Below are 70,226 nucleotides of genomic sequence, written 5' to 3' on the forward strand. Positions count from 1 at the left end.
TTTAGAGTTACAAGAATTTCTTCTTGTTTTTAAGGATTTCTCCAATCTGCCGAGGTATTTCATACAGCTGATTACTGTAATATTGTAACGTCTTTTGAATTTCTCTAAGATCTCCGGAGAGTTTAGAGGAATCTGGTGTGATCTCTAGAAATTGAGAATTAGAAATCATATTTCTTAATCTTCAGAGAGTATAAAAGACCTAAGTCTCTTTAAGTTCTGTTGTAAAGAATCTATTTTAAATAGATTCACTTGTTTATGGGATTTCATATAAATGAAATACTTCTGGTTCAAACTCTCGTTTGAATCCATGGTTTGTTGAAAATCTCTTCCTCAACAAAGAAAAGTATGATTTAATGAATAATATAAAGTCTGAATAAAATTACCTAGGCTCTGATACCATTTTTTGAGCCCAGAGGAAATATTAATTATAATTGTTAGAATAAGGGTATTATAGACAATTTTTAGTTTGAGGAACATATTAAGGAAACTATTTGTTAAATAAGGGACATAATTAGGAACGAATAAAGTGTTAGTATATTTTTGGAAAAGTTAGGAAACTTTAAGGACGTATTTGGGTTTTATCCCAAAATATTATAATATCCCAAATATCTATACTTATCTATAATACTTGAAAGTCTATAATACTTGGCAGGTATATAATAACCGTATTTGGTATGACAAGAGGACATCATGTTTTTTTTCCCATTTTACCCCACTTTAACTCTTTTCTCACGTTTTACCTCCATCTCTCTATTTCATTCTCTCTCCCACCTTCCCACGTCTCCACAACAACTTTTTTCCACAAAGTAGAAAAGAATTCAATCGTCCAATTCTGAAAGTCAAAATATCAAGCAAAGATAGAAAGTTTATTCTCCAATGCAAGGGTGTGTTGCTACTGTTTTTTTTTTCTTTCCCATATCTCAATCAAATTTTTATGCTTCATTATAGTGAATTTATTTGATTCTTATCATCTATATAAATTTTTTTTCTACAATTGATACTATCACATTTTATTAGTTACACACGCCACTGTAGCTAGTAACTATAATAAAAATAAACGTCATTCCACCAAAAATACACGAGGATAAGTACCATTCGGCCACTGTCATTCACTCTTATCCAATTAATGAGCTGGACTTCACGGTGGGCCTCTATTCTGGGCCCAAACAAGAGGCCCACCTCGGCGTCGGGAATCAAATTAATTAAATCCTGTCACGTGTCTGGATAATAGATCAATCCGTCTCCCACATTCCGACTCGGAGATTCTACTGTTTTTTTGCGAGAAATTCACTCGATATTTTTCAACTATTTTCAAGAAATCTGTGCAAGTTCGGTGAAATGGCCACGCCCTTTGCAGCTCCTTGTGTGCAGAAAAGCTTTAATCCTCTTCACGTTGCTTGCTGCACCACCACTTCATCTTCTGGCTGGTTATCTTCGAACAATTCTCACCCAGTGGCAATATCTTCGGGAAACTCTTGCCTTTTGGGAACGGGCCTCCGGGCATATGAGATGGTTTTTGTCAAAGGTGTTGGCAAACGATCTAGTGGAGTTCGAATGTCGTGGGATGGTTCTTTGTCTTCTGTCAAATTGATTATTCAAGGCAAAAACTTGGAGGTACCCTTTTGTTATTTGGACTTCGGAAGAATAGTTTCTTGAACTATTTGCCTGTTGATTTGGAGAAGGTGAGAAAATGTGGATAAAATAATGAGTTTGTGTTTGATTTATTTCCTTTCATCTTGTTTCTCCTTGTTGGAGAGAAGAATAATAAAATACAGAGACTGTGAAAGTGCTTAAGTGGTATAGATTATTCATTTCTTTTGTGTTTCATTCACGTGGCATGATTTATAGATGTTTTCTGTCTTGTATTTTTTGGATTTGGTCTCTTTTCTTTCCTTTAGTCTCTTCTTTTGGGGCCTAATATGTTTACTGTTGCATTCATACCAAATACTGGCCCCCTCAATGTCAATAACTATGAGAACCAAAGGCTGCTGTGGGTAGTTTTGTAGCATGGAAAGTGAATTTTTGAGGAAAGAGGAAATAAGCAATTAATAGGAAAACCGAACTTATTGTGTTATTTTGCAATGTATCAAGGGAATTATGTATAAAACATCTGATCCAGTGATATTCCTTTAATTGTGGCCGGCAACCTATATTAGCTTAAGTCTATTGATGTCTAAATTGTTCGAATCAATATTGCGGATCCTCGCATTGGTGTTCGTATTATGCTGGTTTGACTATGATATTCATTTGGCCACTTGGGTGGGAGTTACAATTACTAACAAACTACTGAAGTATAAAGAGTTTTGAAATTTTGAATGAGGGACGAAGTGATCACCTCCTCCTAGTTTGCCTTTTCTTCTGTTTTGCATCCTCATTGAATGATCACAGGATATATGCTTGATCTTTTGACTTTTTAACCTTGTAAATTGTAGCAGTTTCTTTCTTCTTCTTTTTTTTTTCCTGTTTTATTTTATGACTTGAAGATATTAAACTCAAGACTTTGTGCTGATGCAGTTGACTCCAGCGGTGAAGAGCCACGTGGAAGATAAGTTGGGCAAGGCGGTTCAAAAGCATAGCCATCTTGTGAGGGAGGTAGATGTTAGATTGTCTCTTCGAGGAGGAGAGGTTGGAAAAGGCCCTAAATCAAGAAGATGTGAGGTGTGTTCTCTGTTCAATATTCGAACGAAACATGTTACACATGCATGGATTTTGGATTACTTTAATTTGGCATCCTTGACAAGTGGCTTAAATTTAGGTGACATTGTTTTCGAAAAAACATGGAGTGATTCGAGCAGAGGAAGATTCTGAGTCACTTTACGGAAGTATAGATTTGGTTTCTTCTATGATACAAAGGAAGTTAAGGAAGATTAAGGAGAAAGACTCTGACCATGGCCGTCATATGAAGGGTTTTGATAGGCAGAAGGTCAGGGATCCTGACGTGCCTGAAGTTGCCGAGGACTTGGAGGCCCTTCCTCAAGAAGGAGATGAACAAGTAGACATCATCGACGAGGTTTTTAATCCAACCACCAGTTTGTGCATATTTCAATGTTATCTTGTTGTTTTGTGTTCCCTTTTAGCCTCCAAGAGTGGAAGCTTTTGTATCGTTCAACAGTTTGACTTGATTCCATTTGATTGCCAAGAAGGGTTTGAATAGTAACCTTTGTTGAAATACGGCATTTTTAGTCTCAATCTCTCATTCTTGGCTTTGTATTGCAGATTGTTCGTACAAAGTATTTTGACATGCCGCCGTTAACTGTCATGGAGGCAGTTGAGCAACTCGAAAATGTGAACCATGACTTCTATGGTTTTCGAAATGAGGAAACTGGTACGTTCCTACCAATCATCTCACACTTTTAAACTGTCTCCAAGTGACCAAGTCGCTATATCAGCTCATTCTACTCCCTTTCAGGTGAGATTAACATAGTTTACAAAAGGAAAGCCGGAGGTTACGGTCTCATTATCCCCAAACGAAATGGTGAAACGCAGCAGCTGGAGACTGTCGTGGTTGAATCAGCTGTAAATTGACCCTCGGTGATACGAAAGCCGCCTTTTCTTATGGCGTAGGCGTTTCTTGGAAATGATGGATAAAATCTTTCGAAATGGCTACTGTGAAGTTGATGAGTACTAGAACTGTCTGAGAAGATGTTTTTATCACGAATCCACCTGATTTTTGGTCTGGCTTGTAACTTTACTCTCTCCAAAAATAGTGAATTCATGGCTTTTAAATTGAAAGTGCAAAGTTTGATCCATCATATTTTGATATTCATCTTCATCCTCAGATGAGAATACGTTATAGGTGTGTATTGTTGAAACTTGAAAGTATAAAATGGGAAGAGACGTGGATTTCCATTTGAATTTTGGGATGGCATGATGAGAAAGAGAAGAAAAGAATCAACAAATATGTCAATTTTTTAAAAAATATATATAAAAGATTTGTGTGATCTAATTATATTAGAATCAATGTTCTAAAAGGCGGCATTTAGGCCCGCCTAGGCGATGGGTTTTTGCCACTGCCTCGCTTTGTTGCATGCTAGGCAACGACTCTAGGCGTCGTCCGCCTAATCTCCTGCCTAGACTGTTTGGGCGTCGTCCGCCTAATCTCCTGCCTAGACCATTTGGGCGTCGTCTAGGCGAGCATAAATACGCCTAGATAGGCAGAAATCTGTCTATGTAGTTGCTATTTTTTATTTAAAAAAATTAAAAATAAAAAACTAAAAACTATAAATGAGACGCAATGCGATAAACAAATATAGAATGAATGAATAATCAAGTAAAAAATTAAATCTCATTTTAATTTGTGTTTAGAATTTTACTTTGTTCGGTCTCATTAATTTTGTGTGGAGAGTGGTGCCATCTAATGGCAGCATCATATGATCATAATATAACAGCTTATCCAAATCGTTTGATCATAATAATTCTGTACAATACACGTTTTCTTTCTGCTACTTTGAAATATCAACTCGAAAACGATGCCTACGCTCCCAACCAATTTTTTTCCCCTCGATTCAAAAGATTGACTATATTAATCCTTTTTTTTCTATCTTCTAAATATCAATTGACCAATCAAATCTTTTCTGAACAAACATTTTTTACAAAAAAATAAATAAAAATGGGTTTTAAAGAAGAAACATATATTGTGTGTATAATAAATGTTACACATGGTTACAATAGGTGCAAACGAACCGAACATGTTCGTGAGCTTTACGAGTCCGCTCGATAAATATTTGATTCGTATTCGAGCTTATCGAACTCAAGCCGAATTCGAACATGTTCGAACTTTTTTTCGAGTCGAGCTCGAGCCGAAATTACTCTGTTCGATAGTTCGCGAATAGTGCGCGAGCCTTAATATTTAATTAATATAATATAATTATATAATAATATATATACATTTCGAGCTTTCGAACCATAATATCCGAATAGTTCACGAATAGGTTCGAATATTTCGAACCGAACTCGAACTTCATTTCGAGCCGAACTCGAGCCAAAATATTTGAAATTATCGAACTTCGAATCGAGCTCGAACTCGAATATACTCTTATCGAGCCGAATTCGAACCTTAAAATTTTACCATTATTCGGCTCGATTCGGTTCGTTTGCACGCTTAGGTTACATATTGACTGTGTTTGGTTACGAAAGTCAACCAAAGGTCTTAAAAATTTATGCTTTTGTTTTTAAAAAAATAAAAACACTTAATAAAGTTGGACATTTTAAAGTGTTTTTTTAAGTTACAAGTTTTTATATCCAAACTGACTCATCCGAGTTTTAGTAGTCGGGGACAAGTTGAGCATCATTGGTTGGGCAGCTGAAAATTTATATATATATATATATATTACATGACTGATGGACTCAAAGACAGGGTTGGATGCTAGCTTTTGTTTTATTTATAAAGTAGTCTGCATAAGAGAATGGATTCTTCTCGTTAATTTCGTTATGCTTAACTTGGTTACGTTACGTTACGTGACTCATAATCAAAGTTTCAAATATTAATTAATATTTTTCAAGAAACAAAACATGCATCAAAGAGAAATGGTTAACATGCACAATTGATCAATACATATATTCGTGCATGAAAATTAAAGGGAATTAAATCAATAAGGGAGAATGGTCTCGAAACAATGGACACCATCGAGCTCCGGCGCGAACCTCGGCCTCCTGCGTACTTCCGGCTTCTCCGATTTGTTTTTAGTAGCCTCTTTCTTCTCCTTGTAATATTCGTTGGTTAATCTCACAGCAGCAGCGTTCGATGATTGCTCTAATTGGATTTCAATTTTGGAAGGAGCCGAAGCCAAATAACCGGCCACAGTATTGCCGAATGAACTGAAAATCGATGAAATCGCCATTAAGAAGAGAACTCTGCTCAAGAAATTTAAAGAACTTAATTCTAGTTTAATTTGTTGGGGAAGATGTTTTTATCTGTTAAGGAAGAGTGGGGGGATTTATATAGAGGGAAATACTCGTTATTTATTTATTTGGCAAAAATAAAAATAAAAAAAGAAAAATTCTTTTAATACGAATGAATATATGAGTGGTGCGTCGGGGAAGCATCCATTTTAAAGTTATTAAAACGTGGACGGATTTTTCTTTCTCTGTTTGAAGGGAGAGGTTTGACGTTGATGGGTCGATTTGACGACGGAGTCAGGATTAAAAATTACTTAGGCCATCTCCAACTCATTACGCTATCTTGGTGTCACACTAACTTCAAGATAGTGTAATTCCTACACCAAATACAAAATTCATCTCCAACCCATTCACTCTAAATACTACACTAAAAAGAATATTCTTGGAATATTCTCTATTATTTTATTCACATAAATTAATTTATTCCACTAAATATTTTTAAACACAATAATTAAATATCATTAATATTTAAAATAATAATTTATAAATAAATATTCATTAGAAATATTAATGAATTAAAAAATTTAACTAAATATATTTTAAGAATTATTTTAAAAATTTTAATTTTATTTGTTTTAATATGTCCGTCCTACTAAACATAGTAGGACGCCTTTATAATTTCAGTCTTTTTAAACAAATTTCTGTTTATTTAAAATGTATCATAACATTTTTTATGTAAGATTTTAATTAATATTTATATTACAATATTATTTTTTTTATAATTAAAAACATAAATTTAGTTATTTATTACATAAATAAAGTTTTTAACTAATTTATTTCATAAAATATTTATAATTTATAAATTTATTATTATTTTATTAATTAATATAATATTATAAAAAAACAATTAAGTGATGTAATTATCTATAAAAAAATTTAAAAAATTGTACATTTATTAAAAATATAATCTGATTATTGAAATTTTAAATCAAAATATCTTAAAATAAACCATTACAACAAATATATTAAATTTAAAGATATGAAAATTTAAAAGAAAAAAGATTAAAAAAAATCAAACGTATACAATTACAAAAAAAAGTAAAAAAAATTTAAAAGAAAAAAAAAATCCTACGCTATTGCTACAGTGTTGCACCAAATTTGGTGCAACACTGTAGCATTCCTCCAACATAGCGCTAAGTATAGCGCTGGGTTGGAGGAATGAACCCAACACCAAATTGGCGTTTTACACCAATTTGGTGTTGGGTTGGAGAAGCCCTTATAGCTAGGATTGATTTGTCCAACATTAAATTATAAATTATATAATAAATTAAATAAAAAATCGATATATGTTATTTTGTTTAAAAATTATATTGATGGGTTTTTTCCTCTTAATTTTATGATCTTTCCAGCTGTAAGTTCAAAAAAAAATTAACAAATAATTATTTTTCAAATTTCACAATTATTCAAGTTTCGGTTTTTTTAACTAAAAAATCGCAATACAACTCCAGTAATAATTTTATATCAATATTCTCAAATATCGCAATCAATAGATTATTTTCTCAAAATTCACAATAATATATTTTTAGACTAAAAATTCAAACTCGAAAATTTATAAATACACCACATTATATTTAAAAAAAAACAAAAACATTGTGTTCCGAAAAGTGTAAAAAATGAATCAGATATATATTTAAATAATCTAAAATTTAAAATCTTCTTTTATTTAAAATAATATTTGTTAATTTATAATTGGTTGGTAGCTTAAAACCTTAAGTTAATAAATCAAATAAAATAAAATAAAAGCCTCAGCAAGTAAATTTAAGGAGATTTCGGTCAAATTATGTGAATAAATTGATAGAAAAACTAACAAATAAATGTTTTAAGATAGGGTGTATTCAACTTGAAATTTGAAAATTAAATGGTTTATTAGCATATTAATTTAATTTAAAGAATTTTATATTTCTTTTGCAAATGATGGAGGGGCTAGAAAAATTTTAAAATTTTAACATGGGGATGCAAAACACAAAATAAAAAAATCAACACTAATTTTTTTATTAAAAAAAAATAGATGGGGCTGGAGCCCCGGCCACCCTAGCCCAAGGGTGGCTCCGCCCCTGACTTGATGCATATATTGAGTAAAAAATATCATAAAATTAATAGTTTGATGATTTTATAGTATTTTTTTTGTTTAAATGTTATATTAAACCCGTAATAACTATCCGCTCTATTGATATATGGTGTTCGAGTCTCGATTAATTTATAGTTTGATACTTGAAACTAATTAATTGTAATAAATTATTTGATGGGATGATTGAATTATATAATGTGTGATTGATTGGCTGATTCGTCTTATATTTGATCTGATGATATTATATATATATAAAAACTTATTTTCTTTTTATATCTAGATTTCTGAAATTACATTTAATCGAATTTAGAACAATAATTTTTTTGGGGATTTATCAATCTACTATTAGTGATTTAAAAAATGAGTATTTTATTATTTAACTCATTAAATCGTGGCATTATTGTTTTTTGACAATGTAATGAGTGTGTTTCCTCATGCTTAGGTCTATTCTGACTATTTTCATGTGTAGTTTAAATTGTCAATTTGAGAAGACATTTAATTAAATTATATATATCTTGTTTTCGAAATAAATAGTTATTTTCGCACTTCGAAATATTCTTCCGTGCATAATGGGAGTTCGAAAAATTATTAATTTTTTTTATTTTATAAATAAATCGGGTCGAATCGTTTCATGAAGAGATATGTATCTATTATTATTTAGTTCGTTCACGATGGGAGTTTGATTAAATAATTATCATTGTTTTCTCATATATGAATCAAATTTTTAAGCGTTATTTTTGATTTTGATTTTCTCGTCATGTATTAGTAAACTTACCAATTATTTTTTTGGCATTATTATATTATCATCGTTAAATATTTATCAATAGCTATATCTATATAACCACATAATAACTATGGACATATTTTGTTCATGTGAATTAGGTTTTGACTTCCTTTATCATTATTATTTTTTCTTTTTTTCCTATGTTTGACTACTTCGATTTTTTTATTTATTTTTTAAAAATGATTGCCCATTTTGATTTTGAATGTGCAAATGAACAACATTTTTAATTTTATATCTAGATTTCTGAAATTACATTTAATCGAATTTAGTACACAATAATTTTCTTTGGGATTTATCAATCTACTATTAGTGATTTAAAAAATGAGTAGTACTTTATTATTTAACTCATTAAATCGTGGAATTATTGTTTTTTGACAATGTAATGAGTGTGATTCTCATGCTTATGTCTGTCTGACTATTTTCATATGTGTAATTTAAATTGTAAATTTCAGAAGACATTTAATTAAATTATATATATCTTGTCTTCGAAATAAATAGTTATTTTTGCACTTCGAAAAATTCTTCCGTGCAAGCTTTTATTTTGAAATAACCTTTTTCAAATAATCCCGAAATTATTATATATTAAAAAATATCCCGAAATCCAACTTTAGGTTATGTTTGGATTTATTTTAGATATTCATTCTTCAAATAACCTTAAATTTGACTATAGGTTACGAATCACCTTCTCGACCTGACATATTAAAAAGTATTAATTTTTTTTTATTTTATAGATAAATCGGGTCGAATTGTCTCATGATGAAATATGTATCTAATATTATTTAGTTCGTTCATAATGGGAGTTTGATTAAATATTTATCATCATTTTCTCATAGATGAATCAAATTTTTAAGCGTTATTTTGATTCTGATTTTCTCGTCATGTATTAGTAAACTTACCAATTGTTTTTTCGAAATATTATTATATTATCATCGTTAAATATTTATCAATAGCTATATCTATATAACCACAAAATCTCATTAACCATGGACATATTTTGTCCATGTGAATTAGGTTTTGACTTCCTTTATTATTTATTTTTCTTCCTTTTTTCTATGTTTGACTACTTTGATTTTTATATTTATTTTTTAAAAAATGATTGTCCATTTTGAATTTGAATGTCCAAAATGAACAACGTTTTTAATTTTATATCTAGATTTCTGAAATTACATTTAATCGAATTTAGTACACAATATTTTTTTTTTGGATTTATCAATCTACTATTAGTGATTTAAAAAACGAGTACTTTATTATTTAACTGATCATTAAATCGTGGCATTATTGTTTTTTGACAATGTAATGAGTGTGATTCTCATGTTTAGGTCTATCTGACTATTTTCACATGTGTAGTTTAAATTTTCAATTTGAGAAGACATTTAATTAAATTATATATATCTTTTCTTCGAAATAAATAGTTATTTTCGCACTTCGAAAATTTCATCCGTGCAAGGTTTTATTTTGAAACAACCTTTTTCAAATAATCCCGAAATTATTATAAATTAAAATAATATCCTGAAATCCAACTTTAGGTTATGTTTGGATTTATTATAGATATCCATTCTTCAAATAACCTTAAATCCGACTATAGGTTACGGATCACCTTCTCGACCTGACATATTAAAAAGTATTAATTTTTTTATTTTATAGATAAATCGGATCGAATCATCTCATGACGAGATATATATCTATTATCATTTAATTCCTTCACGATGGGAGTTTGATTAAATATGTATCATCATTTTCTCATATATGAATCAAATTTTTTAACGTTATTCTGATTCTGATTTTCTCGTCATGTATTAGTAAATTTATCAATTGTTTTTTGGCATTATTAATTATAATCGTTAAATATTTATCAATAGCTATATCTATATAACTACAGAATCTCATTAACCATGGACATATTTTGTCCATGTGAATTAGGTTTTGACTTTCTTTATTATTAATTTTTCTTCCTTTTTTCCTATGTTTGACTACTTCGATTTTTATATTTATTTTTTTTAAAATGATTGCCCATTTTGATTTTGAATGTCCAAAATGAACAACATTTTTAATTTTATATCTAGATTTTTGAAATTACATTTAATCGAATTTAGTACACAATAATTTTCTTTGGGATTTATCAATCTACTATTAGTGATTTAAAAAACGAGTATTTTATTATTTAACTCATTAAATCGTGATATTATTGTATTTTGACAATGTAATGAGTGTGATTCTCATGCTTATGTCTATCTGATTATTTTCATATGTGTAATTTAAATTGTCAATTTGAGAAGACATTTAATTAAATTATATATATCTTGTCATCGAAATAAATAGTTATTTTCGCACTTCGAAAAATTCTTCCGTGCAAGGTTTTATTTTGAAATAACCTTTTTCAAATAATCCCGAAATGATTATATATTAAAAAAATATCCCGAAATCCAACTTTAGGTTATGTTTGGATTTATTTTAGATATTCATTCATCAAATAACTTAAATCCGACTATAGGTTACAGATCACTTTCTCGACCTGACATATTAAAAAGTATTAATTTTTTTTATTTTATAGATTAATCGGGTCGAGTCGTCTCATGACGAGATATGTATCTATTATCATTTAGTTCGTTCATAATGAGAGTTTGATTAAATATTTATTATCATTTTCTCATAGACGAATCAAAATTTTTAACGTTATTTTGATTCTGATTTTCTCGTCATGTATTAGTAAACTTACCAATTGTTTTTTCGGCATATTATTATATTATCATCGTTAAATATTTATCAATAGCTATATCTATATAACCACAAAATCTCATTAACCATGGACATATTTTGTCCATGTGAATTAGGTTTTGACTTCCTTTATTATTATTATTATTATTATTTTTCTTTTTCTTTTTTCATATGTTTGACTACTTCGATTTTTATATTTATTTTTTTTAAAATGATTTCCCATTCTGATATTAATTGTCCAAAATGAACAACATTTTTAATTTTATATCTAGATTTCTGAAATTACATTTAATCGAATTTAGTACACAATAATTTTCTTTGGGATTTATCAATCTACTATTAGTTATTTAAAAAACGAGTATTTTATTATTTAACTCATTAAATCGTGGCATTATTATTTTTTGACAATGTAATGAGTGTGATTTTCATTCATAGGTCTATATGACTATTTTCATATGAGTAATTTAAATTGTCAATTTGAGAAGACATTTATTTTTATTTTTTAGGAAAAAATTATCATTGATAAATAAAGGAATTACAATCTTCATACAAAACTTCAAAAATAAATTCTGGAGGTGAGTTTTAGAATGTGGGACTAGCATGAAAACAAGATACCTTAGCGAAGTTATGAGCAACCTTGTTTGCTTTTCTACGAGTGAAACAGATCTTGAATGATGGTCTTTGGCTAAGAAGTTCACGACACATTGAAATAATGACACCAAATTCCGACTATAGGTTACGGATCACGCACCTTCTCGACCTGGATAATCACCTTCTCGACCTGACATATTAATTAATTTTTTTTTTATTTTATAGATAAATTGGGTCGAATCGTCACACGAGGGATCTATCTATTATCATTTAGTTCGTTCATAATGGGAGTTTGATTAAATATTTATCATCATTTTCTCATAGATGAATCAAATTTTTTAACGTTATTCTGGTTCTGATTTTTTTGTCATGTATTGGTAAACTTACTAATTGTTTTTTCGGCATTATTATATTATCATCGTTAAATATTTATCAATAGCTATATCTATATAACCGAATCTCATTAACCATGGACATATTTTTTCCATGTGAATTAGGTTTCGACTTCCTTTATTATTATTATTATTTTTTCTTTTTTCCTATGTTCGATTACTTCGATTTTTATATATATTTTTAAATGATTGCCCATTTTGATTTTGAATGTCCAAAATGAGCAACATTTTTAAAGTGCTCCATTAGGGGTCTTTTTCGTTTTTTTAATGATTTTCTAATCACTAAGCTAACCAAATACACCCCTTGGTTAATGGATCAATATTCAATAACTTTGTTTTGAAGAAAATTAATCAATAGCTTCAAAAAAAAAGAAAATAAAATTAATCAATAATTTAGATAATTAATTAGATGAATAAATGGGCTTTGTGGTAGGTTTCTCATTGGGCCTTTTATTATTTCCGTCTGCAATCAGACCCATACACAATGGATGATCCAACAACCAACAATATAAAATAAAAACATGCATCACATATCCATCTCATGTCATATAAACTCGGTCGATTACGTTATATTATATTAATTTTCAGGGGACATTATATTATATTATATACAATATTTATAAAAATTTATTTATTTATTGCTTAAAAGTATAGAACAAGCAACTCAATCATTATTGACACCAAAGCATGTAAAACTAAATGTTATTTTTAATCAATCAAACGAAACAGATTTCAGTCTTTGATCGATGAATAAAATAGTTCGACATCTTTTTACATGCTTAAAATCACAAATACAAGCAAATGATTATATATCGACTGAAAAAATCATACTATAACGGGAATTTGACTAAAAGAAACATAAATGAAATATCATGAATTTAATTGAACTTGAGAGAATATTTGGAGTTGTTTGGAGTTGTTTGGAGTCTCTAGATGTAATCCTTGGTTTTCCTCATTCGTGTTCAATTCCTTCCAACGGTTCCTCCCAACCGCTACACCGCGTCTTTAATTTCGTATTGGGATTTGATAGTAAGCAATTATGAATTTTTTTTCCATAAGTTTGTGAAAGAAAAAATCATAATCACTTATTTTCAAAGTTAAAAAAACTACTTTAGAGTATATCCAAACGTACTATCAATAAAATATTTAGAATATGTACGTGGAAATTGAGAATAACTTAAAACAATTTTTTTGCAAACACCATCGGTGACCGAGATTATATTAGAGTTGGTACAACATAGTCACATTTTTTTTTTAAAAAAAAAATGAATAAATAAAAAGCAACAGCAGCACATTTACCACGTTTGAATGTCCATTTTATCATATTTTCAGGCGATGTGATCAAGAAATACAATTGATTAAATATAATCTGATACAAATAATAATAATAATAATAATAATAATAATAATAATAATAATAATAATAACGGAAAATACAAAGAAAGAAAATGGTAACCTTCATTATTTCTCTGTAATTGCCGAATAACTCTTTCTCCTCTTTTGTACATAGACACATACTTTACACTTTCCAGTAACATTTCCTTTACCCTAAAAATAGAGTGGAAAAATTTGCTCGTCCCACTCTCTGCTCCTCCTCTCCTTTCTATCCTTCCGATTCTTTGATAATTTTTGTTTTTGATCGAGGTGTTTCCGTCCAGACCCATTTCATCAGGTGAAAAAGCTTGATTTTTTTTTTGTTTTTTATTTTTGTAAAAAAAAAAAGAAGGGAATTTTCAGCTTTGATCCATTCATATAGTGGATTGGTTTCTGGGTTTCTATGATTTTGTTGTTTGCTGACAGACCCACGTCCGCAATAATCACGAAAAGGAAGCAAATAAAATAATACTGATCATGGCGGTGGTGGATAGTGCTGGAGGTAACGTGATTCCGACATCGAATAGGGGCGACGCTGCGGTGGATCACCATCGTCGCTACCAACAGCAGCACCACATCAACGGAAATGAACTCTCGAGAGGACATGGAGAAATCAAGATGAACGGCGAGGATGATGAGGGGGAAGGGTTTAAGAAAGAGATTAGAGATTTAGAGGAAATGCTGTCTAAATTGAATCCCATGGCTGAAGAATTTGTTCCGCCGTCTCTGGCCGCTGTTGGGGGCGGTGGGAATCACATGCTGTTTTTCCCGCCTGCATATGCTGAAGCGGCGACGGCTGCAGTAGCTGGGCACTTTGGAAACAACGCCAACAGTTTTGTAATACCGCAGCTTGTTAATTACGGAGTCGCAACTAGAAATTCTTTTAGAAGAAAGGTTCGTTTTTTTTATTTTTTAAAAGAAAATGGTTTTTGTATCGAGTTCAATCCGATGAATCTTATTATCTTGTTCTTGTGTCATAGATTCTCGTGTTTTATCTTTATTTTGGTTCAAAGGGTGAGTTGGAACTTAATCTAAGGTTGGAAATACTTACCCTCTTCATTTCTATTCAGTTTCAGTGACATCCTTCCTTGATTGCTGCTCATTTTTGTTTTGCTTCAATAGAAATGAAATCAGAAATGGTAAAAGTTCGGTGCATTTGGATTAAGAGGTTAAAAAGTTGGGTTCATTTAGGAATAGAGAAGGGAAAATTAGATTTTGGTTTTTATTATTTTCGGCCACTTTTATCGTATCAAGATTTGTGGAAATAATCGCCGCATTGCTATGTACAGAAGAAAAGCGGCTACGAGCAGGGTAGGCGGAGGATGAATAGCCGAACAAGCATGGCTCAAAGAGAAGACGTAATTAGAAGGACGGTTTATGTATCTGACATCGATCACCAGGTTATGAAAATTCGGCCATTGATGGTGGAGCCAGAGATGGCTGTGCCCTCCCCCCCTTCTTTTTATGTATTTAACAGACATGTAGAAATTAGATCTCTCTCCCTAAGGGCATCCACGATGGGATAATGTGGCAAGGACGGGAACCTCCCTCCCATTGTGGGAAGGAACTCCCTCTGCCACATGATGGGAGCACTCCCCATGTTGGAAAGCTCCCTCCCATTTTCGAGTTTAGTTTTTCCCACGACAAAAAAAAAATCTGGTTCTGCAACTCATTATATTGTTTTACTATACTCATTCATATTGTCAGTGTCAATTGTGTAATAAATTTGGAGTGTTTTGTTGCCAGTGCAGGTTACTGAGGAGCAACTTGCTTGTCTTTTCATAAACTGTGGACAGGTAATTATGTGCGACCATTAATCACTACGACTTTGCATTAATGCATTTGCCCACCAATACACTTGTTCATTCGTTTTTTGAGTTTCTTTTTCCGTTCGTGATGAAGGTTGTGGATTGTCGCATTTGTGGTGATCCTAATTCTGTCCTTCGTTTCGCCTTCGTTGAATTTACTGATGAGGGTATGCTTATGATCGGATCACTCACCCTCCTCTTTTTCTGAGTCCTATTCATATTAATATGTACTGTGTTGCACGGCTTGCAGAAGGGGCACATAATGCTTTGAGTTTAACCGGAACTATGCTTGGTTTTTATCCGGTGAGAATACTGCCTTCCAAAACTGCAATTGCACCTGTCAATCCGACATTCTTGCCAAGGGTGAGAATTTGTTACTTTTTTTACTTGCATCACTTTTTCAGACCAAATAACGAAACACTAATTTCATTTCCATTGCCATGACACTAGTCTGAAGATGAAAGGGAGATGTGCGCAAGAACTATTTACTGCACAAATATTGACAAAAAGGTAGCTTTGAAGTTCACCATCTGTTCGACTAGTGTTTTAAAATCTTTAATTGCAACAAATATGTATGATTTGTTTTGTCCAGGTTACTGAAGCTGATGTGAAACTTTTCTTTGAGTCCATTTGCGGAGAGGTTTGTAGCTTCTCTTATGATGGCTTGGAATCCTGTTAATGAAATTATCAATCATGTTGTAGAATGTGTGTTGGTTAATACAGGTTCTGCACTTAAGGTTGCTTGGAGACCACAGGCATTCGACTCGAATAGCTTTCGTGGAGTTTGTAAAGGTAAGAAGCACTAGTTTCTTTCTGTTCAACTTGCTTCAGGATGGTGACGCAAGCAAAATAACAGTGTCTTCTTTCTTGTAATACTTTGGGTTTCTAAACTGTAGTTTTTATCCCTGGCAATTTGGTTCTATAATTGTCAATTAATGTTTATGACATGTACCGGTGTGGCTATAGCAGCTCAATAATTTACTTGTGCAATCCATTATGGCTATGTGAATGGTGGAATCGAATCAAATTCCCTTGCCACTCCAGTGTCTGCTACTATATTTAGTTTTTATAATTTTTTATGTTCCCATTGGTAAAAGCACTATTGTATAACCTTTTAGTTCTCATTTTCATTTTATTTTATAAAATCTTCCTTACTTGAGAGTAAAATTTTCATAGTTCAAAGTGCGAACTTGAGATTCTACTGTAGGTAAGGAAGTTGTCTTTCACGACACCCTCTCCTTTCCCACATGTTTGTGCTATCTATCTACCAGCATTTGGCATTTGATTTGGGCGAAAGTTTCGAATATGGGACATTTTGTGTTGATTCTCGTTTGTGTCCACCGAGTTCTGTTTTCTGGTTCTTGAACCGTGTCTTTGGATGGCCATTTGTTTGTCTGAGCGAGTTCGGATGAAATATTTACTGTTTTTGTTGGGGATGAGACAGGCTGAAAGCGCGATTGGTGCTCTGAATTGCAGCGGTGCTGTCTTGGGATTGCTTCCGATAAGGTATGCTTTCTTTCCTACTATCGCCGCGAGGACTTTCACTCAACTACACGTACATTAATCCAGCAAGTGATTTAAACATGGGTCACCCCTTCTTGTGGGAACTCCCAAGGAGAGCAATTTCAAAAATATAATCTTTTTTTTTTTTTTTGAGTTTGTTGATGTTAATAACGATGATGTATTTGCAGGATAAGCCCATCGAAGACCCCGGTTCGACCCCGTGTTGCCTAGAAGTGTATCCCATGACTTGAGATCTCTATTACATATTTACATATGCTTTGCTTATTCCATCAACCTGGATATTTATACTTCTTGTGCTTCATGTTGAGTTTAGTAGCTTCAACTCATATTTTGTGAGTCTAATTCTTGTCATTTTACAACCCATTCATCAATTATCTCTTCATCTAATTTCCCAGTTATGAAACCATAAAACGTTTCCATTGATAAAAGCAAACGATTTAGGTGCGCCTTTCAAACGGAGCCTAGGTTTTGACATACAAGCTCATGTTGCTTTGGAAAATATAATCTTTTGAATGGTTATGCAATTCTAATGTTTAGATACAATTTAATTATTAAAAGGCATCTTTTAGTTTTCGTTTTTCGTTAGATGTTGAAATATATAAGCTCTAAGAGGGTGTTTACAAAAGCACTTTTCATTTAAAAAAAAAAAAAAACGTTTTTCTTATTCTGGCTTCAACTTTCGAACGAGCTCTAAGTTGTTTGACATCTTATATTTGTTTTTAAAAAAGTAATAGTGACTTTATTTAAAAAAAAAACGATCTTATTTTAATATTCTATTTTTTTAAAATATCATTAAATATTTTCATAAATCTTCATCATATCTTTCATCTCTTAAATATTATTTTAAAAAAATTTCTAAATCACATAAATTTTTCTAAATTAAAATATTAAAATAGTTTTATTTTTTTAATATAGATTTATTTTAAAACTATTTTCGTATATGTATAACTCGAAACATTATCTTTATATAATTATATTTTTTTGGTAATTTTGACAATAAAAAGATCTTATAATATCAAACATATCAACATATTTAAGTTGTTTAAAATCAGTTTACACAAATACTTTAACAACTTATTTTTAAAATAAGTCTTAACAGTTTATAAGTTCATAAAACAGTTTTTAAGATCTTGGAATTTATAACCTTTTTTTAATAAATTTAGTCAAATACTCTATAAATACCATCGTGACGTTGATTCTATCAAAAGCGAGAAAAATACATTTTAAGTTTAGTATTAGGCGTGAAGAAAAAAAACTTGGATTCGAGGAAAAAAACCATTCAACTTTAATGTTGTTTGTATTACAATCGATTGACATTAAGCTTAAAAATTTTGTGAGATTTTATCATGAGTTAATTCTATGATATAGATATTTTATTTGATCCGATTCATGAAAATTATTATTTTTAATGTAAATATATTATTTTTTATTTTATATATAGATCGGGTCTATATCCGTTTCACGAATAAATATAAAATATTTATAACACAATCTCATAGCAGAGTTACCCAAAAATTAGTTTTTTAAGATAGAATTTCAAATTAATTTTTTTATTTAAAATTGTCTATTAGTTTTTTTTTTTTTTTTTTGCATAAAAGTTAATTTTAGATGATAATTATTTGATAATATCAAAATTTGGAAGAAAAAAAAATCTCCTAAAGGCTTTATTCTCGGCTTATTACCTTAAATTTTCAAAAAAGTAGTTACCTTCGGTCTGAAAAATTATCATTTTTGTTAACATTTTTCACAAATTGAAGAAAATACCCTCGAGCTCTTTAACAAAATATTTGTTGATGAGTAACTTTTTTTTCGTCAATTTAATATAAGGTTTTTCGTGATATTATTTAATATTATAAAATAAAAGTAAATCAATGTTTGAAACAATGACTTTTTACATTTATTTTGTTTTTTTAAAATAAATAATTCAAAATAAAGTAATAATTAATAATATTATTAGGAAGAATAATTATATTGTCAAAATTATTGTTTTATGGTCCGAAAGTGCACTATAATATTTATATTTATTACATTACATAATTATATATGTAAGAGGAACCAACTAATTACATTGACGGAGTCGTTTCAGAAGTCAAATCATAAATCATTTCGATTCCAAATTTCGAGCTTTAGGGTTTAAGTTTTCAAGGGCTTAAGGGTTCTCTGCAAGAAATCGGTGAAAAGAGGAGCAAAAATGCAGCAGCAAGGAGTTAATTCTGCTACCCCATCCCCTCTCAGTCTCGTCTCCACCGAGCAGATTCAAAAGGTTAATGTTTTGCAAGGTTTTTTTTTTCCCTCGAAAATGCAGCTTATGATTCATGTTCTTTTGTTGGAAAACGATTCATTTAGATTTTTCACTATTTTATGTATTATTTATTTATTTTTCGGGTGGGACATTGGACCACTTCTAAAAATTACATGCCTTTTTTTTTTTTTTGCAGTATCTAAAATAATTTGAAATTTCCCACTTGTATTTTTCTTTTTCAAATTTTAGAACAAGTTTTCTGGCTGGAAGTGTTTGTTTGTTAGCGTAATTTTGTGGGATTTATATTTGTAGCGCAGAGTTAATCGTGTTAATTTATATGACTATGGGTCATCATTCCAAAATCTTACGCTGCTAAATTCTGGTGGATGCAGTTGTTGGATGAGAACAAAAACTTGATCATGGCTATACTGGAGAGCCAAAAGATTGGGAAAATGGCTGAATGTGCTCAGTGAGTCGCATTTGCCTTGTTTCGATTCGCATTTTATTGCATTTATGTGAATTGTCTTGTTTTGTTTTTATGATGTCCTTGATTCATTTCAGTTTTTGCGGGTCTTGGACTCTAAAAATGTTGTTTGGACTCTAGAATGAATCTGTGATCCAATTCAATTTATTAATATTTGATGATGATGCTGTTTGCTAGGATTTCGGCCTTGCAAAGACTTGTTTATTTAAATTTATTTAAGCCATTATACACCTTTTGCTTTAGATGTGTGCTAATTGAGTGCATTTCGTTTGTTGGGTAGTCATGTTCAAAGTGAAATAATTATTCATGGTAAAAAAAATGCAAACGAGTATTTACACAAAGGAGGAGTGGGGAGATAATAGAAGAAGAAGAGAATGCGTGGGACTCTTCTTTCTGAATAGGATGTGTGAAAAATGGTATGCTGTGCTATTCTTTTATTTATATGTATAACGTGATGAGATTGTAGCCAAAGTTCAGTTAAACACCAAATTTTCCGAGGTCGTTTTCATTTTTCATATTATTTTAAAAAATCATACAGAATCATGTTACAGGCAGAAATTGTCTCCGATCATTAATCTGAAGAATCCAAAATGAAACCCTTCACCATGTATGTTGACCCATGTGTGATGCTCTGTTAATTGAAAAATTCAGGTATCAAGCCATTCTTCAGAAGAACTTGATGTATTTAGCTGCCATCGCTGATGCTCAGCCACAAGGATCGGCCGCACCCCCTTCACAGGTCTGTCTCTAGTATTTCTTCTATACTTTCTATAAATACATTCCCTCTTTCTAACAATGAACTGTATTTACAGCTTCCCACTAGTTCTGTTACCCCAACGGGAAGCCATATGCTGCAGTCCCACGCAGCATCAGTTCAACAGCAAGTCGGCGTTCCTGTTGCAAAGTTGCCATTCCAGCTCAATTCTCTGAGGTCCCAAGACCAACAAAATCAACTTCTACAATTCCAACAACAGCAGTTGCAAGGCCATTTTGGTCTTGGAGGGATGGCTAATAATGGTATGCATCTACTCATGCAACCTGGAGTTGGCGGTTCAGGTAATTTGATGGATCTAAGAGGAAGCCAGCTGGGTGCTTTGGAGTCTAATTCTGGTGACGGCCACGGACACTCTGCTCTGGGATCCATTGATGGGCGAGAATGAGCGCGGGTTTCTTGATTTGTTGCTTAGATGGACTTTTTCAGAGTGATTGTATTTCTCAGTTTCTTATACATCTGACCTGAGATGCATCATTTTGGTTAATGTTGCTTAGGTGTTACCTGGCCGGCTTGGCATGAAACCTTGTAGTAAATTTTGTGTAGGCAGCAGCACACCGTTTGACCTCTGTTTATTATGTTTCACGACAGCTGATACGCGCGCTTGGCGGCGTATGGTGTAGACCTGGCCAGCCTGTTTCGAAAACCATGAATCTTAGTTGGATTCAATTTTGTGGAAATAGGAAAATAGAGCAATTACTCCTGTGGAGTAGCAATGGTAATCTGAGTGATAAATCCATGTTAAATCTGAAAATTCTTGATAATTGTTTTTATTTTACTCAAATTATTTGATTTTTTTTAACCAACATTAATATTATTTATCATGATCAAGTCTGAAAGTACAAATTTGCTAATCATTAAAGGACAACAATCCTTATACAAGAAGTCCAGTCCCAATGTTAACCCAGGTTTTGTTCATGTCACCCGCAGGGTATCCTGCGGATGACGTGTAACCTCATGGGGCCCACTAATTTTGATCAATCATGATTCGCCACGCTACCCCGAGGGCACTACCCTGGGGTAGCATCGAACTAACCGTTAACCCATTAGCGGCCAAGATATGTGCAACCCCATTAGCATTGCGGCGACACAGTTAACATGAACCAAGTTCAAATTATTCAAAATCATAAATATTAACCATTAAATCAAATTTAATTTGATCTATAACTTTCGTTCAGATCAGATGCTAGGTTTTCTCTCAATGATTTAGAACTAAATATAAATATGAAGTTCACATTTTGATTTGAAATGATTCGAACTAAGATCAAATTGATTGCATCAACTGAAACTAATGACTCGTTTTGGTTTATGTTGCACCATTAACCTTTTATAATTTGTGCTTTATATTTTATACAGTAAAATATGTAATAGGCGCAATTTTTAAGAGTAATACCGTAATACGGATGGAAATTAGATGCAAACACAAATAGGATGAATTCATGTTCTTTCCATTAAACGGAATGTAATAATAATAATGTTGTAAATAAGTCAATATTCAGAATCAGGCTTCTGTCCAATAAGTATAACCGGAGATTTTAAAATGAAACTTTTTACAGTTTCCCTCCCGTCACCGTCTCCAATTCGCCCATATCATCCAAAACATAACCTGCAAAAACAAACCCCAAAATTTATATCGTAGTAAATCATAAGAACGACAATGATTATAGATAACCACCAACAAATTGATATCAAAATCATCAAAGCTGCATTTGAATTAGAAAATTTTGATTTAAATTGCAAATTTTGGATCAATAGATTTCAGATAACTAACTCTATTTAAGTAAATAGAAGTTGAAACAAACAATATCGACCAAAGTTGTTTCCATAAAATTAACCAAACTACAATGTAAATCACTGATTTAAAAACTCAATCAAAATGCTTCTTAAAAGAATTGGATGACATGACTTACTATCTTCTAGGATTGGAGGCAGCCCCGATTGCCCTGTCGAAAAATAAGTAAAAATCCCATGAGATTTTATTCATAATTAAGCACCAGAAATTACATAAAACCGGTGCAGCATTCCAGTTAATACCTGCTTGCGCCAAGTCTCACTTGAGACACACCCTTGCTCTGAAAAAAGTCATTCTTGTCAGAGTTCGTACCATTTTCAATTGACACGGATCGACCTGGCTTAGATTCAGAGTTGTTTCTTTCCACACGATCCTTGGTTTTGCTCAAAATTTTGACATTCGAAACTCCACTAATATTAAAGGAGGCCCCGTTCAAGTTTTGACTCGGTGTCACTGATAATTGGGAAGAATTTAAACTGCTTTTATCAACATTGACAGATGAGGAATCAAGAGAAGATATCTTTTTTAGCCGGTGAGACTGTGCCATGGGAGTCACTGTCACAGAAGGCAAAAATGACGAATACGATGAAGGCGCTGCCGCTGCTGCTGCAGCCACTTTAGCCACAGCAGCTGTAGCAGCTATGATTTCTTGTGCACCTTCTCGAAGCTGAATGAAGTCCCCCTCTATCACGAATAACTGAAGAAACAAAACAACACTCGATGAAATAAAATATAAATGACAAACGAAAAATATGATCAGAGAAAAGTATGTCATACTTCAGGATGGCTAGCCACAAAATCATCAAGCTTCCCATACTTCTTCTTATAATCATGCCAGTGTAGAGGGGCAAGCATTTTTCCAAGTCTATTAGGGAGCTGTTTACACGAGTTGCACCAAAATAGTTGTAAACCATGCATCATACCAACTTCTGTGAAAATCAGGATAAACAAAGACATGTAAGCAAAGGCAAGGTCTATCTAACTCACCGTTGAACTAATCCTAATTCTGCCACCAGATCCAATCGTGCGAACTATGCAAGCAAGCAACGATCTCTCATCGAGTAGAAAGTGTTCTCCGGTCTTCACAACAACATTAGTTTTCTGTCCAGTGGAAACAATGCCATCAGTCAAAAATAGAAACGGAAGGAGTATTTGTTGTTTCAATGAAACTTACAGGAGTTGACGCTTCGGATGAGGATGCACTGATGGAAGGATTCAAAAGTTCCATTCCCGGGTTTTTGTTCTCCACTCCATTATCAATAACAGAGTTTACACTCTTTTCCTGTACAAAAACAATAATACATGGCAAATTCTCAATCTAACATCATAGGAAGCACAACTTAATGCCTAAAAGACCAAAAATATGGCTGAAAAACGCCATATCAAGACATGCAAACTCAAAAAAGTGGGAGGGTGAATGGAAATCATCTAACCTTATTGGCCTTATTGTTCTCAATAGGGTCCAGTCTTAGAGAATCATGAAACTGGGAAGAAACTTGCACCAAGTTTTGTTGAGATTGAACACTATCATAGCTTTTATCAACAGAGTTGAGCACCTGAACATTGTTCAACAGCTGAAACGAATAGAAAGTTTGAAATTGAGCTGCACAAGGCAAATTGTATTAGACAATTTCATTGAGCTACCTGTGCCTCTTCATTCGGTGAAGGAACCACTGAACCAGGAAGTAACTCTTGATTGATATTATTATCCAAATAGCTCGAATTCAGAGATTGCCCATTCTCTGATACTTCACGGTAACTATTGGAATCCGTTCCCACAGAGTTTTCTTGGGTTTGCTGATGCTGGTGCATGGGCACATGTTGGTTATCTGGCTGATCCTTGAACAAAACATTGAAAAAGGTCGCAAATTTATCATCTGCAACAAGTTGTAATACAATCAAGAAAGCTGATAATAATAATTTGTAAAGGCTACATACCTGGTGCATCTGCCATTGCTGAATTGCTGAGATTGTGGGCGCAGAGTTGAAAGGGGATTGTGTTACTTGTGATTGCACAGAATGGGGTAGTCCTTGCTGATGAATTACAAATGGATGCAAAGCAGTCATCTGTCCAGTTGGAAGGAAGGTTGGCATCCCAATCAGTGATGAAGGAGAAAATGGAACACCATGAACATGATCAGCCTACCAAAAAAATGGAAGGTTAAGGTAACAACATGATGGCTGCCACAAGCATGATCGGACTGATTTCTATTAGGGGCAATTTTTTGAACAACCTAGACCCTTTCCCCCATGAGAGGAGGAAGTATTATCAAAATTGAACAGACACTAGTACGTAAGACAGAGACTACAACACTATGTTACATGGTTACCATCAGTTTAAAATCCACAAAGAAACAGGCCACCAAAACAAAAGGCAACAGGCATGACATGTATAAAAACTCTAATATGGGCCAAGAAATGATCCAAAAATGACCGAACTAGAAAAAGTTGCAGAGTATAAAAGTTGGCATTTCACCTAATGATTGATCCAGAAGTTCAGAATCACCAACAGATAGATACAAAACTCATGTAGCACACGGGTAGCAGACACAAAGATCCAACAAGAGCGTCATCTACCTGGGTTGATGAATGACCTCCAGAAGCCGAGGACAAAACATTTTCAGAATTTCCATTCAGTGTGCTACCAGAATTTTCACTCGGCAAGCCATTTCCCTCCAGCTGTCCACCATTGTTTTGTCCGATGGGAACATCCTTTGAATTTGTTTGTGATACTTGTGACCCATCTGAGTAACTTCCACTTCTTTCTCTAGCATCAGCTAATTCAAGCTGCAGCTGTTGAATATGCAGATGAAGCCTTTCCATCTCACCAAACTGGTTGACAAAAAAATAAAATTATCATCTATTTGAAAAAAAAAACATAACAATCAACCTCAGCACATGCATTTCTATTTAAAGGACATAAAACACAAGTCACCTGTCTTTGACAACCTAGCCACAGCTGATTACATTGCTCTGTACGTTCATGAAGCTCAGCTTGCAAAGTATGGTTAGTGGTTGATTGCAAGGCATCCATTTCCCGAGCACGAGTCATCCAAGCTTGTGCCTCACGTAATTGTTCATCTTTGAAAATAATGGTATCCTGAGCAATTCTATGCTGGATGGAGAAAGCTAATAGTCAAAAAATATAACAAGGTAGTAGTAAATATCCTTCCAAAAATATTTTACAACGCACATGGCCCTAGGCACAGCATCAAACATTTTCAAGGACAAAATTTTAATTCAACAGCAAAATTAAGTGTCCGATGGAAAGTCTAAGACGGCCATGACAACAATATAGCACTATATGACAAAATTTCAATCCAATAGCAATGCATTCTCGTTTGCCAAATAAATATTGCAAAAACAAACCTGATCCTGCAGCTCCACAAAATGTTGCTCTTTTTCTTGAAAATGTTCCTGAAGATCATGTATTTGTTTGATATGTTGCACCCTTTCAGCCTCGGAATTATCTCTCTCCCTCCTGGAAGAGGATGCATGTTACTGTATGATAATCATAAAAACCCAAGTACAAGGCTCGGAAATGCAAGAGAAAGAAATAGGAACAAATAAAAAATTTTAGAAACAATTTAAACTTTTCTAACTAGTTTATTTACTTTACAGTAAAGACATGCTTAAATGAAAATAAAAAATAACATTTTAAATGAAAATAAAAAATAACATTTCAAGAATGTGACAAAACTGCAATAGCATATGCTGCACCAACTCAATAAAAAATACCAATAAATAGCAATCATCGTCTTAATAAACTAATTCAACAGATATATGGAGGCATGCCTGTAGCTCTGGAGCTCTTTACTTTGTTCTCTAATAAGGTCTTCTTTGGCCCAGGCCTGCAAGAAGATATAGAGAACTTAATCTAAACAAAACAAACATCGGGCATCAGCAGCATAAAAGACCATCAAAGTTTAGAAAAATAAATAAACTATCAAACTAACCGCTTCATTATCCAATCTAATAGCATGCAGCTCTCTTTCCTTTTCTTCTATCTTTCTTTCCAGCTCACGTGTCTTCTGTTCCATCTCATGCAATTGTTCCTAAAAACGCAAACACAATACAAAAGTTCAGCAAGAAAGAAAATAACAGATCGACATATTTATCTAACAAGCATCAAGACTTTAATGAAAATGCCCACTCAAAAATGAAGGGAAAACCTGTAGTTTGATATTTGCATTCACATGCTCGTGTATCTGAGCATCATAAGTATTCTGCAACTCCAAGATTTTGGAACTCGCAAATAGTTGCCCCCGAAGTTCGATCTCAATGTGCTGCAATTCTTCTCTTTGTTTTGCCACTGTCTGGAGTCTCTGCTGCAAAACATTGTTGTCCAAACCTCTATCAATTGTTATTGAGCAGAAGTCCACATTTATTGACTCTCTCCCATGCTGCACCTTAATACAATACATCAAATCAGCCTACCACCCTTCACTCGCGTTGGCGTTGATTCAATTAAAAAGAAAAACATCCAGAAGTAAACTCCAACTTCAGCAAAGCACAATTATTACCTCGTATATCAATCTCTCGTCTGATTGGCCCATTTTTGAACGCTCTACCTCCTGTATATATAGAAAACCAGAACAGAAATTAAAACGACATCATTTTAAACCCTAACTTTTTGATTCACTGATACGACATGAATAAATTTTTTTTTTTTTGAAAAAAAAAAACTTAAACCACATTTGAGTACAAATCACGCCGAAGCAAATGTAAGTAAAGGTTTTCACTGAAGCATACCTCATTAGCCGAGTTTCGAACCATTTGCTCAGATACAACACGCCACTCCTTCCGAGAAGGCTGAGAAGACGATGAAAGCGGGAGCGAAACCCCACCCCGCGTGGCGGCAGCACCGGCCGCCGTCGTATCCATTAATTCCAAAAAAAAAATCAACACTTTCCCACTTCCCCCACTCTCAATTCGTGTATCAGAAAGGACAAACAACTAACACCCAATCAAAACCCTAGAAAAATAAGAGATCGAAAATGGAGAAAAGCGAAACCTAGAATGAGTGACAGTGAGAATTGGGGAATGAGGTCAACCAACAGCCGAATCGAACGATGGATTCTTGTACCTTTTTCGAGCGAGTGGTTGAAGAAATTGGGGGGGTTTGTGAGGGGTTGGTTCTCCGAATATAGGGTTTTCGGGGGACCTGAACTGTAAACCCGTGGGCACACTCGCCAGGACCAGTGGAGAGTGAGAAAGGCAAAACCATAGGCGGAGTGCAGACTCCGCTATTTATAAAGTGCATCGCAAAGGCAGTTATCAAGTACATGCGCGTCTACATATGTTGACTGTCTGAATTTTGAAACAATTTATATTGTTCAATTTTCTTTTCTTTTTTTTTTTTTCCGATTCTCTTGAATATATTGTTCAATATCAACATTTAATAGCATTATTCTCTTGATTTTATTAACATATCTTTACTGATTAAGACTTGAAGAATGTGAAATTAATTTTTTAATGGATTAAATCATGGTAAAATAACATGATTGTTATTAAATTTCGTTTTCCTAGTTGTTTTCTCGACATTTATCTAAAAGAACAAACAAACATATGTGTAATTTATATGAATGGAGTAATACAACTCCTGGATGATAACATCGACCCACCCGTACCTATTGTTTGTGTTTTTGTGTCTTAGAGCATCCTACGATTACTCATCCTTATAAACATAATATTTGCATCTTTAAAATTTTTAAAAACATGGTTGTACCTAAGAGCTCGTTTGGATTTCATAGATTTTTTTTTAAAAAATGTTTTGTTAAGCTCTAATTTTGGTTTTTTTAAAAAGCTCTAAATTTGAATTTAAAAAATACTTTTTAAGCATTTAAATGATCATCCAAACACCTTATAAACTAAAAAAAAACATTTTTTTTAAAAAAATAATTTTCTGATATGGATTTTGATACCAAACGAGGCCTAAATCAAGTGCAAATTGTTCAGTTTAAGTACTTCATTGTAATTTTTTAATATACATACAAGTGATCATTGAAATCCATCGATTTAAGGGTTGAATCGATGCTACCCGCAGGATAGTGCCCTGTGGGTGACGTTGCGGCTCATAATTGGTTAAAATCAGTGGGCTCCACGTGAGACCCACTAATTTTGACCAATTATAGGGTTACATGTCATCCGCAGGGTAGTGCCTTGCGGGCGGCATATACTAAACCCGATTTAAGCATAATTCGAAATAAACGCAAATTTTTTTTTTTAGAATAAGAAACAAAAGCATTCACATGCGAGCGCTTTTCAATATTTTAAACTGAACGAAAAACATTCCTTGTTTAGTGTTCTCCAAATTCTTATTTATTTATATTTATATTATTAAGGATGAACACGATTTGTTAGATAGCATTGCCCACTTAAGAGAATCACGTGCAATAATTTGGGTGGATAAAGATATCTTATTGTAGCCCATGACAGATAACTGATCATCTGACAATATAAGTTCTTGAATATGACAAGAGATCTCGAATTCGAGATTTAATCGTAACAATCTATCTTTTAACTAAAAAAAAAAAAAAATTCTCGTTGTATTAGCTCGATACGCAATGGGCTTACTGGGTTTAAAAATATCGGACAAAAGACTGGGTTTCGGAGAATTATATATTGATTTTACATCGTGAAGTTTTATTATATGCTATTAATTTATAGAAGGAATACATATAATATTTTATATACCTTCAAACCAGTGCTTGACAGTGGTTTGAAGAATTTGTGATACATGTTTTTGCATATTATATATATTTGTTGCCAATTTTGTCTTACTAAAAATGGTGCATGTATGATAAAAATTTATGAGAAATTATTATGCTATTTAGACAAATATCCTGTCAGTATCTCTTGGGTTTATTGAAATTCCTCGATGGGTTAAGTTATTAATTATTACGATACCGATATATTTTTTAGTGAATTATGATACCGAGATTGTAATTTGTAAGTTGTAACTTGTAGAAATTGATACTCGAGGGCAGCAACAAGACCCTCTGTTCATGACTTCATTCGTTTGCTATACATAGAAATAAAATAAGAAAGTGTGTACATATAGATATATATATATATATATTTTTGAGGAAAAAATAGTAATTCTCATTAAAAAAATAATGTCAAATTACAAATTCTCAAACCAAAAAGGAAAATTTTCATCTTTCCAAACAAACGGGGAAGAAAAATAAGAAGCAAAATGAGCTAAAATATGGACAACAAAATAAAACATTTTGATTATTTTCCCTCATAATTATATAATTGCAAATAGTTACTATTTTATAAAATCATCTTGTATTCCATATTTTCCGGCACGAAAAACAACATTAGATTATTCGAAAGTATATATTTGCAGAAGCAGAACTCTCACCCAAAACTCTTAAAACAAAAAATAATAAATCAGTAAAAAAATAAACTATCATTTCCTAATATCCACCGACGACCAAATTTATTATTATTTATTATTAAATTATAAAAGTGTAATCCATCTATATCATCAATTTTTTTATATCATTATTAATAAAAAAAATACACAAAAATCAACCAAAATTTTATTAAACCATAATTCTAAGCACACATCGTGAACACAAGAACGCCGATATTTTATAACACACGGGTCACAAATTTTCAGCAGTTTCATGGCATTCACGCATTAAAACGTGGTTTGGTTGATTTAATACATGTATATATATATATATATACGCATATGTATATGGTTGGTTGAAAAATGATATACAATAATACAAATTGAATAAATAAAAAAAAAACAACCAAAAAAGAAGAAGTGAACTTACAGCTTTGCCCTTTTCACCACAGCAGCAGATGTGCCAAAAAAACAAAAGGTTGACGTCAAACCCAAATGACAAAATTGCCCTCATTCTCGATGAAAACCCACGGGCCTTTTAGCTGAATTGACCATACTGCCCTCGATTCCATGCAAGAAACAGGGGATTACGGCGGTGAATCTCATCGCAACTGGTTCGGGTCCGGAGCCTCCAACGCCTCGCACGAAACGCCACCGGAATCACACCGCGAAAAGCTTCCTCCGGCGGCCAACGCATCGGTGATGGGCTTGATGACCAAGATGACCTCCCCCACCACCATACAGCACGTGACGCCGACAAACATGGCCAGGACAACACAGCCGTAGGCTACATACTCCGGCATCCACAGCCAGGACAGGCTGAGACAGAGAATTTGCAGCGGAAGCGACAGCATAATCATGGTGGAGAGGGCGTTGATTCGACGCCTGATGCTCTTGTTGATCACAAAAGCAAGGACCCGCCAACATGATAGCAAAAAAACCATGACATAAGCAATCGCAAATGCTGAAAAGAGGACACAGCTAAAGAAAGGGTATGTGCAGAGGACGGTTCTGTTTCCATAGGTGTCGTTTGAAAGTACGGAGCTTCCGTGTAAGAATTTGGACAATTTGGCCTCCAGTGGCCAGAAATAGACGAAGAACGTCTGCAGCAGTGCGATGGGAGCACAGGCAGCGGAAATAGATACAAAGGCCCAAATGGGAGATGGGTTTCTTTTCTTGATTGAAACATTAACCAAGAAGAGAAGGGTGATCAAGAATCCGGGTTCGAATAATCCAAGGGAGAGAACGACGTGGAGTTTACAGATATTGGCTTGTTGTTGCAGGGAAACTGGAGTAAAAAATGGGTAAAAGTACTTTTTACGAACAAATGGTAGGCGTAAAATTTCATTAAGTGCCCAGAACGCCGCCAATGAGACGAGAAGCAACCGCACGGTCCAGAGAGAATTGAAGTTCCGTAGATGGTGCAAATGGCGAGATCTGAGGCGGAGATGGAAAACGAAAGAGAAAGCAAACAGAGAGAGGACGACCAGGCAAGCTATAAACGACAATGTCGCGAAATCGAATATGCTTTTGGCGGTGGGTACCGAACTGAAGAGGAAAATCTCACGATCGATGAGATCCTGGAAAATGGGGGGTTGCGCCGACGGAGACGATAAAGGCGAGAGAAACGGCGGAGGAAAATCCGGGCCGAACTGATAAAACGGATAGGTAAGCTTTCTCATAGATCGGAGACAAACGACGGCGGAAGCGGCAGTCGTGCGGCGGCCGTCGATGAAATTGATGGATCTGTCGCGGCGATTGGGGCTGAACACAGCATAATTTGCAGGGAAAAATATATATAATTTAACCTTGTTCAAAAAAAAGAGAACGAGCCAGAGAAAATCTGAAAATCCTCCTTACATTTGAGAAGCAAAATTTAGCGGCGAGGAATGGTGGAGACGGAGAGAGAGAGAGGAAAGAAATTTGGGTTTGTATGGAGGCGTATTGGTTTCTTCCCCTCCTCTTTCCTTTGTCTCAACGATGAGGATACATTTCTCCTAGTACAAGAAACAAAAGAGACAACACAAATTGGCTCCCAAACATTTCGGGATTCAATGGTTTTTTTTTTACCTTTTTTTTCTTTTCTTTTCTTTTGTTTTTGTTTTTGTTTTTAACCACACTAATTATTATCATTATTAGAAAAAGAAAAGGATCAAGCTGAAGGCACCCCATTACATATGAATGGAAGTTTATTGGCTCATGCAGGATTAAATCGAGAGATGTACATATCGCATACCCCACAATATTCCAACAAGAAATATGCTCCACCCGCAATTTTGAAATTTTTTTTCATACGTCACCTTAGGCTTTACCAACTCGTCTATGCTCTTGTGGGTTATTATTATTATTATTATTATTATTATTATTATTATTATTATTAGTGTTAGTGTTATATATATAGATACGTTATACGTACCTTAATTGGAAATGTATTGAATAAACCAGAGCTTCCAATATCAAACCCATGGCATTCTTCATGGGATTGAAATATGGCAATGCAATGCGTCGAGAACAAAACCGGCATCCATGATGGGTTTGAATGGGAACTCAATTTGGGAGCTAAAGTAAAATAAGATTCATAACTCCGCCTCGACTGTCAACTCCATTGTGTAAAAAAAAAACGAAAAGAAAAGCAAAGCTACGGATGGTTTGATTAACCATTCGAATCGAACCAAACTAGAAAACCGAACTGAACCAAAGGCGAAAACAGAAACCTTAATTAGATCCAGTTTCGATTTTTTTTTTTTTTTGGATTTTTGGTTTGAGGTTCTGTTTTTTTATTTTTTGGTCCCGTAACCGAAACTGAACCAGAAATCATTTTCTCTTTTTTAGATAACATTTTTGTATTTTTTTAGTTATTTTTAAGTTTAGTTATTAGTTTTATTAATAATAAATATAATATAAAGAATAAAATATAAAGAATAAAAATTCGATTAGACCGAGACCAAACCAAAAACCAAACCTTTAAAAAGTTTGGATTTCGGGTGAACCGAGAATTCGATCAACGGTTCGGTAAACATGAACACCTCTGGACATAACATATCAGTCATGGAATCTGAAAAACAATAGATTATTATGAATCGACACGAGGACTCAATATTTCTTCTAAAACAGTAAAATCAGCACAAAATGATTGTGAAATGACATGCAAATCAACAAGTATTAAGATCCAACTATCCAGATAAAAATGCCTGTAAATCAACAAGTATTAAGATCCAACTATCCAGACAAAAATGCCTGTAATTGTTGCATTCATATTCCTTCATGAACAAAAGAAACCATTCTATCTTGGATAAAGAAGTCCCCATTATACACGTGCAATTGCATTAGAGCATGTGACTCAATGACTGTCCTGAAGATAAAAATCACAACCTTTTTTCCTAACTTGTGAATTGATCGACTATTCTCCAAAAGGGGGCAAAAAAAAAGAATGATTCGATTGTACGAGGAACACACTCGACGAACACACCCAAGGAAAAATGCAACAGAAGCAGCCCCAAACATTTTAATTGGTTCCAAAACAAGAAACTCAAATATCTCAAAATCACAAGGCATAATAAATTGAAATGGACCAAAGATTCCTAAGCAAGAAACTTGAAGATCTCAAAAGCACACACAGCTTAATACATCGAAAAGCACCAAGCTGCATGCAACAGTATAACATATCATCCAAATCCATGGAAATCAATGAAGGGTCAACGATACAAAAAATTGAAAATGCTAATTGTCAAAAGCTACATCATGAATTCCACTGGAAACTAGCACAAGCAAGTAAATAAATAACCATCCTTTCTCTCTACTTAATCTTCTTCTTCGGCCTCAACTGCATATCAAAAGTTGAACAAATCACCAAAAAAAATAAATAAATACATTCACCATAAAGAAAAGATTTGAATGTGCCAAAACAAGTACCAATTAAAAATAACATCTCCATACCTGGTTGCTGTGTCCACATTTCTTCTTCCTGCAGTTCACGGCACGAGGGTGCAAACGGGCATAACATCTTCAAGAACATCACAAAACAAAATGTAACTAAAGATTCAAGTGACTTGGTAGTGATAGTTCGCTTAGAGAAAATCAAACAAACACAAAAATCTGATTAATAACACCCAATCTATGAACTAGCATATACTTTATCTTTCCTAGCGTCCAACTAATCAGTGAATCCCAAATCATAAATTGATTTGATCCCCATTTACCAAATCATCTTTGCAAATATTCCATATGGTTATGAGCCAATTAATCGCATTAACCCACTTTCCATAAAGTAAAAGAAACGGAATTGACAGGGAAAAGACTGGGACTGAAACTTGATAAGAAAATTACTTGCGGCAAATCATCTTGTCCTGGTTGTACTTTCTAGCCAATGCCATGAGAGAAGGTTCGATGATTCCACCCCTGAGCCTCAGAACCAAATGAAGAGTCGATTCTGCAATATCAATAGAGCATATAGAGATAAACCAATAAAACAAAATAACTAAAACGACTAAAATACGGAAAAAGAAAACTTGAGGAAACCTTTCTGAATGTTGTAATCAGCTAGGGTCCGGCCATCCTCGAGTTGTTTCCCGGCGAAAATTAAACGCTGCTGGTCAGGTGGGATTCCTGAATGTAACAAATTCAAAAAAAATCCCAAAAAAAAAAACATCAACTTATTTCCAAATAATCTGTACAACAAGGCAAATGATCGATCAAAAATAACGAGAAATTACCTTCCTTGTCCTGAATCTTGGCCTTAACATTGTCAATGGTATCGCTCGATTCAACCTCGAGCGTTATTGTTTTCCCAGTTAGGGTTTTTACAAAGATCTGCATTTTTCGCTGGTCGTAGTGTGTAGCTCCAGCCTACAGGGTTGTATGCGGGATTTTGGGTATTTATATGATACCATTTAGGGTTTTTGGTTTTCTCCACTTATACGACACCGTTTTCAAGAGGGTTCCAAATCTTTACTCGAAATTATAATTTGAATTTAATTTGGAATTCACGGAATTATATTTTGGTATTTGATAAGAACTTTAAAATATAATAATGTGAATTGATCATATAATTTTTTTAGACAAGTGATACTTTGTAAAATTTACAAAGAAAAGTTGAAATCTATGAGTAAGTTATATAAATGTAATTTTTATAAATTTTATCGTGATTTTGAAACTCAAATCATATGATATCCCACGAAATCCGATCAATTTCATAAAAATTTCATTTAGTTAAAAAAGTCTCATCAAATATCAATCTCATTTTTAAATCCTCTTTTACTAAACACTAACAGTGTGTTTGGAATGCAAGATTTCAATAGGATTGACGGGATTTGAAATTACAAATACCATTTTAGTGTTTGGTAAAATGAGATTTCAAAATGAGATTATGAAATTCTTATGAAATTGGTCGGATTTCGTAGATTTCAAGTTTTTTTTTTGTAAATTTTACAAAATATCATTTATCTAAAAAATATATTATCAATTCACACTACTATATTTTAAATTCTTACCAAATACCAAAACGATTTTTCAATTCCACGAATTCCAAATCCAATTTCAAATCTAATTCCAATTCGAAATCCCATTTTTTTATATAAATCTATACACACTGTAAATTTAGAGGCCCCGTTTGGTTTCAAAAGCTAGGCCAAAAAAGCACTTTTTTAAGTGCTTTCATTTAATAAAGTGTTTGGTTGACCAAAAAAGTGCTTATTTAAGCACTTTTTTAAGTCAAAATTAGAGCTTTTTCAAAAGCCAAAAATTATAGCTTAAAAAAGTGCTTTTTTTAAAAAATGTCTACCAAATCCAAACGGAGCCAGAATCACATCAAATCATATTGAAATCCCTCAAACCAAACACACTTATACTTTCCTGACTTTTGAGGGAATGCTTGGCCTTTATTATTTTACTAGTGTCGTGTGGGATGCTGCATATCATTAGAAGTGTCAAAACGGGTTAGCGAGTTGGGTCGGCTCATAGTCCGTCGCAATCAACCATTAGACAGAGTTGGTTGATCCACCTTTTGATATGCGTAACATGGATTGTATTTATAACATATGAACCAAGTAAGATTAGTGTTCTAAAAAGCGCGAGCGTAAGCAAAAAACGTGGAAAATTGGTCAACTCTTTAGTTGACCACAATGATTTTAAAACCAGACTGAAAAGGTCGGCTTGATCGATTCGATCGTGAACCGATCACGGTTTTTTCTGTCCAAAATATGAATCGATTTTTGACAAGGTTTGACCGGTTCAATTTTTTTAAAATAAAATATTTTTTAAAAATATAATTATTTCTTATTTTTCATAAAAAAATGTATTTCCTATATTTAAAATTTTAGTTTTTGTTACATCTACATGATTATTTGGTTTTAAATTTTTTTAAAAATAATATTTTAATATTATTTGAGCTTATTTTGTTTTACTTTTTGTTTATAAAATATATAAATGATGAGATTTCATATTTTGATTATATATATATATATATATATATATATATATATATTGTTGTTTAGATTTTAAAATTCGTACATTTTCTTTCTTGCGAATAAGAGATGAAACTTAATTTAACACAAAATTTTAATTCAGACTATATTATTTTGAAACTTATATTTTTTATAATTTGAAATTTATGTATTTGATTTAAAGTTTTTAAGCCTATATGTTATTATATTTTAAATTAACACCCACTTTTAAAAAATTCAAATAGCCACACATTATCTTCTCCAAATTGGATAAATTAATTAACACCCACTTTTAAAAAATTCAAATATCCACACATTATCTCCTCTCCTCCAAATTGGATAAAAAAAAAAATCCGAGAGTACAAATAATCAATTACAATAATGTAATGACCAACGGAATTTGAGCATTGATTCAAAATTTTCTTATCTCGGACAAAGAAACTACTTAAATCTACCTAAATAATAAATTAAAAAAACTACCCGTAATCAACGGAAATCGAACCTGAAACCAATTGGTCGCAAGCCTCACTCTTAGCCATTAGCCATTGGGCTAAGGGCTCATTGGCTCCAAATTGCATAAACTAAAACAAAATAATCACAACCTTTTTCACAAAAATATAGTGTGCAAACATACAACTCGTGCACAAAGATATTAGTACTGATGAGTTTATATATATATAAGAATAGTATAGATTATTTGAACGGAGGTAACTGTGCATTTGAATTATGACAAATTAAAATACCTCATGATGTTTGATTTTCAAGATTGACATCTTCAAAAAAAAAAAAAAAAAAGATTGACATCTTCAGGTGGCATAATTGACCACCATTTTCTGGTTTGATTTTGTGCGTACGAAGAACGGAGGAAATAACATTAATTACAGTCAAACTTACTGTTAGAAAACGGATAAGAACAAGATCACAAGGAAATGTATTTTGGAAATCTCTATTTGATGACCCTTGATTTATACTAGAAAAAGATCAGCTGTAAGAAATTTGACAATGCATAAACTCTAAACTTTATTTCCAACGAAATTTCAACTGGAGATTTCACAAACCAGATAGATATTACATCACATAATAATAAAGGGAAAGAAGCCATGACCAAAACAATCAAAAGTATACCCATGGATATAAGTATTCTCTCTTCCGTGTGTAGACTTGCTACTTCTGTTTGGAATATTGCGCATATGCAAATGCCAAAACGAAAAGAGGCACCAAAATCTGCAAAATCTTGGCCAGAAACGAGGAATTCGTGCTTGATTCGTACGCGGACATCGGAGGAAGATAAGGCCGTTTCGAAGGCACGGTGGACATGTCTATTTGGCCGATGATATACTTGGTCATCAAATCCTTGGCGTACTCACTGTGCCCGATGTCTTCATAGTCACTCGTGCCATCTTTTCCTAAAAAATAATGGATGATTCGTTTCGTTCAGTCTGGAGAAAGAGCAAGAGTAGTATAGTACTCTTATCATATGATAGTATAAAATTAATTAACAACTTTACCAGTAGATGCTAGTATAACTTCTTCGCCTCCAGGATGTTCTTCTATGAACGGGCTCACATCATACACCTAGTCAAATAAATTTGGAACATTTGAAGGCAAATTTGTACCCATAAAACTAAAGAAATACAGGCCTGTTATTCATATATTGCCCTGAAATTAATTTTAAGGGTGATTCCATACAGTATAACCATGTGAAATACTGAGCACAAACATCCCAGTTTTCAAAATGAAGGCAAATTTGTACCAATAAAAAACTAAAGAAATATAGGCATATTACCGTTTGGTATCAAAAGCAAAACTAGAAAAGTTTTTTTAAAAAGTGTTTTTTTTAGTTTATAAGAAAAAGTACTTTTATGAAATCCAAACTGGCTCAAAATTGAGCATCAAACACAAGAGAAATCGATCAAGCAAATTAACAAAGAGATTATGTGCAGACCTTGCCGTGGACGATAAGCCAGCAATCCTCTAATTTGTTGTGCTTCTCTACCTCATCGAACGTGTAAGTTTTCAAATTCGCCGCCATTTTTCCACCACACGTAGCTGCGAAAAAGCGAAAATATCTTCAATCGCCAAAAATACGAAAAAGATCCCACAAATTTATGATCTAGGCTATTATGTTATAAAGAAAATAATTAGCTTACGAAGAGAGAGACAGAGGTTGAAGGGATTTTTGCACCGAACACCTTTTCGTTTTTGGACTTTTGAATCATTCAAGTTCATTGAAGATCATTTATAAACTGTTGTAGGAGCTTGGTGGAGATGAAAATGACCCCCAATTTGGCTGAAATTACCAAGTTTTGACTTTTTGTCCTCCGATGCTCATCTGTCTTGAAATGTACCTTTTTTAAAAAAATTTGTGAAAACAATTATTTTGATCCATTTAGTTTTTAAAATAAAATATTTTATTTTCAGATATTTTGATATAATAAATAATCATTGACGTGATATTTATAAGTAACGATTTTTCTATATTATGTTCGTAATTTTCAAGGTCAAGTTAATATTTTTCTATAATAAACTATTTTTTTTAATACTATAAAATCTATGTAATCTGATAGTTTTAAAAATAAGTGTAATTCTCTCGGAATAATGTAGATCTTGCTGTCTAATGTATAGACCAAACATTAATATTTTCAGTTAAATTAAATTAAAATATAATTTGTATTTCCTAGGTCCCGAATGTTAGTAAAATCTTGGGACAATGAGCAGTAGTCCGGCGGCAAACAAGTAGTGTTGGCAAGAAGCATGAAACGAAGCACATTTTAGGAATTATATTGGGGCACACAACATGGCGTGCAAAAGGCTAAATATTTTCTAAATTATTATGCTTATATACTAACTTTAAAAAATAATAGGTCGCATGATGCAACTAAAATTAATTTAATTATGATTTATTTTTTGGATAACTATACTAATTCATTCATTTGTAGAGAATCTAGGGGGGATGTGTCGCATGTTATTATAATTTTTTCTGTTTTATTAAATATATAGAAAAATAAATAATAAATAGAGGTCAAAATTTAGAATAAAATAAAACAAATTAGAGTCGTGAAAGTCCGATCAGTCTAATTCTGTGTGCCCAAACTCGTAAACCAGCAAAATAGCCCCCGGGCTTGTCTAATCCGATTTCTCAACTTTAAATTGTTAACCTTTTATTATTATTTTTATTTTTTAATAAAACCAAACTAAATATTTTAATATATATTGGCAATAAACCAAACTAAATATCAATTCAACAGTTATTTTATTTAATTTTATAGCATGGAAGAAGCTTTTATTAACGATTGCTAATTAGAGGAGTTAATTACAATTATTCCATCTAAAAAGTCTAAATTGCTACCAAAGAGGAAACTTCTCCGAGAAGTCGTACTTTGACCGCTAATTTTTAATTCGTATTAGCCATTATGTATAAATATAATACCGGTGAGCAAAACACACACACATGTGTGAATGTGCGTGTGTGAAAGAAACTATAAAATACAGGCGCCAACTAAGACTGATTCATTTTTCGATCGAAAAATCAATGTAAGATGTTAAATTGGTTGGACTAAAAATAGATGTCAAATCCCAAGCCTTAGAACATTTATTTTTTGTTGAAACACATTTGAGAAGTTGTTTGAAGAATTTTGATCTCATGGCACCCGTTATGGGGAATTAGCGTGAGAATAGGCTGGCGTGGCGTGACGTCTTGTACATCCAATGGGTGAATATCATGTCAGCCGATATTCATATAGGTGTCCACTGTGAGTGTTCAGGAGATCAAAGCTCAGTGTTTGAAATCTCAAATGTTAGTTGTGGTCGGACTATTGATTTCTGAAAAGGATATCACACTTCAATATAATTTCTTCACGATTTAGAACCGAAAATCATGCTGAACACTTACATTATACCACTAGCCTAGTTTCATCTTCTCTTGTTTCTATAATGAATTCATCTCGAAGGCAAAAAGAGCATGCAAATGGGAGGATTAATCTTGGCTAAAGCCAGAATGGATGAAGGAAGAATCCACAACCCATCCCCGCAAATCAAACCAGAAGCAACGGCAGGGACCATTGCATTAGCCTTTCTTCTATCAACCTTACCCCAAACAAACACCACCAAGCTCCCCACACACATATCAATGGCAAAATATGCCCCGACAAGGAGCGGCACGGCCATGGCCATCGGGAGAGGAACCCATTTTCCCAACCTCTCAGGCGCCACGTCTCTCAAAAGATTAGCCAGAATTGCGAAAGAGAAAAACCCATAACACATCTGCAAGCAATGGCCGTGGAAGTGCGGAGAACCCTTCCACGCCAAGAATCGCCATGTTTCGGTATATTAAAGCGTAAGGGGCCTTGTAGTCTCCGTTTCCCCACGTCGAAGGCTTTGTAGAAAAGGAAGAACGAAAATGGAGCGACTATGCACCCGATGGCGGTGCCGATGCCTTGGCTAACGAGCATTGATCTTGGAGAGGTTAATGTGAGATGCCCTGTTTTGAAATCATGCATCAAGTCCGATGATATGGAAACGATGGACTTTATGAGTCCACACCCGATCAGTCCAGCAACAACACCATTGTTTTTCCCAGATAAAGCTGCTAGCACGAAAAGCGCGACTTTTCCGTAGTTATAGGCCATGTTCATATCGGTCAGACCAGCACCATAGGCGTTACAGAAGCTTAGAGATGGCGCAAGAACATAAGCAGCAAGAACATAATACCATTTGAGCTGAGGAAACATTATCGGGATCATGATTACGGAGATTACAGAGAAAAAGATGTATCCCACACATGCCATCCACAGAGGAATGCTCTCTCTTGTGAACACTTCATTCCGTTTCCGAATGTATACATATCGATTCTTGCTGTCCGAAACTGTAGTAATGGACCAAAATTAAATCAGATCATGGAGTGCTAAAACAGACGACAATATTCGACATTTCAAAATCACTTAAGACCACTGGCAATGATAGGAAACTTGTTGAAATGTGCATGTTCTCTTCAACAACTCGGCATAAGAATGTTGTCTTTTATCATTACAGGACTGGAAAAAAGAAAGGGTTGTGACTAAAATATGATGATTCACCTGATTTAAGATGATTCTCGTTGAATGTAGTGTACATGCTTTTAGTTGTAATAAACAATGTCTTGAGAAAATTGTAAAGACCGTCGCAGAGAATAAGGGCGATAGATATGAAAACCTACAGATGAACATGACACAATAATTTCGATGTTAATCAGAAGTGAGTGAAACCTGATAATAAATCACGAGTGCTTTAGAGTTTAGTCTTTACTTTGTAACCATTGAGACTCTTCATACTGCTTTCCTTGAGATTTTGAGGGAACCAATCTCCCTTCTTTTCACTTATCAGTGGCCACATGAGTCCCCAAGAAAGAACAGCTCCAAATAGCAATGACAAATTCACTAAATGGGAGCAAATCATTCCCGCTCCCACATAAGTCAAGCTGAAATCAAAGTAAAATCTGCAGAGTTTAACATCTCATATCAGTTGTGATGGAAAATTTTCTTAAAGTTTCAAAGAACATGAGTCGAGTATGCACGTTTGTTTCCAAGCTCCCAATCCGAAAGTAGGGAAATTGATAAATCCACATTGTTCTCGCCGGCATAAAACCATTGGAAAAAACACCATATGAAACTAAGCGAGAAGAACTTCATGAACCCACGAACCTGATTCCTGATAAACGAAGAGTACAAAGCGGTACACATGTTAGTTTTGTTACGACTTCCAAGCTTGAAAATGTATAGATTCATTATAGCTAGAACAAACACCCACTTCGCCATATTGTCTCCTTTACTAGTGTGAAATCCGTTGATGAGTACAGCAGTTGCAGTTCCACTTGGATAAGGTAAGTTATAATCTATAATCATTATCTGCGGAATGGAAACCAGAATACTGACTGTCAAAATCACAATTCACAGGGATTTTCGAGTCAAAATAAGGCGCCCTATGTAATTTCAAACAGAACAAACACACTCGAATTCAAGCTTCGAACCAATAACATAAAAGGTACCTTTCTCAGAGGAACCAAGGCCAAAAGCCCCACAAAGCTTACAACGAAAAGAAAACCGATCATCCAGTCGAGTCCCGGTTCTTTATAGCTTCCGGGTGAATTCCCCTCTGTATCAACTCCCACCTGCTCATATGTCCTCTTACTTAATCCCAAAAGATAAGAACCAAAGCCACCTAATACACCACACCCGACCAAGAAATCAAACAAATGAACAAACCACGGGAACTGACACATTCAAGAAAGCATTTTCAAAATCTTGAAACTTCCCAACCTCCAACAGCGATGCTATAGCAAGCAACAGCACAGGTTTGAATAATAGTATTTTCTTGTTTAGTGAAGGGAGCTGCCACAAAATTGGCCTTCTGAAGAAGTTTCGTCCATGTTCTCACGAACACAAATGCAAGAAAAGCAGCTGATACATTGAGATTTGGGACAAGCCCGGTCTTGAGATTGAGCTTCATGACTATGATACTATAAAGTATTCCAATGATTAAACTCGCAACTATTCCTCGGATTGTAATCTGCTTGGTCCAGGGGGGCATTCTCCTCATTTCCTCCTCCTGGTTTCTTAGTTCTTCTACATCTTCCCCTTCAATTTCAATCATTCCTCCATTTTCATTGGTTCCCAATTCCAAGAACCACTAACCCTGCTAATAGAACAATAATCACTTCAATGATCCCACCATCAAGATTAAGCTTTTCGCGGGATAAACAAGTAAAGTAATCTCATACAGAGTTTATATCAAACAGAGGAATTGCCTCACCTTCCAAGAGACCAGAGAATCCAAAAATAGCTAACTGATCAATAGACAAAATCTATATATATAAAAAAAAGCCCCAGTTGATGTTTTCCCCAGGTTCTTGGATAAGAAATCAAAGGCAATTAAATTGTGCTTAGCAACTCCTCGAATTTAAAGAAGACGCTTTGAAAAATCCAAGAAAGTCATGAGAAACTATTCCATTGGCGAATCCCAGATTCATTTATGGTGATTCTTCCACATGTCCATTTCACTCTCGTTGACTCTCTTTTTCACTGTGGCGTGATCGAAAGACAAACAACACACACACACACTCTTTTTCACTATGCTTCTCTTTTTTTTCTTCTTTTACAATTGAAAATGATCTACGTAACAAGCAAATCAGCATACTAGAGAGTAGAGATTCCAAATATTACATTAGTGATATTTTATTTTTAACATTGTTGATCTTTCTGTTATCTATTTTGTATGACCAAATATTATTATTTTTTACCAAAAATTATATTAGAGGATAACAATATGACTCAAATTTTTAAAATCATATAATATTTCAATAAAATATATTGAATCATAATATGATGCGATTGTGTACGTACTAATTTCAACACAAATTTGGAATAATCGGTGGCTCTTCATCTGCAGAATGTCCACTTCTTTTTCTTCCTTGCTATATTTGCGTTGTCTTCAAGCACAAAAATAAGAAATAGATATGGTTTCTAGACCCCTCTTTTGAATATTGAAAAAACTTTTCTTTATCCAAAATCCAAATATAAAATTGATTCTATTATTAATTTAAAGGTTAATTACTTGATTTGCTTCTATTTTTTTATTCTAAAAAGATAATACAAAAGAAACCATGTTTTATAATTTTTTTTTTAAATCAGCTGTATCAATACCAAAACTAGGGGTGCAAACGAACCGAATCGAGCCGAATAATGGTAAAATTTTAAGGCTCGAATTCGGCTCGATAAGAGTATATTCGAGTTCGAGCTCGATTCGAAGTTCGATAATTTCAAATATTTTGGCTCAAGTTCGGCTCGAAATGAAGTTTGAGTTCGAGTTCGGTTCGAAATATTCGAACCTATTCGTGAAATATTCGGATATTATGGTTCGAAAGTTCGAAATGTTTGGAAAATTTTTAAAATATATATATTTATTATATAATTATATTATATTAATTAAATATTAAGGCTCGCGAACTATTCGCGAACTATCGAACAGAGTAATTTCGCCTCGAGTTTGGCTCGAAAAAAAATTCGAACATATTCGAATTCGGCTCGAGTTCGATAAGCTCGAATACAAATCAAATATTTATCGAGCGGGCTCATAAGGCTGACGAATAAGTTCACTTCGTTTGCAACTCTACCCAAAACCATCTCTTTTCTCTTTGGCTATATGCATGCTGGAAACATTATGGTGGAATTTTCTTTGTTGTTCCTAAAGTAATTGTCTCTATTCTCCAGTAATTTCTTTTTTTTTTCTCTCCGTCAATACCCCTCTTATATTTATAAAGTTTTTCTCAATTATTTTTAGAGACAACAAACACTACTTTAATAAATCAAAATATATAAACTAGAGTTGTTTGCGAGAGAGTGTCCAAGTTGATAGAGTAGGTAAACACTTGATCAATAGTCAGATCTTCGTTTCCTTCAACCAATAATTTCCTGGATTATTATGTTGCACTTGCACAGGGATCGATTTTATGCACGGTGCAGTTTATCTGACTATCGTGATTTACATGCTATAGCAACTGCGGGTTCTAACGTTACTAAAAAAAAAGGATATACAAAATAGAGTTTCTCTAACTTTTCATCGAATCAAAATCTTTCGATTCAAACACATTTGAAAATTAAAACCTGATTATACCAAACCAAAATTTCAAATTAATTTAGTTCGATCGGTTAATTCAGTTTGTTAATCCTCGAACACACCGATACAACCAAAAAGCAATCACGAGTATGCAATATAATAAGGCTCCGTTTGGTTTGAGTGATATGATAAATAATATATAGCTAAATAATATAATGTAATAAAAAATAAATAAGAAATGATAGTGAATATAGTATTTGATTTGATTTATAGATTATAGTTTATTTGATTTGATTGATTGAATTATATATAAAATTATTTTTTGTATTTTTAACAATAAATAAAATTTGAATAATATTATTTATAGAAGATAATTTAATAATTTAAATTCAATAATTCAATTGATGTAAAATAAATAAATAATAAATAAATAATATGACAACAATAAAATAGATTGGATAAGAAAAAAAAAAGGCAATTTGCTCAAAAATCCTCAAATGCAAACATGTTTTGTTTTGAGCTTCCTAGTCATAAAATATGGTATAACATCATACATCATATGATACAAAACTATATAAAATATAATACAAATTAACAAAAATTGCGATAAAAAAAAATAGCTAGAGCGCATAGCGCAAAACATTCAGCAATTTGCCGGAATAATTTCACCTGTAATTTCTTCTTTAATTAATACGAAAACAAGTTTCCGAATTCCGATAGTTGAAATTAATCAAGGTATTTTGGTGGAAAAAATAATCTGCTGGCTTTGGACTTCGAGTAATTTCCTCTCTCCATCGCATTTCTCATCGTCGATCGTTGTCAATCACCTGCGATCTTCTTCAAAAACCTCTTACATATTCTTACAAGTAAGTTACTACGCATGGTTGATTTTGTTTTCAGTCGAATTGTTTGGTGAATGGATTTGAAATCGAAAGAGCTGATCGTTTAGGGTTTTTAAAGTCGCAATTTCTGTTATCATTTCACGCCAGATATTGCATTTTCAGCTCATATTGTGGTCTCAATATTTTTGTTGGATTAGATCTTTCGTAATTGTTCATATGAAGTAATAATCGGAGCTTGTCTGGTCGATCCAATATGTTGCAGGTGTTACGGACAGGTGTTTGAATTGGGTCAGCCGTCAGGGTTTAAATCTCAGCTATGGTTAATCGTCAAAACCTACTAGAATGAATTTTTTTGAGGGTTTTTTTATTTTTACCGTGTTAATTGTTGCATTATATGTCCGCAGAATTACATAATTGGAGCTTTTAAGCCAGCATGCCACATTTCCGTTGTGTTTTCAGATGGGAAATCCCGAAAGCAGGTTCTATTTATTTGTTTGATCAAATAGTTGAACCTTTTTGTAATTCTTTTGTGGGATTAACACACCAATTCACCTAGATTGAATCACCCTGGAATGTCATTTCAGTTTTCTTTTTTTTAAAAAAAATTATTTGGTAGTTTGTTTCTATAAGTGTTCATTATGTCTCGTCACCCTCTACACGGGGATTTGTTTTTCACATTATTTTACGAGACAATGGATATTTGTAGCAGCGGATGCCATAATGTCCCGTTAATATGCCTGCTTCTTGTTTTTATTCAAAAAATAGTTATGTTGTTTTTTGCAAAGATATTTGGTTGCTAACTTGCTGTATTTATTTGAGATCTACCTTTCTAGTTTTTATTGCTTATTCTCAAACTTGCATTTTCCTTCCATTTTAGTTTTATAATTTGTATAATATAATAGGTCCCTTTGAAGAAAGAAAATGGACAAACTATTATGGTACCTCTCTTTCAAAGTCAAGAGAACATCACTGGCCAGGTTTTGCTGTGTTTTGTCGTTGATATTATTGTTCATATGTCTAGAAGTTTTTGTTAAGTTTTGTATACGAAAAAAGACTGTTTAGCCATGCATATCTGTGCACTGCTCTGCAGATATCAGTTGAACCATTGTCGGGGAAGAAGGTTGAACACAATGGAATCAAAGTTGAGCTTCTTGGTCAGATAGGTATTTCTCTGCTCATATGTTGTGCACTTAATGCAGCAGCTATAGAGTTGGCTTTACTTCTATTATGTGTTTGGATTTCTGACTTGTATTACATAGTTACTACTTGAAATATAACTTTAGAATATATGGGCATACATTATCAAAGCATATAGAAAGATTGAATTAAGCACGTGCTGATTCTTCATACTGGATATTATTCACACCATCCCTTTTTCTCTTGTTGCAGTTTCTGACTATTGATTTCCTTTGCAGAAATGTACTTTGACAAAGGCAACTTCTATGATTTCACATCGTTGGGTATGTATAAATTTAACTATGTGCTGCATTCCCAATTTTTTAATTTATAACACCTACCAACTTTTTTTGCTTCGCCAACATGCAATGGTTTGCGGTGATCAATTAATTTTCTCTATTATTTGCTATAAAAGCCCATTTAGAACACTTAGCACACTGCAGCTTCATGGCATAATTTCCCATTCTCATAAGGATTATCCTCTTGACAATAGTTCTGATATGCCTTCTTCTTTTCCTCTAGTTCGTGAACTGGATGTTCCTGGAGAAATATATGAGCGGAAAACATTTCCTTTTGAATTTTCGACTGTAGAGATGCCCTACGAGTCTTATAACGGGGTTAATGTGCGGCTTAGGTGAGTTACTAATTTCGTATTAAATAGTTTCTTATGGCATGTTACTCATGTTATTACAAATCAATTGCATAATTTCCATGGTTTCTCTTCCTGTTGGGGGAAGTGTAAAATGTGCTTTTGGTATTTACAATACGAGCTCCGTGAAGTTAGATTCATTTAGTTTAATGGCAGTGGGACATTTGTCTGTTTATCATGTTGTGAGTATCCTTCGAAAAATTTTACTGCTGATGTGAAGTTCATAGAAAACTGTCACCGTTACATTTTCTACATGCATTAACAATATACCATTATCTTTTTACTGTATAACATGTTTCTAGTTTTAGATATTAAATCGTAGCCTAACTTTAGAGATTTCTATGCTTTTAGGTATGTCCTCAAAGTGACCATAAGTCGGGGCTATGCTGGTAGCATCGTGGAATACCAGGACTTTGTGGTAACATTAAAACTCTCTTGATTTATGAAGAAACATCAACACTGTCCACAAAAAATTTTCTGATGTTGAAGGGAATGCATCGATGTCCGCATTTCTCTCGAGTCTTGTTTTATTTTTATAATTTATGGAGATGCAATCTGCCGTGTGAAATAATTATCAAGGTTGAGGCTGTTGCCTGGTTATTTTGTAATGACCTTAGTCTGTGAAGACGCCGACGAACCAAAGACGCAAAATTATATGAATATGTTTGTCATTTCAACGCCGACGACTTTATCCCAACTTGCCGATAAAACGACAGTCTTGATGCACGAAAGACTGATTCTCACACAGTCACACCTCTTGAATTGTTAGATGGTTTAAATTCTTCACTGCTTGTTGCTGCATGAAAGACTGATTCTCACACAGTCACATCTCATGTAACTGTTAGACGCATTAAATTTTTCACTGCTTGTTGCCTCTATACCTTGAAGATAATTAAAATACATTTCGGTTTTGGCCACTCATGCACCCCTGGCTTACTAATAGTTTTTACCATCTTATAATCACATTGAAGGAGCCATTATGGCAGGAATCAGTCTTCAAATTTTCCTGTTTTCCTTCTGTGATCCATGTGTTGGGCTTTTCTTTTTTGTTGGTGCTCATAAGTCATAACTCTTAAGTGTTTGCCCCTTGTAAGCTTTTTAACTGCTGAAATATTCCCAATCACTTAATTTGGTCTTCTGTTTTCTATGGATCAGGTTCGGAACTATAGCCCTCTTCCATCTATCAATAATAGTATCAAGGTATTGTTCTTTACAGTAATTTTTATTCCATGGGTGTTCCATCTGAGGGTTATATAAGTATTCCATGGGTGTGCCACCTTGTGATTTTTGATGCATCTATGCAAGGTATCACTAGAATATGTTATCTTAACATGTGATCTTCTATATGTAGATGGAAGTTGGAATCGAAGATTGTCTTCATATCGAGTTTGAGTACAATAAGAGCAAGTGAGTTACAAATCATGTTATGACCTTTAACTTCAATTACGTATCTCATTCAAAATTATTACACTTCTGAATTCTGGTATAAATAAATATGCATTTGAATGACGTTTGTGGTATGTTAATGGACTGTTACTTGAAATTTTAAATGTCTAGGTATCATCTTAAAGATGTCATCCTCGGAAAAATATACTTCCTTCTTGTGAGAATCAAGATAAAAAACATGGATCTTGAGATTAGACGCCGAGAATCAACAGGATCAGGGACAAACACCCACGTAGAAACAGAGACACTAGCCAAGTTTGAACTGATGGATGGTACTCCAGTCAGAGGTATAAAAAGATGCGTTACTTTGCAATCCATGCTTATACAAATTGGTTGATAAAGAGTAGCCGGCTAACCGGACATGTACCTCCCTTTTTAGGTCCTTAAATTAGATACCTTTTTGAAGTTCACAACCTGTAATGATTTTGACAAATAAGATGATTTACATCTTCAACACTAATTTGACAGGTGAATCAATTCCAGTCAGATTGTTCCTAAGCCCGTATGAGCTAACTCCTACGTATCGAAACATCAACAACAAATTTAGTGTGAAGTACTATTTGAACCTAGTTCTTGTTGATGAAGAGGACCGTCGGTACTTCAAGCAACAAGAGATTACAATGTACCGGCTCGAAAAATCATCTTGATTCAACTTATGAATGCGTGGACATATATCACCTCCTGGCATTTTATTGATTTTACCATCTGAAGTTCGCTTGTAAGACTAAGATCTCAGTTTTTTGATAGAACGAGGACACTCTTCCGTTAGTATTTATTATACGTTGGTGTCATCTCTGCTGCTGAACACATTCTTTGTACAGTTTGAACATTGTGTACATGTGCCGTGTAGTGACTTTTGGCCTATGTTTTTGCAAGATTTTGGATGCTTAAACCTGTCTGTTGGAAGGTAATGAATGACTCGTATGACGAATAATTTTTGAATTTACTTCGAAAATGCTTTTCATTTATCTAGATGTGTGAAATACCATTTGGATCGATCTTCACATTCTATTTGTTTAGATGAATGAATATGGGCAACGGAATGTGCCCAATGTGGATAGAATTACGTGCCAATCTGATTGTCCATGTCTTGTTATCTCTTCAGATTTCTCCTTACCGAACGTGCATTGCACCCACAGCCACTCAACATGTAGTGATCAAAATAATAATTTAGCACGTAATTATTTCTCCTTATTTAGTTTGTTATTATACATCCCAAGAATTTCTTAAAAAGCAAGAAAATTGTTGCATTGGCAATTTTAGTTGGATGGTCTTCACATGGAATTATTCACTATCAAGCTCACTATCACTAGCACCTTTTTCTGATAAAATTTAGAACTCGATCCATGTGCAATTTCCTCATATATCCCTCAAAATTGACTGCTCTTACACTTAAATGTTTTAAATGTGATGTGTTTGACATAACTATCCTTCAATTTTGATCAATACGAACACCTTTCTTGTATTTCTTAAAATATATATTTGAAATGCGGACAAGAAAGAGTCATCCCATTTGGGTCGAAAGAACATTGACTTACATTTAAAATAAACAAATAAATAAAACTTGTAGACACATAGCAACCAAATCCGATTATTTATAAGCCATATTTGTAGTACAACGACTCAATCGCCTGAAATGAATCAAGATCGATCCTTCTATGGATTGAATAATTTTTTAAACGCCAACATTCAATTATAATCAATAAACATTTCTATTCTAGATCGCTGCAAGTGCGCATATGTAATCTAGATAAATGCTTTTAAGTTTGACTCAAGGTTTTTCTAAGACATGTACTATGCATGATGAATAATTTAATCCATTTGCTCCAATAAACTAGATATTGATTCCAACGTAGTTTTAGGGAGAAAAAGCATCTGTTTGAAGCTTCAAATCGACACGAAAACAAAGCGACCCTTCTACGAGCTAAACAAAACGACTATATATTTAATGCAAACATATCATCCCCATATCTTCCCTTAATCTGAAACCGAAAAACGAATCGAAATCTAAAATAATCTTATTTTATAGTTACCAAAGGTTATGGGTACATGTCAAACTTTGAAAAAAAAAAAAAAAAGAATTGATGAGCCAAATGTAGCAAAATATGGGCACAAGTTCTTGGGAATTAGGTCTCCGAATATGTCATGCTACATCTTCCTATGTCAATCCCATGTGACATTTGCTAAGCCAATTAAATGAAATTCACCCATTCTCATTTTCCAAGCATAGCTGTTATTATTGTATTCGCCATAATACGAGATGATCTGAAAAATAATGTTGGTCAAACATTATTGTTAAACTGTCATCTTTCTTAATTTTTATTTATTTATTTTAAAAAATAACCTTCAAGTATGTATGAAACAACCAAACATATATTAAATATTGAGAAAATTATGTTTCAAATTCATAGTCAAAACAAATGTTATTTTGTTAAATTCTTGAGTAATGTTATATGTACAACAAAATTTGTACAATAATTTTTACATCATACAAAATTTAATACACAAATTTAATTTATCAAATCTCATAATACATTGATTGCAAAATCTAATATTATAATATCAAAATCTCAGGAGATTACAGCAAAATATCACGATATAATAAATATCGTTATACGATATATTGATTGTAACTTTGGTAGTATTCTAAATTCTTTTAGCGAGCAACAGAACCCCGCATAAGTTTAGTTTAATATGGATCGATTTGAAGTTAGAAATTTCAAATTTACAAGTTTATTTAGATAAATACGTACAACACTAGATTTTAAATTCACAATTAATTAATTAATTAATTTTTTTTAAAAATATTTGTAACTTGGAATCCTTCGAATCAAACCCAAGCACAACCCGCCAAGTAACGTCCTACGGTTGAAATCCAACGGCTGATATTAACAGATGGCGAAATCCACGTCCCACAAGCTCCCCAATCCTTCTTCAAAGATCCGTTTGTAACCCGCTAAAAATCGAAACAGATCCAATGATCCGGAACCCGCCACGTGTCGCAATCCCGGTAAACGTACATGATCGATCGAACAAAAATAAAGATCACGCAACTCTCACAGCATAAACAAAACCGCGTCTTCTCTCTCTCTCTCGCCAGCAAATTACACACACGAAACACACTCTGCTGTGTGTTTGTGATATGTATACATTTTCTTCGTAGGCACTCTTTCGTCTCCATTGTTTCTGTGTTGGAGGAAATATGGAGTTGTTTTATTATTTGGTTTTTGGGGCGGTGGGAGCTGTGGTTGCTGCATTGGAGCTGAGTAAGAGTAGCAAAGATCGGATCAATACCTCAGCTGCTTTCAATTCTTTCAAGAACAATTACGTGCTTGTTTACTCGATTATGATGGGTATGATGAAATTATAACGAAACCTGCGATCTGTTGAATAATTGAATTTGATGTAATCTCATCGTGTGCGTACGTTTTTATTTGATCTAATTATGAAACCGGGATGTAGATGATTCGAGAGTAAAATTCGACTGCATGCAATTTTCCCTTTTTATGAGCTTAGTTTCCATGGTAAACAAATGAGAATTTTTCAACATGTATCATTTTTTTTTTGGAAATGGGAATCCATGTGTTTGCTCGACTAAATGGCGTCACAAATAAGAAGTGAAGATTGAGTAAAAAAAATTCGAGGATATGTGGCCGATTATTATTCTTGTACTTTTATAACTTGCAGAATTTAGTGCGTGATTATTATTTAGTTAATTTTTCTTATGCTTTCTTTGACTGATATAAATAAGTGATCTGTATTGAATCTGATATTTATGCGTTAGACCTGAAGACCCTTGAAATCTATATATCACTTGAAAATCAGTTTCTGGGTCTAGATTTATATCCATGTCACTGTGGTCAAATAGATTTGTACTTATGGGCCCAATCATGATGGACGGTTATATGTTTATATCACAGGATTGCATTGTATATTGATAAATATTGCATGTTAAAAAAACAATTATATCCCTTCGTCCCGTATGATCTCTACTTTATTCTTTGGTTTATACTGGTTTTCACAGAATATAAAATCGATTCTTAAATGACGGGTTCCTTTACCATATTTGTTATCCATTCTGGTGTCTAATTAAATGGTGGAGAGTTAGTTTAAGAGGTTCTGAAACTTACATTTTATTTCAAGAAATATATCTGCGACCTATAATTTGTGTTGCTGATTATGTTTTTCATGTGGCAAATAGCTGGTGACTGGTTGCAGGGTCCATATGTTTACTACCTCTACAGTACATATGGTTTTGGGAAAGGTGAAATTGGGCAGCTGTTTATTGCTGGATTTGGATCTTCCATGTTGTTTGGAACAATTGTTGGGTCCCTAGCAGACAAACAGTGAGATATCTTCCTGAGCTAATGCAAATTGATTATCGTTCTGAATATCTCTCCCAATTGTTTATGACTATGAAATTGCAGGGGGCGGAAGAGAGCTTGTGTTACTTACTGCATTACTTACATTCTCAGCTGCTTGACCAAGCATTCTCCCCAGTACAAGGTGCTGATGGTCGGGCGTATTTTGGGTGGTATTGCCACGTCTCTATTGTTTTCAGCATTTGAATCATGGCTAGTGGCTGAACACTTCAAGGTGGTGTGTCTGTACAACATATATTTGGAGTTATAGTACTGTATAGTATCTATTGATTCATGGTTATCGACTGAAGTCTGAAGTCTGAAGTCTTCAATTTCAATCTTTCTTCGCAGAGAGGTTTTGATCAGCAGTGGCTCTCAATAATTTTCTCTAAGGCAATATTCCTTGGCAATGGTCTTGTTGCCATTCTCTCCGGATTGGTTGGAAATCTGCTAGTTGATTCCTTGAATCTTGGCCCTGTATCTCCCTTTGATGCTGCTGGGATACTTCTAGCTATTGGAATGGCTATCATATTGTCATCGTGGACCGAGAACCACGGGGACACTTCAGAGAGCAAGGACCTTTTAAGTCAATTCAAAGGCGCAGCAGTAGCAATTGCTTCAGGTTTTCCTAATCTGTTGTAGAAATATCTTTCAAGCTATTTGTTAATTCTTTCCCCTTCAAAGTGAAGCGAAAGGTTCCAGTTCTAGGTTCTTATCTTCCTAAACAAAACTTGGATTTGTAGGACAACGATGTTGTCTTTTTTCTTTCCTTTCCTTTTTGCCTCCTTCGCATGGAATTCTTATAATGGTTTTAATTGTCAGATGAGAAGATTGCATTACTTGGCGCTATACAGTCCCTCTTTGAAGGTTCTATGTATACATTTGTGTTCCTCTGGACGCCTGCTCTGAGTCCAAATGATGAAGAAATTCCCCATGGTTTTATTTTTGCGAATTTCATGTTGTCTTCAATGTTGGGAAGCTCAATTGCATCTCGCTTATTAGCCCGCAACACTCTTAGAGTTGAGGTCTACATGCAGATCGTATTTGTCATTTCGTCAGCCTCTCTTTTGCTCCCCGTATTGACGAATGTAGGTCAATACTTCCTCTAAACCTTAACTAATATTTTCTAGGTTGATCATATCTATTTTCACTGTCTCTGTGAAATTTCTATTGTCTTGGTGAACTTGGGTTAACTTCTTACTCTTTTGTGGCAGTTCTTGGTACCTCCTTCAGACGTGAAAAGGGGTGGCATCTCTTTTTCAGGCAGTCTTCAACTTCTTGGCTTCTGTGTTTTTGAAGCTTGTGTTGGAATTTTCTGGCCATCCATTATGAAGATGAGATCCCAATACATTCCAGAGGAGGCTCGAAGCACCATCATGAACTTCTTTCGAATCCCACTAAACATCTTTGTCTGCATCGTGCTGTACAATGTATGTTTCTTGACTATTTCTATTCAAGTGGCACATAACTGTTATTCTCAGTTTTCTTTGTTCAATAAACTGTATTTCCCTGAAGTTTCTTTTCCCTACACATCTACCCAAATTAGCATTCCTGGACAATAACATATGGTGGCTTTCCCTACTGTTCCACAGTTTTAATATAATTAGTGCTGACTTATATCCTCAGCTTCAGACATTCTAATGCTGGTGAACTATGACTTAAAAAGACATTGGAACTTGACAAGTGTCCTAAGGCACACAATAAACATCCTGAAGATGGAAATATTTGAACTTGAGGGATTTACTTTATGTTACTTACCGGCTACAATGAAGATTGTTAACAGTTTCTTGATGTGTTTGTGTAGGTTAACGCATTCCCCATCACTGTTATGTTTGGCATGTGCTCCATATTCCTCTTTGTAGCATCTATTCTTCAAAAACGGCTCGCGGCAATTGGGGATAAGCCAAGTGAGTATTCTGCTGCCAATGAACATTTAATAGACCACTCTTGGAAAGTCCAAGCGTGACATCATAAATGGGAAGTATCACTAAAAATTTCTTAAAACTATATATTTTTTTATACTAAAAAATAGCCAGATGCTTTTCTTTCTGAAATCCCCGTTTCACCTTGTGTAGTACCAAAATCTTCGGTCAAGTTGTTAGATTTTCTTTTGAAATTTCCCTTGCTTTATTCAAGGTTGCACTTGGATTAATGGATTTAATTTGGACAGAGGGATTTGATGAAGGATTTCAAATGACACTCATACACTCATCTTGGTTGTATTTGAAATCCATCATAATTACTATTGAAATTACATAACATGTTCATCCAACCAAGTAAAGGAATTTGAAATCATATCAATTCCAAGCGCAACCTAAGTTAAGGACGATAGCAAGTGGATTTAATCGAACTTTTGGTAAAATGTTGTCCAAATACTTATTTAATTGTGTTGATAACATCAAACAAAATGTCATTCTCCTAATTATCATCATATTCAATTCTCTGTGAAAAAGTATATTAAAAATTTGCAAAAAGGCCTAAATTCAGAAATAATTCATTTACTGATACTAGTTATTAGTTCTGATAAATGGTTGTTGTACTCTTGTTAGGATTTATAATACAATTGTACCATTTATTCTTATGTGCATATGTATGATACCAGAGATGGAGGAATGGACTATGTTGAAGGAAAAAGATACAGAATCTGAGCCATTGAGCGATGCTTGATCCACTTATTTGAACTCTTCGAAGTCGTGTATGAGATCTACTATTCGGTTCTTACCACGTAATGGAATATTCGAAACTACGATTAATCTCACACAGTTTGCAACCAAATTTGCTGAAAGGAGACGAAAATTTTCTGGAGGAGGTATTGTTTCCTGAAAAAAAGACATAGTAGCACCTGAGGTTCATGTAATAATTTTGCAGTAATTTCTCCGAACTTTTAGTTTTGTGGACAATTATAACTATCTTTTTGTTCCCTTATATATGTGTATTTTGTAATATGTGCACGATATCTGTAAGTGGGTTTATTTTTATCTGATGGATTTCCATTCGATTTTTCCCTTCCCAATTTGGGATATTGAAATTAATTTATCTTTTTATTCGCTGTAGTGATCTGTCTTTTGGTGTGTGAAAATACTTTGAAGGAAATTCATTTTCCTCTTTTTTTTAAAAAAAAAAAAGATATACAGTTTAATGAATTTAAAGAAATAATCTCTTGTAAATTAAAATAGATAAAAGTGAGAGCAATATAAGATAACGATAACCCGAATGAGGTGTAAATATTGGTGAAGTAGGTGAACGTTTGTTCAGAAGCCAGATGTCCCATTTTTTCTTCCAACAATTTCTTGGACTAGCCTATCGCACAGGGGCTTGTCCGGTTTGGTTCCAAAAGTTTATCCAGTATGCATCGAAAGATAGCGGTTGCGGGTTACAACGCCATAAAAAAAGATAATTATAAATTTATTTTGAATGTCAACTTACTATAAACAAAAAAAGCATTTGCAAACGCTACTTGAATTGATTGTGAATAAATAGAACATAGATTTTGTTACATAGTTAAATATATGCTTGGTGTTTTATAAAATTTAACACGGTTATTTTCTCATATTTGCAATTCATGTTTAATCAAAGCTAATTAAAATTTCGTGTCCTTGCTGTATCACGGGCCTAGGCTCCTTTCGACTATCTTTATTAATTTTTGTTTTTTTTAATAAAAGAATAAAAATAAATAATAAATAAGTTTAAGCCACTCATAGACCTGGCCACGGTCCGGGTCCGGGTCGGCTTTTAACCAACCCTTAACCGGCCCGCCAATGGCCGGTTCCGGTTCGGGTCGGTGAACCGGCGGTTCCGGTCGGCGGTCCGGGTCAGGGTCCGAGCTGACCCGGGCTACTTTTTTTTTAAAAAAAAAAAATTGCAGCGCCCCAGCGCTGCCAATGCAGTGCTGGGCGCTGCACCTTCGAAATTTAATTTTTTAAAAATTTTTAAACAGATTTTTAATAAGACATATTCATTAAATAATCTCAATCAAATATTTCATATCTCCATAATAAAAATCTATTATATTTATTAAATAAACAATATATTAGAATTTCAACATCTTAATATCTTATGACTTAATATTACAAATCTATTACATTTTATTCTACTTCACTCGCATTTTCTCCCGTCGTAGTTCCGGATGTTCCTTCGGTATCATCTTGGTCTTCTTCATCACTTTGAATATGTTGTGTTCGAGTTGCGGCTTTTGACAAATCATTGAGCAAACATTGGACTTTCAAATTTTCTGGTCTTAAGCTAGAACGTCTCTCGTCCAATGTATTTCCTCCAATACTAAATGCTTGCTCCACTGCAACTGTTGAAACCGGACAAGCTAGAATTTCTTTTGCCATTATAGCCAAAATTGGATATATTTGTGTTTTTTGCGACCACCATCTCAAAATGTCGAAATTTTCCTCATCTGTATCACTAAAATCAAAAGTAGTGATAAAATAATTCTCAAGTTCCTGACTGAAACTTGAGGATCCTCATGGACGTTTCGTCCGTTTTCTTAATAAAAGTTGTGCTTTAGTAAGTTTAGAAGTAACATTACTAGTTGCAGTGGATTGTGTTTCATGTGAAACAATTTGTCAACCATATTTGATGTTATATTAATTATAAATATCAAGTAAATGAGTTTTAATATTAAACAAAATCAATGAGATAGAAGGAATTGTTTTCGCAATAGGCTCCAAAGATTCATAATATAATGTTAACATGTCGCTTAAGCCATCTAATTTAAGTCTAGGATCTAAAACAAAAGCACATAAAAAAATTTCAGGAATGACCAAAAAATATTTTTTCCATTTTGCTTTCATGACGAGAATACATTGAGATAAATCACTATCATTAGAATTAACATGTTCATGAAAAATACAAGCAATGTTGCAACAATGTGTTAAAACTAAATGAGAAGTAGGGTAATAAACACCGGATAATTGGTCACTAGCATCATTAAAAACTTTTAAAATTTCACAAATACTAGTGCATATGTTCCATTGATTTGAAAACAAATAAATATCACGAGCTTGAACAAATTGATGAAAAAATGTACATAATAAATATTTATATTCAAAAGAGGATAATAACAATTTATATGTTGAATTCCAACGAGTTGGAACGTCTCGTGCAAACCGCTTAGGCTTCATACCATTTACTCTACAAAATTTTCCTATTGCTTCATAACTTGGGGGTGCGTCCATCAATAATGAATAACGTTTCTAATTGGTTGAATATGTGTGCCTAAATTTTTTAGTCCATCTTGAACACACAAATTTAAAATATGACATGTGCATCTAATATGAAAAAATTTGCCACCTAGTGATGGTTTACATATTTCAATAAGCTCACTAATACTAGAAGTATTTGCACTAGCATTATCAAAAGACATTGAAAAAACTTTGGTAGTTAGACCATATTCTTCTAAAATAACAAATATAAGTTGCGAAATATTTTGTGCCGTGTGTGATTCATTGAAACATCTATATGCAAGCAACTTTTTTTGAATGTTCCAATTATTATCAATCCAATGACATGTAATACCCATATATGAACAGCTTTGCCAATGATCACTCCAAATATCGGAACACAAAGAAACTTTATTATTCAAACTATAAAATTCCTTAATTAATTCTTTCTTTTGATCAACGACTAACTTTTTTATTGTGCGTTTGAGACTATTTCTTGGAATATGTCTAATAAAAGGATTTGCACTTGTAGAAAACCAATTTTCAAAAGATAATTTATCGTTAAAACTAAAAGAAAGTTGTTCAATTGCACAAAATTTAGTCGTTTCTTCTCTAAATCTAGCTTCGTTATATTTAAATAGTTGAGATTCATTATCCGATTGAGAAGAGAATGTCGGAATTTGAGTTTGACCACGATCAATACCAATTTTCACCGGATGATTTTTCTCGATATGTTGCGTCAAAGATCCATAACCACCTCCTTGTTTAAATTTGTAACATTTTGAACAATATTTGCATTTGGCTTGCAAATCACCGGAGGAAAGCGTCACCTTGTCGAAGTATTTGGTGAAGATATCGGATGTCGGGCGAGGCACCGCTCGAGTTTGTCTTTGAGAGGCCGCCGGATCGTTCATACTTTCTTGACTTGCATGATGACGTGGTGGTGGTGGTGTTTGTTCAACTTGTTGTCTTTGTTGTGCCTCTTGTCGAATTTCTTGAATTTCATCATCGAAAAATTCAAGATCAAATCCATCGACATTGAATTGAGGATACTCGACCTCGGGTGATATGATTCTCTTTTCCTTTCTTTTTCCTTTGTCACCCCTATGACTTGATCCCGCTCCGAACATTTGTAATTGTATAAATATGAAAATAAATCAACAATTGACAATAAACCAATAATCGAAACTTGATATTTTTGATAATTCAAAAAATTAAAAGGAATTGAGAATAGAGAGAATTGTGTAAACAAAATGAAAGGAGGTTGGAGGTATTTATAGATAACAAATAGGTTTTTTTTAGAAAAAAAAAATTTCGGTTGACCCGGCGGGTCCAGCGGGCCGACCCGCCGGGTCGGGCGGGTTTCAACAGCCACAAAATCGTGGCCGTTGAGAGATCCAACGGCCACTTGCTAGTGGCCGTTGGATCATCTGGCGCCCCGATGGGCGCCACGTGTCCAACCCGCCGGGTTGAAACCAACCCGTGCAATCCGGTGGGTCGGACCCGCCGGGTTGCCGGTTTTCCTAAGGGAAAACCGGGACCGAACAGCCTAGTGGCCGGTCCGGTCCCGGTTCCGAGTCGGGCCCGTTGACCCGGTTAACCGGCCTGTTGACCACGGGCCGGTTCCGGGCCGAACCCGGCCCTTGGCCAGGTCTAGCCACTCATCTCCATGATGGGCATACTTTTGCCATGGGTTGTCAAATTGTAGGGTCAGAGTGAGACATACTTAGGACCACAAAATGCATAGTAAATATCGTTGAGGTACAAATGCAAAATGAATCTCCCGGTTCGATCGAGTCCGTCTAACACGGGGTTTAAATTATTATACAACTTAAAATATTTGAATTGTGCGTTAATATCAATAATAACTTTTGATAAAATAGCAACGTTCGATCCTACAAATATATATATATGTGTAATATGATATAGCTCAAAAAATATGATACAATGGAGTTCAAACCTAATTTTATCCAAGTTACATTGGACAACTTATTTCCCACAAATTTTTATCAAGGGTCTATTTTGATCCGATGTAACTTAAGAATTCGATATTTTTTTTTGATAGAAAGAATTCGATATTTTTAGAAGAACTTATGGTCAATTCATTTGCACATATTCGCTTTGACCTATTTTAAATTCTCAACGTTGCAATTATTATTCGCTTTAGCCTATTTAGAATTTTGAACATTGCAATTATTAGTTTCTAGGGGTTTTTTTTTTTTTTTTTTTGCATTCACATTCCATGTATTATTTCAATTATATATATTTGAGGCTTACTTTTCTTATATTTTTACACTTTTTTTTAAAAAAAAATAAGTATCGAATACAATAAATTTGCAATTATTATTCGCTTTGGCCTATTTAGAATTTTGAACATTGCACTTATTAGTTTCTAGGTTTTTTTTTTTTTTTTTTTTTTTTGCATTCACATTCCATGTATTATTTCAATTATATATATTTGAGGCTTACTTTTCTTATGTTTTTACACTCTTTTTTTTTTTAAAAAAATAAGTATCGAATACAATAAATACAGGTGGACTGAATGCAATTTTTTTTTATGTTATATACTTATATGTAATACTTATGAAAAAGGTTTCCCGTCGTGTCCATTAACGACGTTCCTTAAAACCAGAATAATAAATATAGGCTAAGTGCAGTTTAAAAAAAACATTTAAATAAATCGTTCGTAAAAATTAGTAATTCCTTTCAAAATCATTTTATATATAAAAAAACATTTAAATAAATCATTCGTAAAAATTAGTAATTCCTATCAAAATCATTTTATATATAAAAAAACATTTAAATAAATCGTTCGTAAAAATTAGTAATTCCTATCAAAATCATTTTATATATAGTTGGGTACAAATTATTTTTTGAAAGAGAATATCAAATACAAACACGATATTAGAGATGCAATTAAATATAAAACTAATTAAACTCGCCGGCCATCCACATATAAAGTAGATGACTGACCCGTCCATCAAAGCACCGTTTGGTTTGAGTGATAAGATAAATAATCCATAGATAAGTAATATAATGTAAATTAAAAATAAATAAATAAAAATAGTTAATACATTATTTGATTTGATGGATAGATTATAATTTATTTGATTTAATTGATGTAAAATTATTAATTAATAAATAGATCAATAATATGACGAAAATAAGACGAAATTAATTGGGATAAGTTATATATAGATTAATAATACATCAAACCAAACAATGCCGAGTCTAGCTCGTTCCGACAATACTTACGAGCCTATTTTCTAGGTTTATTTATTTAATTTTATAATCTCCAAAAGCTCAACTAAATATCTAATTATACTTAAACAGTAAATAAAGGCACTTTTAAAAGAGTAATTTGTGTGTCCTTAAAGTAATGGAATCTGGTTAATTTAATTACATTTAGGCTTAACCTACATCATTAGTGACGATGATTAATTAAAAGGAGTAATAATATTTTGACCTAATTCCCGGCGGCAGAGTTAATTGTCTTCATTCATGTATTATATATCTTTACCTAATCAATTTCTTGAGGGGAGAATATTAATAGAAGCCGACAGATTGGTGCTTTTTTTGTCTTGGTCGGTTTTAATTAAATCCATTACATTATAATTAATAATAATTCATACTCCCTCCGTCTCAAATATATAGTCCTATTTTTTTCACACAGATTAAGAAAAGATTATTGGAAAAGTAAATTCTATGCAAAGTTCATATTTTATCCCTATTTAATGTATTAAACAATGATTGCACAATTTTTAATGTGTAGTTAATAGGGGTATATTAGTAAAGGAGTGCAAAAAAATATTACTAAATATGATATATGACTGTGTATTTGGGACAAACAAAAAAGGAAACGTGGACTAAATTATTGAGACGGAGGAGTATCATTTCTCACTGTCCCTGTCTCATCAATATTTATTGTAAACGACATTATTAAGAATCTTTGGATTATCTTCTCCCACCATTTAGAATCCTCATAATTTGTAATCTACTCTCGCCCAAAACAGAGTTGGGGGAACAATTTATTAGTATTTTTTCGAATAAATAAATATATGAAAATTTGTTGGAATATGTATGTTTTCCCTCGGAATACATTAAGTTGCGTCAAATTACCCCGAAAACATTAATGAAAATTTGCATATATATAGCATTGTTTGGTTTAATATATTATTAATCTATATATAACTTATCCCAATCAATTTCGTCTAATTTTTGTTATATTATTTTTCTATTTATTAATTATTAATTTTATATCAATTAAATCAAATAAATTATAATCTATCCTCAAATCAAATAATGTATTAACTATTTATTTATTTATTTTTAATTTATATTATATTACTTATTTATGTATTATTTATCCTATCACTTAAACTAAACGGTTAGATCAATTTGTTTTTTTTTAATGTACTAGGAAAAATAATTGGAATGTAAGGGAAAAGATTCTGTTATGTATGAGATAAGGTCACAGCTGGATTTCACTGTTTAAGAATAGATCGATGATGGATTACTGTTGACCAAATTAAATTAATCCAATTCACATAATTAATACTATAGAAGATTCGATACGACGGCTTATGAATTCTAACATATTATAATGAATTAATTATGCATAATATATTTGTAATTTTTTTCGTCAATGGCATACATAACTTAAATTTTTGAGAAATCTATAAATTGCTATACCACCTTAGAATTCATAAATTAAATTTTTTTTTTGAATTCATAAATTAATTATTTAAAACAGCTATTTGCAGATTGTTAGTATTAAAAGTGAATTCAAATTCAAATCCAAATCCAAATCTAAATCTAATATATCGTCGTAAAATTTTATTGAAAATATATATATATATATATACTTATTGCTCCAATTTCATAACTCCATAGTTACAATTGCATAACTCCATAGTTACAATTGTTGAAATGTTATATACTTATTGCTCCAATTTCATAACTCCATAGTTACAGCTGTTGAAATGTGACTTACTCGTCATAAAAAATTTTTTATGGGAGAATATATATAATTTATACACGCATATTGTGCAAAGGTGTTGTGATCTAATTTCTTCTCTAAGAAAAAAAACAGCCCAAACGTCAAATTCTTAAAAGAAAAATGCATAAAAAAATTGCAAATTTTCTGTGCATAAAGGGAAAATTGTGCCATTTTAAAAAAAAAACAGAAAATTGTGCCCTCTGTTCGTTTATGTTATAATAAGGATATATAATTAATTAATTTTTGAGTAGTTTCATGTGAGACGATCTCACGGATTTTATCCGTGAGACGAATCAACCCAACTCATATTTATAATAAAAATTAATATTTTTGTCATAAAAATTAATACATTTAAAGAGTGACCCAAATAAAAGACATGTCTCACAAAATTGACTCGTAAAACCGTTTTACAAAAAAAATTGTGTTAATTTTGACAATGCCATTGAAATATATATATATATATATATATATATGCTAAATTAGTAATTTCCAAGAGAGAGAGAAATTTAATTTTTATAACCCAAAGATCTGATCTGTTCAATTGTTTTTATATATAGATGCAACCCCATCATTAATATTTACTGTTGCTCCACTAATAAGTGAGAAAAAATATTTATGAATTTGAATAATTAATTCCATGACCTAATTCCACGTGATTAAATAGTATGAATAAACAATATTACGCATTATATTATATTATACACATATATAAATTAACTAATGTTTGGCTCGATGTGGTTGTAATTTAAGCAAAATCTCGTACGGATCATGTGCAATTTCCATATTATCCTCAGCTATGTTCTCTCCGTGTATAAACAATCGAATTGTACTAATAATTAATTATTGGATCTTTCATGAAAATTAGTATTAATTGATTTTATAAAACATTTCATTTAGAAATTAGTATTAATTGATTTTGTAAAACATTTCATTCAACAAAAATTTGTTTCTTTGTAATTTTGGTAATGCATTTTTTTTAAAATCAAATTTCAATATTATATTTACCTGTTGCTTTTATTTTGCTTGCAATTTTATACCTTTTTAAAACCTAATTGGTGCTGACAGCAATGTGAAGCTTATGTGTCTAACGTTACATTGACTATTCCTATAATAATAAAAAGTATAAAATCATCAAAATTAAAAGTGCAACTAATAGTATAGATGATCAAAATCGGGAAAAAATAAATTTGTGATTTTTTCCTGTAATATATCGTGCATGCTTGATTATTCATGCATTAGTTGATATAATTATCGATGCCCCTCAATAAGAAAATAAGAGATGCGAGTGAATGAATCGATCATTAAATATTCCAAACAATAAAAAAAAAAAAAAAAAGTTCACCCTTGCTGCTTATATTAACGAGGTGATATGGCACCATTTGCACAATCCACATAACTTTTAATCACATGATCTCCCTTGAGAGAAAATTGAATTTTGAAGAAGTAGACATGGTGTGATATTGCTTTTGGCTCAACCCGACCCAACCCGAATCGACATGATGAGGTCAGAAGTACATGATAATGTTGAGCCGAATCAATATCACTCTTGTATGCTTCTTTAATTTGCCCAATGTGAAGATAGTAGTTCTTCTCTTCTACACCACCATGGAGTTTTCATGTTCCATTTGCATTTGTTTTTCAAGGTATGAATTTGTATATATATCCCAACTCAAGTATCGATCGGAGATGATTTTTATGTTTTAAGAAAAATCAGAAGTCTAAAATTTTTCGTTCGAATGGGTGATTGTGCTCAATAAGCAGGGCTGGCTTTAGGGGAGGCCACCTAGGCGGCTGCCTAGGGCCTTTTTTAAGTGGGGCCTCAAAATATTTTTAAAATTTATTATATTATATATTTATATATATATTTTTTTATTTTTTTATTCAAAATCTTAGATAGGTCATGAGCTTCTAATTATTTATTTAAAAAATACTAAACATTATCAATTTTTTGTGTTTTTGCTCCTTCCTTTTTTTGTGTAAAAAAAAAAAGAACATTTTTTTCTTGGATACAAAGTTTTTTTTTTGTTAAATTGCTTCATTCAGGTGAGTTATATTGCACAAATTGTATCAATTACCATGCCCTTTTTTTTATTGAATTTGTTTTTTCTTGTATGTCTGTGCATTACGGTTGGTGCATGCTTTAAATCTCATATCAACAATCAATCTTTGTTAATATTTAAATTTTTTTATTTGTTTTTTTAGATTCACATTGTGAGTTATGACGGGAAAAAGAAAATTTGAATCTAAAATATTATTTAAATTAAATTTGAATCTTTGTGAGTTATGACGATGATAGCTTATATAATATTATTAATCATACCGGTTATGGTAGCTTCTGCTGAAAGAAGTTTTTCCAAGCTCAAGTTGATAAATAACTAACTCCAATCAACTATGTCACGTGATAGATTGAATGGTTTGGCAATATTGTCAATTGAAAAAAAGATGGTTGCTACTCTTGATTATGATGATTTAGTTGATAATTTTGCACAACAGAAAGCGCGAAAAGTTTGAACATTTTGTTTAGATTTAGTTTATATGTCTTTTTTTATATTTAATAAATTAACATGGTATATTGGTATATGAAATTAGATGTTGGTGATCATTATGTTTATTTTATTATCACTATATACGTAAATATTTTTATATTTTATAAAAAAAAAATTATATTGACCTTAAGTTAGCCTAGGGCCTCCAATTTTTTGGAGACGGCCCTGTCAATAAGTACTGAAATTTCATTGCATTTAGGTGTGTGTGTGTGTGCATGTGTGATTTTTTTTACTAAACTATTTTGTTTGCATAAATATTTATAGTTATTTTCATATTTTCCATGTACGTACTGATAATTGCATGCATCATGCATGTGTTTAGGATTAAACAAAACATTCTGATGAGAAATTATTTGTCAAAATTATAAGATATTTATATTATATTATATATATATATATATTGTTAATAATCATTAATGAATTTTTTTGAATTTTTATTGTGGAAGACTAAGCATCGATCTCTCTTCAACCTCACGAGAAGCCCACCTGCCACTACTGTCCATTGACATGCAAGAATAGTCACAATTATATATATTTAATTGATCATTTGTCCTTTTATTTTGATCATTTCTTCTGCAAGGAAATTCATTATATATGTATGTATGTATGTTCTTTATTTGTTTTTGTATGGTTTGTTCATGGATATATGTCAAAAATTGAATTAATCAACAGTATTTTGAATAAAGTGAATTTTGAGTGAAATTATGAACATTATAATTTCGATTCAATTTTTTTTTTTTAAAAAAATGTATGGATCTCTTAATTTGTATGTAAATGTGGTATAGTACCATCGAGGATAGATAGATAATACACGGATAACATAATAATTTGTAATTCAAATTATGTGTAGATTTGAGACAAATGTTTGGATAATAAAATAAAAAAGTGTATGTAATCAATCTAATATCTTATTTTTCCCACCAAATCTAGTGTACGATTTGAATGTAATAAAGCTTGGTATAGAAATTTGAATATAATAAAGCTTGGCATAGAAATTACACTAAAATATTAAATATCTCTGTGAGCTTGAACCTGCTCAACATATTTTTGATGATCAAGATTCAAGATATGATATAGAGATCGACTTCAATCAATCGGGATGATTTTTATCTATCAAAATTAATTATTTGATACATAATTGATGATAAAATTAATTATAGAATAGCATTTAAATAATAATTAAAAAATAGTATTCAAGTATGAGTACCCGAGGCGTTAACCATGAGATATTTACATCAGAGTTTTTATATTTTAAACTTAGTTTGACATAATACACAAACTACCTCACACGTCAATTTTATGAAATGAAACTCTGATTCGACCTGACTTGTGAAAAAATTTATTATATTTTATATTATAAATATTAATTTTCATAACAGATATGAATTGGGTCGACACCTGTGATACCGTTCATAAGAAACCTATTATTGACATAACATACATGGATGCTTTCGAGTTTTTTTTTGTTGAGTATAAGGCCGTAAAATAAATGATCTGGTATCTTATACGTTACTCAAAATATTTGAATGAAATTGAAAAAAATGGTTGAAACATTACACATTAGTTTTGAAAATCTTATTTTAGACCGAAATATCCTCCCAAATTTCTGTTATATTTGTTATAAAATAAGGGCACACATGTGTATGTAAGAGAAGAAAAAGAGGTGGAAATTGGCAATGAAAAACGAGAGATCCGTTAAAATTGAAACGATTAATAGACTTTTGTGGGACGTGAGACGGATCAGCAATACTCATACTAATAATAAATAGTAAATAGTAATAATTTTAGCATCAAATGTAGTATTTTATCATGAGTCACCTGATTAGGAGACTCATCTAACAAAATTTATTTGTGAGACCGTCTCACGGAAGATTTCGTGTTCATAGAAAACTGTCAAAAAATCATAGCAAATCCCTTTGGGGGAAAAAGTTGTTACAAACTTTTCAACAACATGCACGCAGCAACAGAGACGATAGCGGGCCGAGAGTTTGACTCTCTATATTTAAGAAAAATTTGTCCGCCTAGGTGCTTACGGGTTGATCAAAGTGTCTCCCAAGATAGAACGCTATCTCCAACTTCGATTAGTAGCACTACAAAACCGAAGCACTTCGAACACTTCAAAGTGTTTTAGAAACTCAAACTCTAAACTCAGAAGTACGAGTATGCAAGAGGAAAGAAGAGAATCAGAAATGAGCGAGTTGGAATGAATGCAGATGAGGTCTATTTATAAACGTTGAAAGGCTGCCTCGGTCAGTCGCACCGCTTCACTGCACACATGGTTGAGGAGACGCAATGGTTCGGTCTGAAGAGGCGCACCCGTTCAGCCAAAATGACGCACTGGTTTGGACCAAAAGGTCGCGTTCGTTTGTGAAAAGTTGCACTGTTTCGGGCTGAATGGTTGCACTGATTCGGAATCAAAAATAAAATATTTAATTGATTTTTGTCCAAAAAAATTATATCATGTTAAAGCTCAGCCCACGCCCATGTCCGGTCCGGTCCGTGCCGAGCCGAGCCGGCCGGCCGGTCGTACGGACGGCGGCGCGCGTGTGGCTAATGGTTCGAACCTAGCATAGTCTAGGTCCGCTCCCATGTCCGGTCCGTGCCGAGCCGAGCCGGCCGGCCGGTCGTACGGACGGCGGCGCGCGTGTGGCTAATGGTTTGAACCTAGCATAGTCTAGGTCCGCTCCCCTTAACAAACATGGGTACCCCTTAGGGGCCCAACCCCTTGTCACAACTTAGGATATATATAGTGTCATCTATTTCCACATTTTACCAATGTGGGACAATGAGTATCAATCTCATTCAACCAATCCAACTTGTCCAAACAATTTTTTCAACAATCCCCCACATGAATTTGATTTATGCGAATATGCATGCATATGCTAAAACAGAGTTTCTTGCAAAAAATTATTGCATGGGGAGAGGTAGCTTGCGGCTTTGAACCTTCCTTAGTGAAATATTATCGGACTTACTAGGCTGCCTAGTGAACGTGATGTCTTGAACTATTCAGTTGTTGATGTAAACCAAGACAACAGTATTCACACAATAATTTTCTCACACTTTATTTGTTCTCATGGTTTTGTCCTTTTTGGCCCTGGACAACTTCTTGGATTCTTAAATGTTTCATTGAAGCGACCCGTCTTCACACTTAAATAGGTGACCTCCTATTATATGAGTATCCTGTCATACTCTATTTTTTTAAAAAAAATATATAGGAGTCATTAAAAGTTTGTTAAAACTTAACCTCACTACTTGCACAGGTTGCTCTTTATCCCAGGAATGAGAATAGAACAAAGTTCTAATTGAACACGAACATTCATAACTTGATTTTCCCATTGAACCAAGATCTTGGGATCTCCAATCTACAAGGTTGGATTTTCGCTATGAATATCCTTTAATTTTGTAGGTTTTAATCTCATTCCTCTTGATAAGCAGTTTACTTGATCTCTCCCTAAACCTTTTATCAACGGATCCGCTAAGTTATCTTTTGATTTTATATAATCAACTGCGATAACTCCATTTGAGATCAACTGCCTAATGGTATTATGTCTTCGACGTATGTGTCTTGACTTACCATTATACATACTACTTTGTGTCCTACCTATAGCCGACTGACTATCTCAATGTATCATTATTGCTGGCACTGGTTTCGTCCAACACAGAATATCTTCTAGAAAATTACGAAGTCATTCCGCTTCTTCTCCCGCTTTGTCTAAAGCTATGAATTCCGATTCCATAGTTGAACGAGCTATACACGTTTGTTTAGAGGATTTCCACGACACAGCTCCTCCACCGATGGTGAACACATATCCACTTGTGGACTTCGAGTTTTTTGTGTCAGAAATCCAATTTGCATCACAATATCCTTCAAGTACAGCAGAATATGTTGCATAATGTAATCCATAGTCCATTGAATACTTTAAGTATTTAAATACTCTTTCCAATGCTTTCCAATGATCATGACTAGGATTACTTGTGAATCTACTCAATTTATTTATTGAGTAAGCAATATCATGACGAGTACAATTTGTAATATACATTAAACTTCCAATAATCCTTGCATATTGATGTTGAGATACGGGTACATCACGATTTTTAGATAAATGTAAATTTAAATCTACGGGTAATCTAACCGGCGTAACATCATACGCATTGAATTTCCTAAGTACTTTCTCAATATAATGAGATTATGTTAGGGTA

The 70,226-nt window shown here is 33.1% G+C and overlaps 8 protein-coding genes and 1 pseudogene across 11 annotated transcripts; 5 read left to right on the forward strand and 4 right to left on the reverse strand.

Moving 5' to 3' along the window:
- The first annotated feature begins 1,222 nt into the window (after positions 1–1,222).
- LOC140883188 (ribosome-binding factor PSRP1, chloroplastic) lies at positions 1,223–3,766 on the forward strand. Its single transcript, XM_073289555.1, has 5 exons — positions 1,223–1,614; positions 2,515–2,658; positions 2,756–3,010; positions 3,217–3,325; positions 3,410–3,766. The coding sequence occupies exons 1-5, from the start codon at positions 1,339–1,341 to the stop codon at positions 3,523–3,525; spliced, it is 900 nt and encodes a 299-aa protein (XP_073145656.1). The 5' UTR covers positions 1,223–1,338; the 3' UTR covers positions 3,526–3,766.
- A 10,176-nt stretch (positions 3,767–13,942) lies between these two features.
- Positions 13,943–17,496, forward strand: LOC140879941 (polyadenylate-binding protein-interacting protein 12-like). Its single transcript, XM_073283933.1, has 11 exons — positions 13,943–14,120; positions 14,249–14,716; positions 15,112–15,222; positions 15,574–15,618; positions 15,725–15,797; positions 15,881–15,993; positions 16,081–16,140; positions 16,223–16,270; positions 16,354–16,422; positions 17,075–17,136; positions 17,322–17,496. Exons 2-11 carry the CDS (start codon positions 14,300–14,302, stop codon positions 17,362–17,364), a joined length of 1,041 nt encoding a protein of 346 aa, XP_073140034.1. The 5' UTR covers positions 13,943–14,120; positions 14,249–14,299; the 3' UTR covers positions 17,365–17,496.
- A 1,730-nt stretch (positions 17,497–19,226) lies between these two features.
- On the forward strand, positions 19,227–21,405 carry LOC140884333 (GRF1-interacting factor 2-like). Its single transcript, XM_073291059.1, has 4 exons — positions 19,227–19,417; positions 19,789–19,865; positions 20,532–20,619; positions 20,693–21,405. The coding sequence occupies exons 1-4, from the start codon at positions 19,346–19,348 to the stop codon at positions 21,038–21,040; spliced, it is 585 nt and encodes a 194-aa protein (XP_073147160.1). The 5' UTR covers positions 19,227–19,345; the 3' UTR covers positions 21,041–21,405.
- A 662-nt stretch (positions 21,406–22,067) lies between these two features.
- On the reverse strand, positions 22,068–27,668 carry LOC140881073 (uncharacterized). Of its 4 annotated transcripts, none has more exons than XM_073286078.1 (17): positions 27,197–27,668; positions 26,968–27,018; positions 26,617–26,847; positions 26,401–26,499; positions 26,240–26,295; positions 25,814–25,925; positions 25,380–25,559; positions 25,022–25,276; positions 24,383–24,586; positions 24,089–24,283; positions 23,878–24,018; positions 23,619–23,726; positions 23,432–23,545; positions 23,222–23,320; positions 22,687–23,141; positions 22,563–22,595; positions 22,068–22,258 (listed from the first exon to the last, which is right to left on the reverse strand). In XM_073286078.1, coding segments are annotated over exons 1-17 (2,466 nt in total). In that variant the 5' UTR covers positions 27,329–27,668; the 3' UTR covers positions 22,068–22,257. The 4 variants fall into 4 exon arrangements, with proteins under 4 accessions (XP_073142179.1, XP_073142178.1, XP_073142180.1 ...); XM_073286077.1 differs by having other exon boundaries at positions 24,089–24,277; positions 26,617–26,853; XM_073286079.1 differs by having other exon boundaries at positions 23,878–24,000; positions 26,617–26,853.
- A 5,738-nt stretch (positions 27,669–33,406) lies between these two features.
- LOC140884710 (ubiquitin-ribosomal protein eL40 fusion protein) lies at positions 33,407–34,672 on the reverse strand. The gene is made up of 5 exons (XM_073291554.1): positions 34,520–34,672; positions 34,326–34,412; positions 34,134–34,236; positions 33,744–33,810; positions 33,407–33,630 (listed from the first exon to the last, which is right to left on the reverse strand). Exons 1-5 carry the CDS (start codon positions 34,620–34,622, stop codon positions 33,604–33,606), a joined length of 387 nt encoding a protein of 128 aa, XP_073147655.1. The 5' UTR covers positions 34,623–34,672; the 3' UTR covers positions 33,407–33,603.
- A 2,561-nt stretch (positions 34,673–37,233) lies between these two features.
- On the reverse strand, positions 37,234–38,554 carry LOC140883837 (cytochrome b5-like). The gene is made up of 4 exons (XM_073290431.1): positions 38,398–38,554; positions 38,193–38,296; positions 37,756–37,822; positions 37,234–37,653 (listed from the first exon to the last, which is right to left on the reverse strand). The coding sequence occupies exons 1-4, from the start codon at positions 38,474–38,476 to the stop codon at positions 37,412–37,414; spliced, it is 492 nt and encodes a 163-aa protein (XP_073146532.1). The 5' UTR covers positions 38,477–38,554; the 3' UTR covers positions 37,234–37,411.
- Positions 38,555–39,821: 1,267 nt separating this feature from the next.
- On the reverse strand, positions 39,822–43,670 carry LOC140880910 (metal-nicotianamine transporter YSL3-like; annotated as a pseudogene).
- Positions 43,671–45,496: 1,826 nt separating this feature from the next.
- LOC140881102 (vacuolar protein sorting-associated protein 26B) lies at positions 45,497–49,820 on the forward strand. The gene is made up of 12 exons (XM_073286132.1): positions 45,497–45,702; positions 45,941–45,997; positions 46,083–46,157; positions 46,581–46,655; positions 46,769–46,841; positions 47,094–47,138; positions 47,377–47,488; positions 47,855–47,921; positions 48,659–48,703; positions 48,855–48,910; positions 49,061–49,236; positions 49,418–49,820. The coding sequence occupies exons 2-12, from the start codon at positions 45,995–45,997 to the stop codon at positions 49,594–49,596; spliced, it is 906 nt and encodes a 301-aa protein (XP_073142233.1). The 5' UTR covers positions 45,497–45,702; positions 45,941–45,994; the 3' UTR covers positions 49,597–49,820.
- A 2,211-nt stretch (positions 49,821–52,031) lies between these two features.
- LOC140882171 (uncharacterized) lies at positions 52,032–56,323 on the forward strand. The gene is made up of 8 exons (XM_073287985.1): positions 52,032–52,302; positions 53,151–53,295; positions 53,377–53,545; positions 53,662–53,932; positions 54,133–54,398; positions 54,525–54,740; positions 55,115–55,217; positions 55,913–56,323. Exons 1-8 carry the CDS (start codon positions 52,152–52,154, stop codon positions 55,975–55,977), a joined length of 1,386 nt encoding a protein of 461 aa, XP_073144086.1. The 5' UTR covers positions 52,032–52,151; the 3' UTR covers positions 55,978–56,323.
- The last annotated feature ends 13,903 nt before the right edge of the window (positions 56,324–70,226 follow it).

The sequence above is a fragment of the Henckelia pumila genome, chromosome 2 (genome assembly GCF_033568475.1).
Source record: "Henckelia pumila isolate YLH828 chromosome 2, ASM3356847v2, whole genome shotgun sequence".
Classification (NCBI taxonomy): Eukaryota; Viridiplantae; Streptophyta; class Magnoliopsida; order Lamiales; family Gesneriaceae; genus Henckelia; species Henckelia pumila.

Excerpts from the sequence above, each read along its gene's own strand:
- LOC140883188 (XM_073289555.1), top strand. The coding sequence starts at position 1,339 with ATGGCCACGCCCTTTGCAGCTCCTTGTGTGCAGAAAAGCTTTAATCCT. Across the intron at positions 1,615-2,514 it reads TTCAAGGCAAAAACTTGGAG|TTGACTCCAGCGGTGAAGAG; the intron begins GTACCCTTTTGT and ends GTGCTGATGCAG. Across the intron at positions 3,326-3,409 it reads TTTTCGAAATGAGGAAACTG|GTGAGATTAACATAGTTTAC; the intron begins GTACGTTCCTAC and ends ACTCCCTTTCAG.
- LOC140879941 (XM_073283933.1), top strand. The coding sequence starts at position 14,300 with ATGGCGGTGGTGGATAGTGCTGGAGGTAACGTGATTCCGACATCGAAT. Across the intron at positions 16,271-16,353 it reads TTGAGTCCATTTGCGGAGAG|GTTCTGCACTTAAGGTTGCT; the intron begins GTTTGTAGCTTC and ends TGGTTAATACAG. Across the intron at positions 16,423-17,074 it reads CTTTCGTGGAGTTTGTAAAG|GCTGAAAGCGCGATTGGTGC; the intron begins GTAAGAAGCACT and ends GGGATGAGACAG.
- LOC140884333 (XM_073291059.1), top strand. The coding sequence starts at position 19,346 with ATGCAGCAGCAAGGAGTTAATTCTGCTACCCCATCCCCTCTCAGTCTC. Across the intron at positions 19,418-19,788 it reads CCACCGAGCAGATTCAAAAG|TTGTTGGATGAGAACAAAAA; the intron begins GTTAATGTTTTG and ends TGGTGGATGCAG. Across the intron at positions 20,620-20,692 it reads CGGCCGCACCCCCTTCACAG|CTTCCCACTAGTTCTGTTAC; the intron begins GTCTGTCTCTAG and ends CTGTATTTACAG.
- LOC140881073 (XM_073286076.1), bottom strand. The coding sequence starts at position 27,328 with ATGGATACGACGGCGGCCGGTGCTGCCGCCACGCGGGGTGGGGTTTCG. Across the intron at positions 26,854-26,967 it reads ACGAGAGATTGATATACGAG|GTGCAGCATGGGAGAGAGTC; the intron begins GTAATAATTGTG and ends TATTGTATTAAG. Across the intron at positions 25,277-25,379 it reads GGCTAGGTTGTCAAAGACAG|TTTGGTGAGATGGAAAGGCT; the intron begins GTGACTTGTGTT and ends TTTGTCAACCAG.
- LOC140884710 (XM_073291554.1), bottom strand. The coding sequence starts at position 34,622 with ATGCAGATCTTTGTAAAAACCCTAACTGGGAAAACAATAACGCTCGAG. Across the intron at positions 34,413-34,519 it reads CAAGATTCAGGACAAGGAAG|GAATCCCACCTGACCAGCAG; the intron begins GTAATTTCTCGT and ends TGTTACATTCAG. Across the intron at positions 33,811-34,133 it reads GACAAGATGATTTGCCGCAA|ATGTTATGCCCGTTTGCACC; the intron begins GTAATTTTCTTA and ends ATGTTCTTGAAG.
- LOC140883837 (XM_073290431.1), bottom strand. The coding sequence starts at position 38,476 with ATGAACTTGAATGATTCAAAAGTCCAAAAACGAAAAGGTGTTCGGTGC. Across the intron at positions 37,823-38,192 it reads GGCTTATCGTCCACGGCAAG|GTGTATGATGTGAGCCCGTT; the intron begins GTCTGCACATAA and ends TTATTTGACTAG. Across the intron at positions 37,654-37,755 it reads AGTTATACTAGCATCTACTG|GAAAAGATGGCACGAGTGAC; the intron begins GTAAAGTTGTTA and ends ATTATTTTTTAG.
- LOC140881102 (XM_073286132.1), top strand. Across the intron at positions 47,922-48,658 it reads TGGAATACCAGGACTTTGTG|GTTCGGAACTATAGCCCTCT; the intron begins GTAACATTAAAA and ends TCTATGGATCAG. Across the intron at positions 49,237-49,417 it reads GGATGGTACTCCAGTCAGAG|GTGAATCAATTCCAGTCAGA; the intron begins GTATAAAAAGAT and ends CTAATTTGACAG.
- LOC140882171 (XM_073287985.1), top strand. The coding sequence starts at position 52,152 with ATGGAGTTGTTTTATTATTTGGTTTTTGGGGCGGTGGGAGCTGTGGTT. Across the intron at positions 53,296-53,376 it reads GGGTCCCTAGCAGACAAACA|GGGGCGGAAGAGAGCTTGTG; the intron begins GTGAGATATCTT and ends ATGAAATTGCAG. Across the intron at positions 53,546-53,661 it reads TAGTGGCTGAACACTTCAAG|AGAGGTTTTGATCAGCAGTG; the intron begins GTGGTGTGTCTG and ends CTTTCTTCGCAG.